We start from the raw sequence: 65,095 nt of genomic DNA on the forward strand, positions 1-65,095 counted from the left end.
CTGAGGAAAAACTACGGGTAGTTTTTTCTCCCCAAACATAATACCCTTTTTTGTGGTACCTGGGTTTAAATCTGAAATGTGTAACACCTCTTTCATTGCCTCAATCATGCAGCGAATGGCCTTAGTAGACATTAAAGTAGACTCATCGTCGTCGACACTGGTATCAGTATCCGTGTCGACATCTGGGTCTGCCATCTGAGGTAGCGGGCGTTTTAGAGCCCCTGATGGCCTTTGAGACACCTGGGCAGGCACAAGCTGAGAAGCCGGCTGTCCCGCATTTGGCATGTCGTCAAATTTTTTGTGTAAGGAGTCGATACTTGCACGTAATTCCTTCCATAAAACCATCCACTCAGTTGTCTGCCCCGCAGGGGGTGACATCACTTCTACAGGCATCTGCTCCGCCTCCACATAATTTTCCTCCTCAAACATGTCGACACAGCCGTACCGACACACCGCACACACACCGGGAATGCTCTAAACAGAGGACAGGACCCCACAGAAGCCCTTTGGGGAGACAGAGAGAGAGTATGCCAGCACACACCAGAGCGCTATATACTGTAGGGACTAACTGAATTATGTCCCCTATAGCTGCTATAATATTTACTGCGCCTAAATTTAGTGCCCCCCCTCTCTTTTTTACCCTTTTCTGTAGTGTAGACTGCAGGGGAGAGCCAGGGAGCTTCCTTCCAGCGGAACTGTGAGGGAAAAATGGCGCCAGTGTGCTGAGGGGGATAGCTCCGCCCCTTTTTCGCGGACTATTCTCCCGCTTTTTTAAGGATTCTGGCAGGGGTAATTATCACATATATAGCCTCTGGGGCTATATATTGTGATTGTTTTGCCAGCCAAGGTGTTTTTATTGCTGCTCAGGGCGCCCCCCCCCCCCCCAGCGCCCTGCACCCTCAGTGACCGGAGTGTGAAGTGTGTATGAGAAGCAATGGCGCACAGCTGCAGTGCTGTGCGCTACCTTGGAGAAGACAGAAGTCTTCATGCCGCCGATTTTCCGGACTTCTTCTTGCTTCTGGCTCTGTAAGGGGGACGGCGGCGCGGCTCCGGGACCGAACACCAAGGCCAGTTCCATGCGGTCGGTCCCTCTGGAGCTAATGGTGTCCAGTAGCCTAAGAAGCCCAAGCTAGCTGCAAGCAGGTAGGTTCGCTTCTTCTCCCCTTAGTCCCTCGTTGCAGTGAGCCTGTTGCCAGCAGGTCTCACTGTAAAATAAAAAACCTAAAATATACTTTCTTCTAAGGGCTCAGGAGAGCCCCTAGTGTGCATCCAGCTTGGCCGGGCACAAAAATCTAACTGAGGCTTGGAGGAGGGTCATAGTGGGAGGAGCCAGTGCACACCAGGTAGTCTAAAAGCTTTCTTTTAGTTGTGCCCAGACTCCTGCGGAGCCGCTATTCCCCATGGTCCTTTCGGAGTTCCCAGCATCCACTAGGACGTTAGAGAAATTAGTTTTGCAGTGTGCAGTCAAGGATTTTTTGCAGCCAAATCACGGTGGGCATAAAAGACCAGCTTTATTTATTTATGAGAAAATATAATTTTAGTTTTACTAGGCAGGAAAAAATAATTAATTTCTGGTGTCAACTAGGTGTGAGTTTGCAAGCTAGAGAAGCAGAACGGAACTTGGCATATATAGGAGGCAGTAAAATGCAAAGCCTGAGAGAAATTCATTAATTTAACAAGATTGAAAAGCAGCTTGAAAATAGCAAATTCAATCTTTTTATTTGGGAACAAGTCGTGATAAGTTGCCTAGTCAGGCTTCAAAATGAACTTTTTGATTAATGGTGTAATTTTGAAGCAAATCAGAGATCTTACTTTAGATTTAAAGTTTAACTTTTTTTAACCAAGAATAAGAAGGGAAATGTATAATGCTAAAACATTATAAACCATACTGTACAAATTGTTAGATTCACTAAAGTTAGCCTTAGCCTGGGATGTAAAAATGTTTATTCTAATTTTTTTTTTCTCTGAGACATATTTAGAGTTTCTGCTGTGCTATGCACTATGAATAAATATTTTCACTAGTTCTCAGGGGCGCAGACGGGTGGAAATAAGATGCTGCAGTTGCAAACCCATTAGTGTGTGCCAATGATGCTTTGTGGTGGTGAGTACTGTAGCCTCTTATAAAGGCATCTTATGGGGCATGAAACGGTTTTGCAACCCAGTATTGGGACTCTCTTGCAGAGGTTCTCAAACTGTGCAGTGGCACTCTGGGGTGCCGTGAGGCTCTTGCATGTGTGCCTCAGGTTGGTGGTCAAGGACCAAATCAAATAATTTATGGCAAAACCAGTGCTAGTGGCTGCCAATCATAAAACTTGTGGGCAAACAGAAGCACAACTGTGCACCACCATATTACTGACCCTAAGGATGACAGGTAGGCACAATTTACTTTCATATTTTGTTTCCAAATATATCAATATTAAACTTTTATCCTAGAGGTGCCATGAAATAAATGCTGATACTCTAGAGTGCCGTGATTCAAGAAAGTTTGGGAACCACTGCTCTATTGAGCACTCAGCGGCCCTGCTGGCACTCATTAACCTGGATAAGTAAAGAGGAATAAGGACAATTATTTGAGTGTCTAGTGACTCCTACAGATTATCCTAATTAAAATGTTTTGGGGGTTTTTTTAGGAAAATTTTGGAAAAATAACCGTAAAAAAAATAAAATAGTTAAGTACATATATACTGTACATATCCATATACTTGAGAAGTCGATAAATACTTGTCAGGGTCATTTTATGGGATTTCTGCAAATAAGTACTAGAAGTATGGGACATAGATATCCCTTTGCTTGTTGTTCCTTACTGTAAAAAAAATCAATAAATAAAAACAAAAAATATTACTTACTTACGCGCAAAAATACCAAACCCAAGAAAAATTTATTTTAGTTCAGGGAAGAATGTCAAATTAACTATTGGGATATTTTTGGACAAGTGTCACTTTCTGCCTGTGTTTCCCCAGTTGTATAATAAAAATCTATTTCGAAATTGTAGTGTCACGTTGATCAATACCACTAGTTCATTTCACATCTTTGGCTTTAAAAATGGGCTCATAAATTCCCCAAACTAAACCTACAGTACATGCAAACAGGAAAATGTTTTGTGACATAAAGATATCTTCCACATCACTGTGTATAATCCTACACCAGTCCTATAGTATGTCTCTGGCAATCAACAGTATATAGCAGTGCCGTAACTAGGCATTCTAGCGCTGTGTGCAAGAAACGGAATTGGCGCCCCCCCCCCCCCCCCCCCCCCGAGAAAAAACCCGCGCAGTGCGCGCCGTAGGCGCGCGCACATTTTTTAGGGGCGTGGATTCATAGGGAAGGGGTGTGGCCACAAAATAATACCAATTCATACTACAGTGCACAATAGTCTCCATTATTCAAATTACGCCGCACAGTAGCGCCACTACACCAGGTAGAGCCCCTTTTACACATTACGGCAGACAGTCCCCCTTTTTACACATTACGGCAGACAGTTCCCGTTTTTACACATTGCGGCAGTTTTCCCTTTTTACACATTACAGTAGACAGCGTCCCCCTTTTTACACACATTACGGCAGACAGCGTCCCCCTTTTTACACATTACGGCAGACAGCGTCCCCTTTTTACACACATTATGGCAGACAGTGTCCCCTTTTTACACATTACGGCAGACAGCGTCCCCTTTTTTACACATTACGGCAGACAGCGTACCCTTTTTACACATTATGGCAGACAGCGTCCCCTTTATACACATTACGGCAGACAGCGTTCGCCTTTTTACACATTACGGCAGCCAGTCCTCCTTTTTACACATTACGGCAGCCAGTCCCCCTTTTTACACATTACGGCAGCCAGTCCCCCTTTTTACACAGTACGGCAGACAGCGTCCCCTTTTTACACAGTACGGCAGACAGCATCCCTGGCAGGCACACACCCCACCCCCCTTCCCCACACATGCTGATTGTTGGCCTCAGTAGTCAGTACTGCTGGAGGTGAGGTCAACAATCAGCGTGTGTGTGTGTGTGTGTGTGTGTGTGTGTGTGTGTGTGTGTGTGGGGAGGGTGTGCCTGCCAGGACAGTGCTGCTGGAGGTGAGTCCAACACTGGCAGGCACACTGATTCATTCAACACCGCCCCCCCCACCCCCCCTCGGAAGGCACATACCACAAATCGGCACCTCTCCTCTCTGTGTGGCCGCTGGGGAGCTGGCTGGAAGTGAAATCCAGTCCACGCGGTCCACTGCGCTGCGGCTGCCTGACTCCTTCTCCGTAGGCTTAGCCGGTCTGGCAGCAGCGCAGCCCGCTCAGCCCTCCGCGCTTAGTCTCCCCGGCTGCCTGCTGGTCACATGCACACTGGAGGAGGGAGGGGGGGCTACTGTTGGCGTGAGCCGGCTCTGGTCCCAGCGGCAGCTGTCAAATCAGCGTGCGCTGACAGCCTGCTGGGGCCGGGCCGGCACAAATGGAAAAAAAAATCCTCTGCCGCTAAGTGTGTGACACAGCGCACTATGCGCTCCCACCGCAAGTGCGCTGTGTGCAAGGCACACTTAGCCCACACCAAGTTACGGCTCTGGTATATAGTGTTGGCTTCTCTACTTAAATTCAGTACCATATTACTTTATATTAAAGTTCTCAAGTTTCTCATATGTGGGTTTTATAACCTTAAAGAAATATAAATGTGGTTTGTTGGCAGATATTTTGTTTTTAGCCATTTTAATCCATACTAATTTATTTATTTTGGTCAAATGCCCTTCATCTCAGTTATCCCTAGTGAGATTATCCATAAACTCATTTTAGTTGTAGACAGTGTTTCGTTAACCCAACCGTATCCTACTGATAGCTCACAACCATTAGCAAAATTCCACAGTGACCATTTATAGCAGAACCTTGGCCAATGGAGTAGGCATCACCCAATAGTACTGTCTGTGAAATGTAGGGTTTTTAAGGGACTACCAAACCCTATAACAATCATTAATCATTCAAAGCACAGTGACCTCATTATAAATACACAGTGGCGTCACAGGGTGGTTTCGAGGGGTACGGCCCGCACCCGGGTGTCATCCGCCAAGGGGTGACACCAAAGTGCCAGCTGCTGCTCAGTGAAAAGAGCCAGGTGCTGCATTGTAACATTAAGAGCAGCAACCCGACTCCCGTCACCATGTAGGAGCTGGTACTGCAGACACGCCAGTTTCCGGGGGCAGGCCACAGCTCCCGGACCCCTGGAGCGACGAAAATGCTGGTCGGGGTGCTTAGCCATGCCCCCTCCCGTGAAGCCATGCCCCTCCTGTGGGTCATCCATGAAGCCAAGCCCCCTGCCGCACCAGGTACAAAAGAGGTCAGTGACGCCTCTGTAAATACATATCCATGAATATCATTCACTTGATTGTAACCTACAGTAGGAAAAGCAACTGCCTTAGGGATCAGTGATCTTGTACACCACTGTATGTTATAAGCGGCATTGATAATCACTGGCTGCAAGCAATGCTCCCATTGCAAGCACTCCTAAGGCTCGATTCAGTTAGGTGCCAGTCAACGAATGCTTCATGAAATCCGCAGACTTCACATGAATGCACGTGCCTGAGAAATGTGAGATGCAAATCCAATTAGAAATGCCTATTCGAGGTATTCGCTGTGGGTGGAGCAAATATTCTACAAAATCAACATTGGAGAAGTGCATGAAAAAGTGGGAAGTGGGGAGACGTTCCTGGACACCGAAAGAGTGAGAACTTTGTCAGCAGAATCATATAGAAGGCCTTCTTCTGCTCCCATCTAGACACCCTCTTATCTTTCAAATAAAAAGAAAGGAATGAACCAGTGCTATGTTTCTCTAATACATTGGTCTCTTCTCAAATCTGGACAATCTGTGGCTCTCTCAAGAACAGAAATTACATTGAAATTCTGCCTCGAGTGGATGTTACCAGTTTCCACAAACATCGGAAGAAGCAGGTCTAACATCGCATCCAGTGTCTGCAGCACAGGACATTTGCACCACCTGCACTATCCGAGAACTGGGTGTTTCCCCACAAGCAAGTGATATACCAAACTGGTATTTTTTAAATTGAATGCATATTTTAAATAAATCCTTTTTTAACCTCTATTGGGACGCAAGCCTTGTTTGGAGTGAAGGTTGTTCTGCACAGATGAAAGATACCTTTACATGAACACGAGAAAGAAATTTAATGTAAGTTTCATTCTAATTTTAAATGAAGAAAAGCCTTGTTTGATGTGTGTAAAGAAACTGCTAACGTGCACTCGAGGCAGAATTTCAATGTATGTTCTGTTCTTAAGAGAGCCAGAGATTGTCCAGATTTGAGAAGAGACCAATATATTAGAGAAACATAGCGCTGGTTCATTCCTTTCTTTTTATTTACATATCGAAGACTGTTAGTTGGCATAAGGAATATACTGAATGCTCTTAAAATATGTCAAATGGTTGATTTGTGCATTTTTTTTTATAAAGAAAAATCATTTTTTTAATACAAATTAATTTTGTTTCGTTACCAACAAATTCAACGAAAAATGCAAATAAAAGTTTAAGATGATTTTGGGGTAATTTGGGATCACTTAAACAATTTTCAAAAACTGTAAAAAAAAATTATAAAAGCAATTATTTTTCATTGAAATAAATACTTTAATTACATTTAAGGAGCATAAAAAGACCTAAAAAGTTGATTTTGGGCTAATTTGAGGCCATTTTTTTTATCCCCGATAATTACATGTAATTTTTGGCCAAATTAAGCTAATTGCTTCCAACGCTTCCAAATGCATAATTAGACATTAGAGGGAGAGTCCAGTGGGGTTCTAAAGCAAGTATTACCTGAAATTAGAGCTTTTCCTACCTTTTCACACCCTCAGGGGGCAAGCACAAAAAACACAAATTTCCTCTGAAAAAACAACGCGAGTCTAAACCTGAGCTTAAACCCACAATTTATTTGGAGCCAATACCCTAAAAACTTTATTTTAAAATCCAAATTCCAATGAAAATGATGAATGGCTATGCTGAATAAAGGATCCATCAATTTATTCTGCATGATCACTGGCTTCAGAACATAGAACACATGGGACATAGAACGATCTCTATCAGACCTTCTAAATAGTCAGATCCTACTGTTGCGATCATTTTTAGACTGTACTAGATAAAGGGGGTCATTCTGACCCGTTTGCTCGCTGCTGTTTGTCGCATCCGATTGAACGGCTCTCTACTGCGCATGCGCTGGCGCCGTAGTGTGCCGGCGCATGCCAGACGGCTGAAGGCCGTAGCAAGAAAGCGATCGCCTCTGCCAGATTGACACACAGAGGCGGTCGCTGGGCAGGAGGGGGCGGAACGGCGGCGTTTGGCCACCGTTTCGTGGGAGCGGTCTGGCCAACGCAGGCGTGGCTGGACCGAACGGGGGACGGACCGCAGCGGCTGTGTGACGTCACACGCAGCCGCTGCGGGCCAGGGAGCGATGAGTAGCTCCCGGCCAGCAAGCTAAAGCTGCGCTGGCCTGGAGCTACTCTTGAAGTGCGGCGATGCCTTTGCACTTCTGCGGGGGGGGAGGGGGGCTGGCACTGACATGCGGGGTAGACTAGCCCTGTGCTGGGCATCCCCCTGAATGTCAGTGTGAATGATCGTAGCTTTGCTAAATTTAGCACAGCTACGATCAACTCGGAATGACCCCCATAGACTTTTCCACTCATCCTCTTTAGAGGTTTGATACACCTCCCCCACAGATGGGATGCAGGCGTCCATGTAAGACCAACACCGTGTGCTGGATGATTCATCTCCATCAGTAGCAGAAATCAGAAGAGGTATTAATGGAATTCTTACCCTTAAGAACACACAGTGATTGCACTGGCCTTTTACTCGGCAGGCAGCGTATTGAGTACATGAGAAAATATATCCAGGCACATGTCTCTGTAAAGTAATATGTGCAGCACTGTTGTGCTTGTAAGAAGCATTCTGTCCGCAGGGCTGGCGATATAAAAGAATGTAATCCTGATATTCTCTAGCAAAGGCAGCGGCAGCCCCTGTTGCGCTAGCCAGAAATTAACTTTAGATCTTAGAATGTAATCCTGATTTTCTCTAGCAAAGGCAGCGGCAGCCCCTGTTGCGCTAGCCAGAAATGAACTTTAGATCTTAGAATGTAATCCTGATTTTCTCTAGCAAAGGCAGCGGCAGCCCCTGTTGCGCTAGCCAGAAATGAACTTTAGATCTTAGAATGTAATCCTGATTTTCTCTAGCAAAGGCAGCGGCAGCCCCTGTTGCGCTTACCAGAAATGAACTTTAGATCTTAGAATGTAATCCTGATTTTCTCTAGCAAAGGCAGCGGCAGCCCCTGTTGCGCTAGCCAGAAATTAACTTTAGATCTTAGAATGTAATCCTGATTTTCTCTAGCAAAGGCAGCGGCAGCCCCTGTTGTGCTAACCAGAAATTAACTTTAGATCTTAGAATGTAATCCTGATTTTCTCTAGCAAAGGCAGCGTCAGCCCCTGTTGCGCTAGCCAGAAATTAACTTTAGATCTTAGAATGTAATCCTGATTTTCTCTAGCAAAGGCAGGGCAGCCCCTGTTGCGCTAACCAGAAATGAACTTTAGATCGTAGAATGTAATCTTGATTTTATCTAGCAAAGGCACCGGAAGCCCTTGTTGCTTGCAACACCCAGAAAAGACCTTAGGCTTACAATTTCTTATGTACTCACTGCCCTGCGTGCCGAGGGGAGACTACTTATATTATTACTATTATTAACAGTTTATTACATAGCGCAGCACATTCCGTTGCGCTTTACAATTGGAAAACAACAGTGATACAACAAAACTGGGTAAAAACAGACATAGAGGTAGGAGGGCCCTGCCCGCAAGCTTACACTCTACTGAAATAGGCATTGATACACAAGGATAGGTGCTATCTATTGCATAACGGTCCACCAGATTGCATTTAGTACATATATACTGTATGGTGCATCAATACCACTATGAAACTGAAAGCATGATTCATAACGCCCTTGGGTGACAACATCCCTTTTCTATAGCTGTCTTGTCCTTGTGGAATGTAATAAGAATATAAAGTTTATGTTCTTGGGTATTGGTGGTCATTCCGAGTTGTTCGCTCGTTATTTTTTTCCGCTACGGAGCGATTAGTCGCAAACTGCGCATGCGCAATGTTCGCAGCGCGCCTGCGCCAAGTAAATTAGCACAAAAGTTTGGTATTTTACTCACGGCCTAATGAAGTTTTTTCATCGTTCTGCTGATCGTAGTGTGATTGACAGGAAGTGGGTGTTTCTGGGCGGAAACTGGCCGTTTTCTGGGAGTGTGCGGAAAAACGCAGGCGTTTCAGGGAAAAACGCGGGAGTGTCTGGAGAAACGGGGGAGTGGCTGGCCGAACGCTGGGCGTGTGTGTGACGTCAAACCAGGAACGAAACTGACTGAACTGATCCCTATTTGTGAGTAGGTCTGGAGCTACTCAGAAACTGCTAAGAAATTTCTATTCGCAATTCTGCTAATCTTTCGTTGGCAATTCTGCTAAGCTAAGATACACTCCCAGAGGGCGGCGGCTTAGCGTGTGCAATGCTGCTAAATGCAGCTAGCGAGCGAACAACTCGGAATCACCCCCATTATCCCATGTATAAAGACATTACAGTATAATAAATCTCATTGTTTAACACACAAATCTACAAAACAGATACATTATTAGCTGTGGCACCCTGAAGAATTTGCAATCATAGTGACTGTGGGGCCACTATAGATAGGAAAAATAAATGCATGGAAAAGCTAAGACTCTTATATCAGGTATTCCTCATAGCCCGCAACATAAATAATTCACGTACTTCCAGCTTTGTACTGCTACTTGTGTGATACTAATATGTGACTAAAATAATTATTATTAAATAGAGTTGCACATCCTTTAACCTTCCAAGTTATTGCAAAGCTGATGCTACAGGGGCTCAGTTATTAACATTCTCAATAGCTTCCCGGAGGAGCACGTCTGTGGCAGAACACGGCAGAAGGAAATACATATGTATCAATATTCAACAGAGCTTGAAAGAAAAGTGCAAAGGAAGGAAGCCTGTAAGGTTATACATCAATCTATTTCAACACATCACAATATAGATTTTGTACATTTATATTTCTCTAACGTCCTAGTGGATGCTGGGGACTCCGTAAGGACCATGGGGAATAGACGGGCTCCGCAGGAGACTGGGCACTCTAAGAAAGAATTAGGACTACTGATGTGCACTGGCTCCTCCCTCTATGCCCCTCCTCCAGACCTCAGTTATAATCTGTGCCCGGACGGAGCTGGGTGCATTTTAGTGAGCTCTCCTGAGCTTGCTAATAAGAAAGTATTTTAGTTAGGTTTTTTTATTTTCAGAGAGATCTGCTGGCAACAGACTCTCTGCTACGTGGGACTGAGGGGAGAGAAGCAAACCTACTAACTGCGGCTAGGTTCCGCTTCTTAGGCTACTGGACACCATTAGCTCCAGAGGGATCGAACACAGGAACTTAACCTTGGTCGTCCGTTCCCGGAGCTGCGCCGCCGCCCCCCTCGCAGAGCCAGAAGACAGAAGCCGGTGGGTGAAGCAAGAAGACGTCAAAATCGGCAGCAGAAGACTCCTGTCTTCATATGAGGTAGCGCACAGCACTGCTGCTGTGCGCCATTGCTCCCACACTAACCCACACACTCCGGTCACTGTAGGGTGCAGGGCGCAGGGGGGGGGGGGGGGCGCCCTGGGCAGCAATTGAGTACCTCCTGGCAAAATAGGGCATATATACAGCTGGGCACTGTATATATGCATGAGCCCCCGCCAGTATTTTTACACAAAATTGCGGGACAGAAGCCCGCCGCTGAGGGGGCGGGGCTTCTTCTTCAGCACTCACCAGCGCCATTTTCTCTCCACAGCTCCGCTGAGAGGAAGCTCCCCAGGCTCTCCCCTGCACGATAGAAGAGGGTGAAAAAGAGAGGGGGGCACATAAATTTGGTGTAAAAACAATATATACAGCAGCTACTGGGTTAACACTAAGTTACTGTGTGATTCCTGGGTCATAAAGCGCTGGGGTGTGTGCTGGCATACTCTCTCTCTGTCTCTCCAAAGGGCCTTGTGGGGGAACTGTCTTCAAATAGAGCATCCCCTGTGTGTGTGGTGTGTCGGTACGTGTGTGTCGACATGTCTGAGGTAAAAGGCTCCCCTAAGGAGGAGATGGAGCTAATATGTGTGTGAGAGGGTGTCTCCGTCGACAACGCCGACACCTGTTTGGATATGTGTAAGTGCTAAGGTGAATTTATTGCACAAAAGATTAGAGAACAGACAGGAAATCTACCTATGTCTGTCCCTATGGCGCAGAGACCTTCAGAGTCTCACAATGCTCACTATCCAAAATAATAAACACTGATATCGACACGGAGTTTAACTCCAGTGTCGACTACGATGATGCAAAGTTACAGCCAAAATGGCAGAAAAGTATTCAATATATGATTATTGTAATAAAAGATGATTTGCATATCACTGATGACTCATCTGTCCCTGACACAAGGGTACACATGTTTAAGGGGAAGAAAGCTGAGGTAAATTTCCCTCCTCTCATGAGGAAAAAGAGCGGGAATCTCCAGACAAGAGACTGCAGCTTCCCACAAAGAATTCTCAGGCAGTATCCTTTCCCCACTAGGGCCAGGATGTGATGGGAATCTTCCCCTAGGGTGTCACGTTTGCCCAGAAGGTAGCCCTAGCTATTCTCAGGGATCCTGCAGATAGCGTGCACATTCTGGTACACTACTCAGACCGGCGATTGTGTCGGCATGGGTTTATAGCACTGTGGCGGCGTGGACAGGTACCTTATCAGCAGAAATTGAGACCCTAGTATGTATATATATATATATATATATGTATATAGAGAGATATGTATATATATTAAAGATGCTGTCTTAAGAGATATATATAATCAAACATGCCCAAAGAGACATGAGTATACTGGGTCCTAGAGTCAAAGCTATGTCGATTTCTGCTTGACGTGTCCTGTAGAATGTGCAATGGACAGATGATGCCAACTTAAGTGGCATATGGAAGGCTGAGGTTTGTGTGGAGAAATGTTCTCGGACCTGGTCTCCACGGCTATAGCTGGTAATTCTGATATTTTGCCTTATATTCCTGCACAGCCTAGGAAAGCACGTCATTATCAAATGCAGCTTTTCGAACAAAGAAACAAAAAAAGGTGCGTCCTTTCTTGCCAGAAGCTGCACAACACAGCTAGTTCCCAGGAACAGAAGTTTTCCCCTGCCTCTATGAAATTCCACCGCATGTCGCTGGGGCTCCACAGACGGAGCTAGGTCCGGTGGGGGCACGCTTTCGTAAGTTCAGCAACAAGTTGGTTCACTCCCTGTTAGATCCCTGGGCAATAGATATTGTGTCTCAGGGATACAAGCTGGACTTTGAGAAGATGCCTCCTCACTGACGGCCCTGCCGGCTTCCCCCCACGAGAGGGAAACAGGGTTAACTGCAATTCACAAATTGTATCTTTAACAGGTGGTGGTCAAGGTTCCCCTCCTTCGACACGTTGGGGGTTATTATTCGACCATGTGGTAGTCCCGAAACCAGATGGTTCGGTCAGACCCATACTGAATTTAAAATCCCTGAACATATACCTGAAAAGGTTCAAGTTCAAGATGGAATCGCTAAGAGCGGTCGTTACAAGCCTGAAAGGGGGAGGTGTTATCGTGACTCGGGACATAAAGGAGGCATACCTTCATGTCCCCATTTATCCACCTCATCAGGCGTACCTCAGAATTGCGGTACGGGATTGTCATTACCAATTTCAGACGTTGCCGTTTGGTCTCTCCACGGCCCCGAGAATATTAACCAAGGTAATGGCGGAAATGATGGTGCTCCTGCGGAAGCAAGGTGTCACTATTATCACGTACTTGGACGATCTCCTCATAAAAGCGAGATCAAGAGAGCAGAACAGCGTATCACTTTCTCTGGAAGTGTAACGGCAACACGGCTGGGTTCTATATATTCCAAAGTCGCAGTTGGTTCCTACAGCTCATCTGCCTCTCCTAGGCATGATCCTAGACACAGACCAGAAAAGGGTTTATCTCCCGATAGAGAGAGCTCAGGAGCTCGTGACACTGGTCAGGAATCTATTAAAACCAAAACAGGTGTCAGTGCATCACTGCACTCGAGTCCTGGGAAGAATGGTGGCATCATACGAGGCCATTCCCTTCGGCAGGTTCCATGAGAGGACCTTCCAATGGGACTTACTGGACAAGTGGTCCGGATCACATCTTCAGATGCATCGGTTAATCACCGTATCCCCCTGGGCCAGGGTGTCTCTCTTGTGGTGGCTGCAGAGTGCTCACCTTCTCAAAGGTCGCAGATTAGGCATTCAGGACTGGGTCCTGGTGACCACGGATGCAAGCCTCCGAGGGTGGGGGGGCAGTCACATAGGGAAGACATTTTCAAGGGCTGTGGTCAAGTCAGGAGACTTGCCTTCACATCAATATCCTGAAATGAAGGGCCATATACAACGCCCTAAGTCAAGCGGAGACCCTGTTCGCAACTAATCGGTGCTGATTCAATCAGACAACATCACCGCAGTGGCTCATGTAAACCGCCAAGGCGGCACAAGGAGCAGGGTGGCGATGGCGGAAGCCACCAGAATTCTTCGATGGGCGGAGAATCACGTACAAGCACTGTCAGCAGTGTTCATTCTGGGAGAGAACAACTGGGAAGCAGACTTCCTCAGCAGGCACGACCTCCACCCGGGAGAGTGGGGACTTCATCAAGAAGTCTTCGTGCAGATTGTAGGTCGGTGGGAACTGCCACAGGTGGATATGATGGCATCCCGCCTCAACAAAAAGCTACAGAGGTATTGCGCCAGGTCAAGAGACCCTCAGGCGATAGCTGTAGATGCACTGGTGACACCGTGGATGTTCCAGTCGGTTTATGTGTTTCCTCCTCTTACTCTCATACCCAAGGTGATGAGAATCATAGGAAAAGGAGGAGTGAGAACAATACTCATTGTTCCGGATTGGCCAAGATCTGCAAGAAATGCTCACAGAGGACCCATAGCCTCTGCCTCTCAGACAGGACTTGTTGCAGCAGGGGCCCTGTCTGTTCCAAGACTTACCGCGGCTGCGTTTGTTGGCATGGCGGTTGAACGCCGGATCCTGGCAGAAAAAGGCATTCCGGATGAGGTTATTCCTACACTGATAAAGGCTAGGAATGAGGTGACGGCTAAACATTATCACCGTATATGGCGGAAAAAATGTTGCTTGGTGTGAGGCCAGGAATGCCCCTATGGAGGAATTCCAGCTGGGCCGTTTCCTTCACTTCCTACAGTCGGGAGTGACATTGGGCCTGAAATTGGGTTCCATTAGGGTCCAGGTTTCGGCCCTATCCATTTTCTTTAAAAAAGAACTGCCTTCTCTTCCTGAAGTCCAGACGTTGTATAGGGAGTGATGCATATTCAGCCCCCTATTGTGCCACCAGTGGCACCTTGGGATCTTAACGTGGTGTTGAGTTTCCTGAAATCTCACTGGTTTGAGCCACTTAAGACCGTGGAGTTAAAATATCTCACGTGGAAAGTGGTCATGCTATTGGCCTTAGCTTCGGCTAGGCGTGTGTCAGAATTGGCGGCTTTGTCATGTAAAAGCCCCTATCTGGTTTTCCATATGGACAGGGCAGGATTACGGACTCGTCCGCAATTTATGCCGAAGGTGGTGTCATCTTTTCATTTGAACCAACCTATTGTGGTGCCTGCGGCTACTCGTGACTTGGAGGATTCCAGGTTACTAGATGTAGTCAGGGCTTTGAAGATTTATGTTGCCAGAACGGCTAGAGTCAGGAAGACTGACTTGCTGTTTATCCTGTATGCATCCAACAAGCTGGGTGCTCCTGCTTCAAAGCAAACTATTGCTCGCTGGATCTGTAACACGATTCAGCAGGCTCATTCTGCGGCTGGATTGCCGCATCTAAAATCGGTAAAAGCCCATTCCACAAGGAAGGTGGGCTCTTCTTGGGCTGCTGCCCGAGGGGTCTCAGCATTACAGCTTTGCCGAGCAGATACTTGGTCGGGTTCAAACACTTTTACAAAATTCTACAAGTTTGATACCCGGGCTGAGGAGGACCTTGTGTTTGCCCATTCGGTGCTGCAGAGTCATCCGCACTCTCCCGCCCGTTTGGGAGCTTTGGTATAATCCCCATGGTCCTTACGGAGTCCCCAGCATCCACTAGGACGTTAGAGAAAATAAGATTTTACTCACCGGTAAATCTATTTCTCGTAGTCCGTAGTGGATGCTGGGCGCCCGTCCCAAGTGCGTACTTCTTCTGCAATACTTGTATATAGTTATTGCTTAATTAAGGGTTATGTTATGTTGGCATCCGTTTGTTGATGCTCTGTTGTTGTTCATACTGTTAACTGGGTATGTTATCACAAGTTATACGGTGTGATTGGTGTGGCTGGTATGAGTCTTACCCTGGATTCCAAAATCCTTTCCTTGTTATGTCAGCTCTTCCGGGCACAGTTTCCTTAACTGAGGTCTGGAGGAGGGGCATAGAGGGAGGAGCCAGTGCACACCAGTAGTCCTAATTCTTTCTTAGAGTGCCCAGTCTCCTGCGGAGCCCGTCTATTCCCCATGGTCCTTACGGAGTCCCCAGCATCCACTACGGACTACGAGAAATAGATTTACCGGTGAGTAAAATCTTATTATTTCAACACAGCAGAATATATAGTTTGTTCTATAAGATGCTTTATTCCCTGAATTTAGAATCCAAGGCCATGCTGTAAATATTATATTATTAATTATAGACACAACATTTTCACTAAATAATGCGCAATTCAAGTCTCGATGCAGACAGTAAGAAATGAGCGTAAGGTTACAAGAAGTGGTAAAAAAAACTAAAAGCACTAGTATGGGCTGGACATTAGCTACTGTATGTGCTGGTTAATGTATTTATTGATTAACAGTTTCTTATATTTCTTATACAGCACAACAAATTCCATTGCACTTTAAATTTGGAAACAATTGGAAACAACAGTAGAAAAAAATCAAGACTGGGCAATAACAGACATTTATAGAGGCAGAAAGGCCCTGCTTGCAATCTAAAGGGAGGTAGGCATTGATACACAAGGATAGGTGCTACCTATTGCATAATGGTCCACCAGATTGCAAAGTTTCTTAGTGGGCTGTATCATATGGTCACACAGCAATGTTGGCCTGTGGTCAGGATGATGAGAAAGTGAAGAAAGAGAAAATATGTGAGGATATGAGTGGTCTCTACAGTGGGGAAGTAATTGGATAGGAAAGTTTATGAAGGTTATGTGGGCAGTTTCAGAATTTGATAAGCTTGCATGAAGAGGTCAGTTTCCAGGGATCGTTAGAAGGTTTGGAGATCAGAGGAGAGAGTCTTATTGTGCGTGGTAGAGCATTCCACAGAGTGAATGCAGCCCGTAAAAAGTCCTGCAATTGTGAATGGGAGCGAATAATGAGTGTGGAAGAGAGACGTAGATCTTGTGAAGAGTGAAGAGATTGGGTTGGAAGATATTTTGAGATAAGCAAAGAGATGTACGTTGGTGTAGTTTGTGTAATGGCCTTCTGGCTGAGTAAAAGTATATTGAATATGGTAGAATACAGATAACCTATGGAGGGACTGACAGAGCGGCTCCACAGACGATGAACATCTAGCGAGGAAGATTACCCGTGCAGCTGCAATCAGAATGGATTGTAGTTGTGAGAGTCAATTTTTTGTAAGACCAGTAAGAAGACTATTGCAATAATCAATGCGGGAGATAATGAGAGTATGGATTGGAGTTTTTGCTGTGTCTTAGTGTAACACTGCAAAAGGTTAATGTAGTCAGGGCTGCATCGACCACTATGAAAGATCAAGGATTGTAAAGGGATATGCATCGAACCTTGTAAAACAGACAGGTGAGTAAGTTGATGGCTTCAAGCTATAATTTAGCTATGCATTCTACTATATGACAGCTAGAGCTATGGGCAGTTTCTCCACATGTCCTTCTTAGAAGGATTACTGCATGCCTACTGTAGTCTTGTATTGAGACTTTGAAAAACATTATTTATACCTGTGGAACATGTTTCTCCTAGACATGTAATGATACTAAACTTGGTGTTTGACTAGTTGACGTAACAGGTCCTCAGCTGAGACACTTATTATATCTAAAAGCTCTATCTGTAGATAGTGAATGGAAAAAAATCGATATATCAATTCATTACATTATATACAATTATTTTGTATTATATTTTACCAATTATTTTTACTTAAAAACACTCTACACTGCTTTGCATATTCTGTTTGTATGGATGGGGCTTGAACCCTATGCAAGTAAAAGCTTGGACACTCCTATGCTCCCATAACACACCACAGAATTCTGTGCCAGTGTAGGCTTTTTACGGAGGAGAGTTAATGGGATACATGAGATAAAGAACAAATAAATGGGGGAAGACACAAGAAAGATCAGGGTGGAGGCAGGAAAGTAAAGGGAGATGTTGGTGAAGATGTATAGGACCACATCGAACCTAAGGATGAAATCAAAGGAGTAAACTTGACACATGAAGGAGATCAAGGGAGTCAAACAACATACATCAGAGGACCACACTAAGGGGATTATTCAAGACCCAAAGGGGTTATGTGGGAATTACCAAAAGAAATTAAAAGACACAGGCGAGAGACCAGACACATGGAGGAAATAATAGAAGATAGAAAGGACAAATCTGGGGGCTAGGCAAGAGATATCAAAGAGAGAGAGAGTGACAATTATAGCAATGAACCGAGGCAAAGAATAAGAGAAATAGCGTGATGTAATAGAGTTTGAGATTGCCATAGGTGCGGGATGTCGGCCGATCTCGGACATTTTATTAAAGGGGCAGTCACTTACAAGGCAAGGTTTGGTTTTCATTATATATACAGCAAAGTTCCTCTTACCAGCGAAAAAGGCAAGAAGCATATAAACTGGGTACAAAGTATATATTTTGTGTGCGCTGGGAATAGTCTCTGATAATTACACCTTTGGCCAATTCAGGGCACTTTTTTTGATTGTGCCTGCCCTTAGGCTTTGGCCACACATAGCGGTTTGGCGGGTCCCATTCATCCATAACAGCTTGGCAGATGGAGCGTTTTGGGTTCCCACACTAGCCTTTCCGCAGGATGCTGCTGCACAGGATCCGGCCAGTGCCACAAACAGATTTCAAGTAGAACAGAGTGCGGCACAACTGCACTTTGTGAACACATACATTCAAATGTATGTGTTCTAGTTGAAATCCGGTCCTCCTGTCATCCTGCTCAACCACAGCATGCTGCGGTTGGGTCCGGTGGATGCGGCACTACCACATATGTGTGGACGACCACACAGGGGGCTATGTGTGGCCCAAGCCTTAAAGTTCCCTTTATCCATAAAGGGCAGTATCACTTCAGTAGAATTATCTTAGAGATTGTTTCCTATTTGGCTTACAAATACTAGGCACTCCCGCTACTTGAACCTGTTCTTCTTGGATTATTTAATACAGTACCTGTTTTTGTAACAACCCAGCTTAATATTAACTACACGCTTGTATAATAAGTTGCCTTACTACTTATAATGCTCTTGTGTGCCAGTTCGGCAAGCATCTTACTAAATATTGATGGTCCTACCTGGCTTGCATAGGACTATTTGCTTGTAGGCCAGACAGGCTTATAAGTGAATATCTGCTACCAACATCTACTTGGGACACTCTCAAGTTATTATGGGGCACATATGACAATGAATAATATTATTATCACTTTATATTACCAATGATAAATGCTGCTCCTTATTGTCATTTGTTCAAACACATGACAGGAGCTGATTGGCTGGAGCACCATGCATCATTTGTATTGAGTGATAACATGTATACATCTGCTTACAATTAAGTCTGTCGGCTTTGGCTAATACACCAGTATAGACTTCTGCGTATGGAATGTGTGAGCAGGAGTATAGGGTTTCTGCCTGTGGGATTTCAGGGGTTAGGAAAGGATGACATTGTTTGAGTACAGTATATCATTACTTAGCTAGTGTCCTACATTTTATGCAGCGTAAATGTATACTAGTTTCCATTTGTATTTTTACAGGAATACAGAAAATATATAGTAATAACAATGCATTACGCATATAATAATGAAAAAATATACATATATACACATGATGAAGTCCAAATAGGACGAAACGCGTTGGGTGTTACTTGATTTAACCAATCCCCATAAGTTAAGATATTTATTCCTCTCTTGTGTTATAATGTTATATGTTTATTTATTTCTCTTCTCTTCTAATGTTCTAGTTTTAACATGTACATGTGAAGTCTCTAGGCGTTTTTATCTTTGATATTCTGTTTTGTGCTACATTTTGTGAATAAATGACTGTAACTATTTTTATATAATACACTTAGTCTTCCAAATCTCTTTGACACCATTGGTCGCTTAGAATACCTTATTCCTTTTTTCCAATATATATATATATATATATATATATATATATGTGTGTGTGTGTTAAACAGATGTGTCTTCATGCATCATTGCTGCCATCAAACAGCTCCTCTTCGTTCACTCGGTCCCGCAAGACTCAGCTAGCCTCGGACGTCTTTTTGCATCTTTTTTTTGCCAAAAATGCATCTTAGTTGCAACGTGATGCAACTAGGATGCATCCAGAGACTGTGCTGATTCATTTGTTATGCAACATTTGTATATTTGTGTGCGACTGAGTCTCTGAATCTGCATATGAAGTGCTACAATGTCGCTGCCACAACTGCTACATTGTGGTACCCACAATACACAAGTGTCACATATCAAATTAATTAGCACAGTCTCCTGGTGCATCCTAGGAGAGTTGCACGGGACCTGGTGGCTCACTCCTGCCAGGCATCTTCTGCTGTGTGGCGCATCGAGGCTAGATGTATGATGACACATCTGTATTTGTGTATATAATATATTTATATGTACATTGCTTGAAGTGGGATATATGTGTGGGATGCAGTCAATTTACCTACAAACAAAATCCCGACAGACAAAATACCGACAACCATTGACCGACAGTCAAAATCCCAACAAGGTCAAAATCCCGACATGGTCAAAATACCGACAAGGTCATAATACCATAATTTACAATGTCAACAAGTCAAAAAGTCGACATGAGTTTTCCATGATTTTTTTCATTGAAACCGACTTGGTCATACTTTACCATCCCAGTGGACCTGGAGGGGGCATATAATAGTGTGCCGAGCACAGCGAAGCACCGTGCCCAAAGCATGGTGAGCACAGCAAGCCATGCGAGGGGACGCGGTACACTTATGCGGTGTCCATGTTGACCTTTGTCGACATACACACCAAAAAAAATGAAAAACTCTTGTCAGCTTTTTGACCTGTCAACATTTTAAATATCGGGATTTTGACCTTGTCAGGATTTTGACATTGTCGGGATTTTGGCCGTCGGTCAATTGCTGTTGGGATTTTGGCTGTCGGGACTTTGATTGTAGGTATTTCATACTGATCCCATGTGTATTTACAATATGCTAAACATAGAGCAGACAACACAGTGCATTCATTCCAAATAACCCTTTAAAGAGCCTGATATCCTTCTAGACTATTAGTGGGGTCTGCTACTGTACTGTATATAGTTTTCTTGAAATACAGTATAAAAATTACATCAGCTTCTGGAAAGCAACTCCTGATCTGTAACATCTCACTGACGTGAACCGTTCTGTGTGATCAATGTGCTGGTGCAAGAATGATGGAATATAAGTCCAAAGGGGGAAAGAATGCAAAAAACACTCAAATTTATAACTATAAAGATTTTCCAAAAATGTCCATGATCAAATATCCATTTTCATCAAATATTATTCTATGACTAATCCACTTTATTTCATTGTTACAGGTTTAAAGTCTTTAGGAATGACAATTGCCCAGTGTTATGAAGAAGTTGGCCTGTTGCTCCTCTTTTTGTCGGTCGGCATTTCCATATTCTCTGCCTTGGAATATGCCGTGGAACACAGCGTCCCCGACACCACATTCACAAGTGTCCCTAGCGCCTGGTGGTGGGCGACCACCTCCATGACGACAGTAGGTTATGGAGACATCAGACCGGACACCACGCTTGGTAAAATTGTTGCCTTTTTGTGCATTTTGTCGGGAATCTTGGTTTTGGCGTTGCCAATTGCCATCATAAATGACCGTTTCGCTGCTTGTTACTTTACATTAAAGATGAAGGAAGTAGCTCTAAGGCAAAGAGAAGCATTAAAGAAACTAATGAAGAACATAAGTACGGAATCAGATATAAATGTTAACTTAAGAGACATCTACGCCAAAAGTATCATGGAAATGTTACGGTTGAAAACCAGAGAACGAGCAAGTACAAGAAGCAGCGGAGGGGATGATTTTTGGTGACCTCTGATTTATTTTATTTTCCTTCCAAGAGATGTATTTGTTTTTTGTTGCGTTTAGCTTTTTATTATTTACTTTTAATCTACAGTACTCTGCCTTTTATTTTGGGTTACAGTACGTTGACTGTCACATTATCATTCACTTATCAATGTAGATCAGTGTTTCCCAACCTCGGTCCTCAAGGCACACCAACAGTCCTGGTTTTAGTGATATCCAGGCTTGAACACAGGTGACTTAATTAGTACCTCAGTTATTTTGACTTAACCATCTGTGCTGAAGCCTGGATATCACTAAAATCTGCACTGTTGGTGTGCTTTGAGGACCGCGGTTGGGAATGCCTGATGTAGATAACACATTCCCAACCACGGTCCTCAAGGCACACCAACAGTGCAGGTTTTAATGATATCCAGGCTTCAGCACAGATGGTTAAATCAAAATAACTAAGGTACTAATTAAGTCACCTGTGTTCAATCCTGGAGATCACTAAAAACAGGACTGTTAGTGTGCCTTGAGGACCGAGGTTGGGAATACCTGATGTACCTGTTTTGTATTTGAAAGACTCTCATTTATAAGGACCATTACTTTCCATATTTGCGTAGCATTGGCCACTAAATTGAGGTTAAACTAGAATTAGAATTTTAATTAAATTAGGAAATCAAATTGAGTAAAAAAAAAATAGTGCAAATGATTATGTTTTACTCCTACACTGGTCTTATTTTGATGGCTGGAGCAGTGGTGGCAAATTTTGGTGACTTAATTTAAGTTTGCCAATTATTGACAGTTAAAATGTATTATCTAATCAGTACATTTTGGGTGCACCAACATTTACCTTATCAACATTTTCATTGCTTGCCTAAAATCTAAAATATAGTGTTAAAAAAAAATCCACTTACAGTATGAAAATCCCATCTTTCATTTTCTGTACTTTTGGCCTGTGACCACAGATGTAGACATTTGAGACTTACTAAAAATGAGCCACGGTGTCATTGTCCCTTATGTTAAACAGTGTCGCCTTCTTCAGGCACGTGTGTGTCTCCTGGCTGACCACAATAATTCTTTAGTTGCAGGTTAGATTTAAGCATCTCTATATGTAAGAGCTTGACTTCAAAATAACATGTAGCTTTATGTATTGTTACCTTATCAGAAAATTTTTGTTTTGCTTGTTTTAAAAAAATTGTGATATTGATATATTTATATACAGACAATAAATGAAAGTACACAATAGTCAATTAATATTAAGCCATATAATGATTTAATTTAATGTAGTCCAATGTTAATAAATAATTATTATTATTTAAAGGGGATTGATACATGCAAGTTAAAGACAAATTTAAAAAAAATATATAGCTTACAAATTGTTTTTCTTATACATTTTCAAAAGTTGTAACGTTATACTGAGGTCCTTGGGGTTTATTTAAGCATATATGGAGGAGAGACCTATGCTTTTCCCTCCTTCCTCCTAATGGGCCAATTTACATGGCCATCTACTGGGGATTGATACATTCCCATCTACATCCCCATCTACTGGGGATTGATACATGCAAGTGAAAGACAAATTTAAAAAAAAAATACCAGGAGGTGGGGATGTAGATGGGGATGTATCAATCCCCAGTAGATGGCCATGGAGGCGTACCAGGAGGTACAAATAGGCAAATAATAGGGGTATGTTTTTTGAGGGGGTTTTAAGTAGGTTCTTTTACGTCCTTTAAATATGCTCAGGGTTCCTTTTCCTGAACAGCTGATGTAATAATCCTCAGACTATCAAGAGTCTCCTACAGCAGTTATGCCATGTTGTTATACTAGCAATGAAAGGATTTTTAGCCATAGATAAAATTATTCTTAAGTATTTTAACAAGTAACGTGCAAGAGTCGCATTTTGGAACAGAGATATTTTTTTTTTGTACCTTAAATTACAAAGAATAAACACTGGAAAACTTGACAAGTCAGGAAAGACTAACTAAACCACAGACATTCCTAAGTACACCATGAGACCTCCTGTGAAATACAGAGTTTATTTTTTAAATATTTCAAAACGTACACCTGTTGTCTTCGCACAGTGAAAGCAACACTTTTGTGACCTGGAGATATATTGATATTGATAAGCGTGATGGTGTAGCCAATCCATATAAGACACTAGAGCATCATAAGTGTATAGTCAGGAAGTGCCTCTGTGATGTCACTAATCCCCAGTTATTGGGAACGCTGTATTTTAATAAATATTATTAAAACCCCAAAAATGCCTCCATTGTGTGAAGCTGAATGAGGTTGTGTAATGCCTTTATTGCCAGAGCCGGCCCTAACCAATAAGATGCCCTAGGCAAGATTTTGTCTGGTGCCCCCTAGCACCGCCACTAGTTCTGCAGGAGAAGCCTGGCATGAGTCAGCAGGCAGCTCTGCTACCGTCGGGCGCTTTCTGTTTATAAAAAATGCATCTTATTTGCATTACTATGTGGCTAGGATGCACAAGCAGCTTCTGCTGATTAAAATGATATGTTGCATGCCTATATTCTGTGTGCAACTGCAGCTATATCTGCATACGAAATGCTAAACTTACAGTGATTTTCAGGAATACACTGCAACGTAGCATTTCATATACAGATACAGCCGCAGTCACACGCAGAATTTAGGCATGCTGCATATCATTTTAATCAGCAGAAGCTGCTGGTGCCCCTAAGCATACCAAATGCCCTAGGCAATTGCCTAGTTTGCCTATGCCTAAGACCGGCTCTGTTTATTGCAGTAGCTTATGAATAGCATATTCCTTTTCACCTAACGAGGGAAAACAGTCTTTCAGCATTTTGATCTAAAATTAAGGGCTCTATTTTCCAAGCCATAGATGGAGATAAAGTACCAGCCAAATGGCTCCTAACTGTCATTTTTCAAACCCAACCTGTGACATGGCAGTTAGGAGCTGATTGGCTGGTACTTTATCTCCATCTAAGGCTTAGTAAATAGACTCCTAAATCTTTAAAATGCTTCAAACAAGGAGGCTGATTCTGAGATGGGTGTAATACAAAAAGAGCGGGTAACTTTGCACCAAAATGCCGTCTGCTCCGCAATGACACGAGCCGGGTGCTGCAGTGTGACATTGGGCCTACTTCAGATTTGTGCGTAAACCCGATGGTATAACACAAATCCGATGGTGTGGTCTGTACAGGTGCAAGACCTGTTCTATGCACATGCAGAATGGATCTTGTGATATTACTCACAGCCCCTCCCCGTCAGCTGCTGCATGATTGACACGCTGTGGCATTTAGGGGGGGGGCGGAGCACAAAGTGCTGTTCTTCAAAATGGGGGTGTGGCCTCATGGAAAAACCTTGCAAGGTCATGCCCCCATAGTGATGCCAATGGGGTTTCTAGTGAGGCCACACCTCCTGTCTGTGAAGCCATACCCCTTTTTGAGGTGGGCCAGATGTGAGATGAGCAGAGAGAGTTAGATTTGGGTGGAACATTTCCAAATTCAGATATAAGCTGCGCAGCATCTGTGGGCTACATGCAAAAGCAGCCAGCATGTATGCTGCATGCAAAACAATAAATGCTTCCCCTACCCCAAACCCCTCTCCCCACACCCCCAGTAGCAGAATGTTCTATTCAGATGCCCAGCTACTTGCTCTCTTTTGCTTTTACTCCCACCTCAGAATCAGGCCTCATAGTGTAACCCTCTTACAAATTATTACTTATTCATACTTGATTGTTTCCCTGGAAGTTGCAGGAGACTCACAACTTTTCAGGTAGAGCTCTGCTGCTCCAGACCAGTGGCTAGATATCCTGCATTCCATTCACTTCCAAGTGAAAATAATACTAATGGGGATATAATACTCATAATCACGGGAATGTATGGAGGGAGAGGGGCTTAATGATGTGAGAACCCCATCCCACCCACCCCCCAAGTGGCCAGCAGGTCTCTGTTCTCTCTTGAGGCTTCTCCTGGAGAGGAGCAACAAAATGTTGGCAAGTACAGTTAGGTCCATACATATGTGGACACCGACATGCCTTTCCTAATTGTCACTCTATAAGCCACCACAATTAATTTCAAATTAAACAAAGGGGATGCAATTGAAGTGCAGACTTTCAGCTTTCATTCAAGGTGTTGAACAAAAATAAATGAAATGTTTAGGAATTGCATTTTTACACACAGTCCCCTGTTTTCATCGGCTCAAATGTAATTGGACAAATAAACACAATCAACAATCATAAATAAAATGTTCATTTTAATATTTTGTTGGGAATGCTTTGTAGGCGATGACTGCCTGAACTCTGGAACCCATGGACATCCCCAAATGCTGGGTTTATGCCTTCATTAAGTTTTGCCAGGCCTTTACTGCAGAGCTCTTCAGTTGTTGTTGTTGTTGTTGTTTGTTCGTGGGTCTTCTTGCCTTTAGTATTGTCTTCAGCAAGTAAAATGCCTGCTCGATCAAGTTGAGACCAGCTGATTGACTCAACCAATACAGAAGATTCCATTTCTTTGCCTTAAAATACTCCCAGATTATTTTTGTTGTATGTTTTGGGTCATTGACCATCTGTACTGTGAAGCACTGTCCAATTAAACTTTGCAGAATTCGACTGAATCTAAGCAGATTCTTTTTTTTTTTTTTAAAAGCAGAAATCATTTCCAAGGCAAAATCAGGTTGGTTTTGCCTTTGAAATGATTGGCGCTTTAAAAAAAATGGGCACACTCGCACAAAGTCCCGTATCTCCGTCAGCTTGCAGGATATTACATGTAGCCCTATATCTCTGTACACTTCACAATTCATCCATCTGCTTCTGTCTTCTGTTACATCATCAATAAACACTAGTGACCCAGGGTCACTGGAAGCCATGCATGCCCATGCCATCACACTGTCTCCACCTGGTTTTACAGATGATGTAATATACTTCATATCCATGAGCCATCCCAAGCCTTCTCCATCCTTTTTTCTTTCTATCATTTTGGTACAGGATGATCTTAGTTTAATCTGTACAAAGAAAGATGTTCCAGAACTGGCTTGACGTTTTTAGAATTTTTTTTAAGTCTATTCTGGAATTTCTATTTTTGAGGCTTATGAATGGTCTGCCACTTGTGGTGACCCCTCTGTCTTCTCTTTATGGTAGACTTGAATAATAATTTCATTACCTATTGGAGCGTGTTCTTCACTTGGCTGGATGTTGTGAAGTGTTTTTTCTTTACAACAGTAAGGATCCTGCGATCATGCACCGCTGTTGTCTTCCATGGATGTCCACCAGGCCTTTTTGTGTTGCCGAGCTCATCAATACATTCTTTTTTTTCCCGCAGAATGTACCAAACAGTTTAGTTGGGTATTCCTATGGTTACTGCTATCTATCTGATGCAGGGTTAGCCAACCCTGGTCCTCGAGAGCTACCAACAGTTAACGTTTTCCAGGTCTCCTCAACTGTGGATCTTTTAAAATGTGTCAGATAATAATGACTGCACCTGTGCACCTGCTAGGTGAGCTGAAAAACGTGAACTGTTGGTAGCTCTCGAGGACCAGGGTTGGCTACCCCTGATCTGATGGATTGTTTTTGTTTTTGCAGCCTAAGGATGACCTCTTTCACTTGAATTGAGAGCTCCTTTGACCGCATGTTGTGGATTTTTGTTGCAACAGCTTAAATGACACTTGGCATCAACTGCAGACCCTTTGCCTGCTTAATTGATTAAGAAATAACAAACGTTTAGTCATGAAACAGTTTTTGACTCAATTGTCCAATTAGTTTTGATCCCTTTAAAAAGAGGGGGCTACAGTATATACGGTATTAAACAGTTGCATCATCTGTCATTTCTAAACCCTTCCTCAAATTTGGATGTGATCACCCTCAAATTACAGCTGATAGTCTGCACTTTCAAATAAAACTCATTATGTAACTGTAACATAAAAATATTTTTATAAACAGTAAAAAATTACAAAAATTGTTTTAGTATATATACAGTATATGGACCTAAGTGTATGTACTTATTTTTGTAGTCCAGTGGAATATTGGAATATTTTACTTACTGCAAATGAGGTATATAACTAATACTGTATTACAAATTATTCCTCCTTTGTGATAATTCATGGATTGTGTATATACTGATTCCAAGTCTCACAGAAAGAGGCCACAAGCGCAGACAGTCTGGGACAGCCAGATTTATCCCCTAATGCTAATGCCAGTATCCGTAGCTTCATGCAGATAGTTGTACTGCTCACTGTTTTTCCATCCACAATCATCAGTATTAGTATCAGTGCCCCATGCAAGGTGCAAAACAGGTCTGTAGGGAGCATTCTTCCCATAGCCATATGCATCACTCATAATAGCATAGAAGTCTGACTACACACCCATGACACCTACACAGAACGGACGTCTTGTGTGCATTCACAAGGTAGCCGCCCAGTTGACACCCATAAATGCTAATTTCATGGGAAGAGAGAACAGGCAGCATGTGGAGTCTCAGTTGAGGTGCCTTTGAATGTATGGTGCCTGCATCCACAGTTTGCTAACTGTTGCCAGATAAGTATGCTTTTGGACATGTGCGACACTTAATTGAATCAAGAGGACCATTTGAATTAAGTCTCCACCTCTGGCTAGTTTATACTGTATATACCCAGTTATGAAATAGGTGGGAAGATAACAGCCTGTAGCCATATTGTCGGAATACTCACAGCAGCACAAAGCATTTTAGGGAGTGAGACAGGTTCAGCTTTATGACATGAATGGTAATGTAGCCAGAGCCAGAGACTAACAGATAAACCAAAGATTAGGTTCCTCCAACAGGAGAGGAAAGTGATGTGCATTCCAGATTAACAGGGCAGTTGAGGAGGTCACCCCGGAGCCCGGGCACTGTGATATATGTGAACTGGGGTTTCTGCGTGGTACAATATGAACTGGGGGCACTACAGTGTGGAGCTGGGTGTTGGTGGTGTTGGGAGCATTTACTCATTATATTTTGTAATAACTTCCCCGCCAACATATATTGACAATTTTATAGTAAGGGGCCCCCACAAGTTAGTTACATTGGGGCCCCAAAAAGCCTTACTCTTGCCCTGTATGTAGTTGCTGCCAGACACATTCTAGAAGGTGATGGTGTCAGACACGGCTCTATGAGAAACTAATTTTATACATTCAACTTATTAAGCTTGCCTGATTGGGCTCTCGAATCAAATTACAAACCAAAGTGCAAGAAGTTTATGTATTGAGGTTTATGTGGATGTGGAATTGCTGGAAGCATAGTTTCAGATGTTATTCTCAAACAGCTAAGTCTACAATCATAAACAACCTTAAAAAACAGCAAAATGAAAACTTTATAAAAATAGAAATTTTTAAGATATTTGTGTATAATATTTTTTTTTCTTTTAAAATTGTGTAGCTAAATGTATTGGAATCTAAATAAAACTGGAATAAATTCTATTTTACTCTCAAGTTTGTCTTTGTTGTTTGGTTAATTGTAGCATTTTGTTTTCAAAAACATTTGAAATATTATAGAATACCCGTTCACCAGTGGTACTCAAACTGTGTGCTGGTGCTCCCTGGGGTGCCTCGGATTGGAGGTTCAGGACCAATTCAAATTATTTATGGTCAATCTAATAGAAAAAAACAGTGCCGGTGGCTTCCAGTAATAAAAAATGTGTGGACAAACGGAAGCAGATCTTGTCCCTCACCACACAACTGAACCTAAGGATGACATATAAATACAATTTACTTAATTTAGTTTGGGTACCACTGCCGTACACATTGCTCAACCCTGAGAGTACCATAAATCAAAAGCTTGGAACTATTATGAATTATGGCCCACAATTTCTCAATTTCTTGCACATACACACACACAACTATTCTTCTTCATCTGATTTTTATACACTGCTCAAAAAAATAAAGGGAACACTAAAATAACACATCCTAGATCTGAATGAATTAAATATTCTTATTAAATACTTTGTTCTTTACATAGTTGAATGTGCTGACAACAAAATCACACAAAAATTATCAATGGAAAGCAAATTTATTAACCCATGAAGGTCTGGATTTGGAGTCACCCTAAAAAAAAAAGTGGAAAAACACACTACAGGCTGATCCAACTTTGATGTAATGTCCTTAAAACAAGTCAAAATGAGGCTCAGTAGTGTGTGTGACCTCCACGTGCCTGTATGACCTCCCTACAACCCACACAAGTGGTTCAGGTAGTGCAGCTCATCCAGGATGGCACATCAATGCGAGCTGTGGCAAGAAGATTTGCTGTGTCTGTCAGCGTAGTGTCCAGAACATGGAGGCGCTACCAGGAGACAGGCCAGTACATCAGGAGACGTGGAGGAGGCCGTAGGAGGGCAACAACCCAGCAGCAGGACCGCTACCTCCGCCTTTGTGGTAGGAGGAACAGGAGGAGCACTGCCAGAGCCATGCAAAATGACCTCCAGCAAGCCACAAATGTGCATGTGTCTACTCAAACGATCAGAAACAGACTCCATGAGGGTGGTATGAGGGCCCGACGTCCACAAGTGGGGGTTGTGCTTACAGCCTAACACCATGCAGGATGTTTGGCATTTGCCAGAGAACACCAAGATTGGCAAATTCGCCACTGGCGCCCTGTGCTCTTCACAGATGAAAGCAGGTTCTCACTGAGCACATGTGACAGACGTGACAGAGTCTGGAGACGCCAAGGAGAACGTTCTGCTGCCTGCAACATCCTCCAGCATGACCGGTTTGCCAGTGGGTCAGTAATGGTGTGGGGTGGCATTTGCTGGAGGTCATTTTGCAAGGCTCTGGCAGTGCTCCTCCTGTTCCTCCTTGCACAAAGGCGGAGGTAGCGGTCCTGCTGCTGGGTTGTTGCCCTCCATGTCTCCTGATGTTCTGGCCTGTCTCCTGGTGGCGCCTCCATGTACTGGACACTACGCTGACAGACACAGCAAACCTTCTTGCCACAGCTCGCATTGATGTGCCATCCTGGATGAGCTGCACTACCTGAGCCACTTGTGTGGGTTGTAGGGAGGTCATACAGGCACGTGGAGGCCACACACACTACTGAGCCTCATTTTGACTTGTTTTAAGGACATTACATCAAAGTTGGATCAGCCTGTAGTGTGTTTTTCCACTTTAATTTTGAGGGTGACTCCAAATCCAGACCTCCATGGGTTAATAAATTTGATTTCCATTGATAATTTTTGTGTGATTTTGTTGTCAGCACATTCAACTATGTAAAGAACAAAGTATTTAATAAGAATATTTCATTCATTCAGATCTAGGATGTGTTATTTTAGTGTTCCCTTTATTTTTTTGAGCAGTGTATATATATATGTGTATGGTAAAGGATCCTTAAATCGCTACTATTGATCAATGTAGTAAACTCTCACTACAGTAATTGTGGAGCGGATTTAGGCCCTCGTTCCGAGTTGTTCGCTCGTTCTTTTTCTTCGCATCGGTGCAATAAGTCGCAAACTGCAGATGCGCAATATTCGCAGTGCGCCTGCGCCAAGTAAATTAGCACAAAAGTTTGGTATTTTACTCACGGCTTTACGAAGATTTTTTCATCGTTCTGGTGATCGGAGTGTGATTGACAGGAAGTGGGTGTTTCTGGGCGGAAACTGGCCGTTTTATGGGTGTGTGTGAAAAAACGCTGGCGTTTCTGGGAAAAACGCGGGAGTGTCTGGAGAAATGTGGGAGTGTCTGGGCGAACGCTGGGTGTGTTTGTGACGTCAAACCAGGAACAAAACGCACTGAACTGATCGCAGTTGCAGAGTAAGTCTCGAGCTACTCGGAAACTGCAAAGAAATTTCTAATCGCTATTCTATTCGCAATTCTGCTAATCTTTCGTTCGCAATTCTGCAAAGCAAAGATTCACTCCCAGTAGGTGGCGGCTTAGCGTGTGTAATGCTGCTAAAAGCAGCTAGCGAGCGAACAACTCGGAATGAGGGCCTTAGTTGTTAAATACAGCTATCTTAGGCAGCTTCCCCAGAAGAGGGGCCCTTTGCTGATCTGGGCCTAAAGGAGTTAGTATAAAGAAAATTGGGGCAGATGTATTAACCTGGAAAAGGCATAAGGAAGTGATAAACCAGTGATATGTGCAAGGTGATAAACGAACCAGCCAATCAGCTCCGATATGTAACTTAACAGTTAGTAGCTGATTGGCTGGTGCATTTATCACCTTGCACATATCACTGGTTTATCACTTCCTTATGCCTTCTCCAGATTAACACATCTGCCCCATTGTTTCTGAGGAGTGCTCTTATTTAATGGATATCTCACTAGATTTATGGATATGAACTGAGGATGTTCTGTTAGTACCTTATAAGCACATACACCCAAATATTGAAAAAATAGGATTTTAATACCTACCAGTAAATCCTTTTCTCTTAGTCCTAGAGGATGCTGGGGACTCCAAAAGGACCATGGGGTATAGATGGGATCCGCAGGAGACATGGGCAAACTATAAGACTTTGAATGGGTGTAAACTGGCTCCTCCCTCTATGCCCCTCCTCCAGACCTCAGTTATAGGAACTGTGCCCAGAGGAGACGGACATTTCGAGGAAAAGGATTTTGTTAAACTAAGGGTGAGATACAGACCAGCTCACACCACACCACACCGTACAACATGGCATTCAACTAAACCCAGTTAACAGTGTGAACCAAAACAGATCAGCAACAGCCGGACCTTTACAAAACACAACCTTTGTGTAACTTAAACAATAACTATGTACAATTACTGCAGATAGAGTCCGCACTGGGACGGGCGCCCAGCATCCTCTACGGACTAAGAGAAAAAGATTTACCGGTAGGTATTAAAATCCTATTTTCTCCTTCGTCCTAGAGGATGCTGGGGACCCCAAAAGGACCATGGGGTTTATACCAAAGCTCCAAACTGGGCGGGAGAGTGCAGATGACTCTGCAGTACCGATTGAGCAAACATGAGGTCCTCATCAGCCAGGGTATCAAACTTGTAGAACTTTGCAAAAGTGTTGGACCCCGACCAAGTAGCTGCTCGGCAAAGCTGTAATGCCAAGACGCCCCGGGCAGCCGCCCAGGATGAGCCCACCTTCCTAGTGGAATGGGCCTTCACCGATTTTGGTTACGGCAATCCAGACGTAGAATGAGCCTGCTGAATCGTATTATAGATCCAGCGTGCAATAGTCTGCTTAGAAGCAGGAGCGCCAACCTTGTTGGCCGCATACAGGACAAACAGAGCCTCTGTTTTCCTCACCCGAGCCGTTCTGGCTACATAAATTTTCAAAGCTCTGACCACATCAAGGGACTTTGAATCAGCCAAGGCTTCAGTAGCCACAGGCACCACAATAGGTTGGTTCATGTGAAATGAAGAAACCACCTTCGGTAGAAATTGTTGACGAGTTCTCAACTCCACTCTATCCTCATGAAAAATCAGATAGGGGCTTTTGTGAGACAAAGCCGCCAATTCGGACACCCGCCTTGCGGATGCCAAGGCCAATAGCATGACCATTTTCCAAGTGAGAAATTTCAACTCAACCTTTTGTAAAGGTTCAAACCAATGTGACGTAAGGAACTGTAACACCACATTAAGGTCCCACGGTGCCACTGGGGGCACAAATGGAGGTTGGATGTGCAGCACGCCTTTCACGAAGGCCTGTACTTCTGGAAGCGAAGACAACTCCCTTTGAAAGAAAATTGATAATGCCGAAACCTGCACTTTAATGGAGCCTAACTTCAGGCCCGCATCCATACCCGCTTGCAAAAAATGGAGGAACCGACCCAGCTGAAATTCTTCCGTAGGAGCCTTCTTGGATTTCCACATAGACACATATTTTCTCCAAATATGGTGATAATGCTTTGCTATTACCTCCTTTCTAGCCTTAAGTAGAGTGGCGAAGACTTCACCCGGGAATACCCTTTCTGGCTAGGATTGGGCGTTCAACCGCCATGCCATCAAACGCAACCGCGGTAAGTCCTGGAACCCGCACGGTCCCTGCTGTAACAGATCCTCTCTTAGAGGAAGAGGCCAGGGATCTCCTGTGAGTAATTCCTGAAGATCCGGGTACCAGGCCCTCCGTGGCCAATCTGGGACAATGAGTATCGCCTGGACCCTTGTTCTTCTTACGATCCTTATCACCTTTGGGATGAGTGTAAGTGGAGGGAAAACATAGACCGACTGAAACACCCGCGGTGTCACCAGAGGGTCTACCGCTACTGCTTGAGGGTCCCTCAACCTGGAACAATATGTCGGCAGCTTCTTGTTGAGGCGTGACGCCATCATGTCTATTTGAGGAAGTCCCCAACAACTTGTCACTTCTGCAAAGACCTCTTGATGAAGACCCCACTCTCCTGGATGGAGATCGTGTCTGCTGAGGAAGTCTGCTTCCCAGTTGTCCACGCCTGGAATGAAGACCGCTGACAGAGAGCTTGCATGCTTTTCCGCCCAGCAAAGGATCCTGGTGGCCTCCGCCATCGCTGCTCTGCTCTTCATTCCGCCCTGGTGGTTTATGTGCACCACGGCTGTTATGTTGTACGACTGAATCAGGACGGGCAGGTCGCGAAGAAGATGTTCCGCTTGTAGCAGGCCGTTGTAGATGGCCCTTAATTCCAGAATGTTTATGTGCAGGCAAGCTTCCTGGCTTGACCATTTTTCCTGGAAATTTTTTCCCTGTGTGACTGCTCCCCAACCTCGTAGACTTGCGTCCGTGGTCACCAGAATCCAATCTTGCATGCCGAACCTGCGACCTTCTAGAAGGTGAGAACTTTGGAGCCACCACAGGAGAGAAACCCTGGTCCTGGGGGACAGAGTTATTTTCCGGTGCATCTGTAGATGGGACCCTGACCACTTGTCCAGTAGGTCCCACTGAAACGTTCTTGCATGGAACCTACCAAACGGAATGGCCTCGTAGGCCACCACCATTTCCTCCAGCACTCGAGTGCATTGATGAATCGACACTCTTGGCGGTTTCAGAAGTTCCTTGACCATGTTCTGGATTTCCAGAGCTTTTTCCAACGGGAGAAAAATCCTCTGCCGTTCCGTGTCCAGGATCATGCCCAAAAACGACAGCTGAGTTGTCGGAAGCAACTGCGACTTTGGCAAATTTAGGAGCCAGCCATGCTGTTGCAGCACCTGCAGGGAGAGCGCAAGGCTTTTTAGAAACTGCTCCTGTGATCTCGCCTTTATCAGGAGATCATCCAAGTACGGGATAATTGTGACCCCTTGCTTGCGCAGGAGTACCATCATTTCCGCCATTACCTTGGTGAAAATACTTGGGGCTGTGTAAAGACCAAACGGCAACGTCTGAAACTGGTAGTGACAATCCTGAACAGCAAACCTCAGGTACGCCTGATGAGGAGGATAAATGGGGACATGCAGATAAGCATCCTTTATGTCGACTGACACCATAAAATCCCCCCCTCCAGACTGGAGATCACCGCTCGGAGAGACTCCATCTTGAATTTGAAACTTTTCAAATACACATTGAGGGATTTTAAATTCAGAATTGGTCTGACCGAGCCGTCCGGCTTCGGGACCACAAACAGGCTTGAATAAAACCCTTCTCCCCGCTGTGACGGGGGAACCTTGACAATGACCCGCTGCTGACACAGCTTTTGTATTGCTGCACACACTACCTCTCTTTCCGGAAGAGAAGCTGGCAAGACAGATTTGAAAAATTGGCATGGGGGTACGTCTTGAAACTCCAGCTTGTAACCTTGGGTCACAATTTCCAGTACCCAAAGATCCAGGCCCGAGAAAACCCAGACCTGACTGAAGAGTTGAAGACGCGCTCCCACCGGTGCGGACTCCCGCAGGGGAGCCCCAGCGTCATGGGGTGGATTTGGCAGAAGCCGGGGAGGACTTCTGCTAGTGGGAGCTTGCCACAGCCGGCGATCTTTTTCCCCTTCCCTTACTGTGGAGGAAGAAAAGGCAGAAAAGAGGACTTACCCGCGGTAGCTGTAGAAACCAGGTCCGCGATGCCTTCACCAAACAAAACCCCACCCTTGTAGGGCAGAGCCTCCATAGCCTTCTTAGAATCAGCATCACCATTCCATTGATGAGTCCACAACGCCCTTCTAGCTGACACTTCCATGGCATTGGCCCTTGATCCCAAGAGGCCAATATCCCTCGCAGTCTCTTTTAAATAGACCGCAGCATCCCTGATAAGACCCAGAGTCAACAGCACGCTATCCCGATTTAGGGTGTCTATGTCCGATGACAAGTTATCCGCTCACTTTTCAATCGCGTTACTCACCCACACCGAATCGACAGCCGGTCTGAGGTGTGTACCTGTCATGACATAAATAGATTTCAAGGTAGCTTCCTGCCTCCGATCAGCAGGATCTTTAAGGGACGCCATTTCAGGAGATGGTAGCGCCACTTTCTTGGATAAACGCGCTAGAGCTTTGTCTACCGTGGGTGTTGCCTCCAACCCAACCCTATCCTGAGAAGGAAACGGGTATGCCATAGCAATTCTCCTGGGAATGTGCCATCTCTTGTCTGGCGTTTCCCAGGCTTTTTCAAAAAGGGCATTCAGTTCATGAGAGGGAGGGAACGTAACCTCCGGTTTCTTCCCCTTATACATACAGACCCTTGTCTCAGGAACAGCGGGGTCTTCCGTAATATGTAACATGTCTTTTATAGCCACAATCATGTACTGAATACTCTTAGCCACCTTAGGATGTAACTTCGCCTCATTACAGTCGACACTGGAATCAGAATCTGTGTCGGTATCAGTGTCTGCTATCTGGGTAAATATATATGTTTGTTGTGAGAGGCAGAGAGGTTCCTGCACTAGGAGGAGGTGCAGGCCCTGACATGCCACATGGAGCATTATGGGGTTGCTCCAAGGTAGGTAGCTCTTAGCTTAGACATATTGTAGTAAGGAGCCATTATCATGTGGCTCCTTGCTGGTTAATCTTAGACCCAGATTGGGGTAATGGAGGTGTGAGGTGTGGTGCCTCTGGACTGGCTGAGCTGGATGGCCTTAGTGTGGCATACCCTTACATTCTATTAACACTTTTCACTTATTCATTTTTTAACACTATTTCCCTATTTTAATTGCATTTCATTTTTGTATCACTTTCTCTATAGCTTCGGCTTCCTAAATACTAATTTATTAACACTATAGTTTTTTCACTGGTATGCTACCCTGGGCTTTCTGGCTTATGCTGGTGTTTTGGGGTGCCACACCCTGCACCTACATATAGCGCTAGGGACCCCAAATATACAGAGACGCCTTGATGCGGCTTTGGGGCTTATTCACACATTTGTGCAAATATGTGTAACGAAGATCTCTGAATTCTATTATTATGTGGAATTTAAATCTGGTTACGGTTATCATTCAGGGTGCTGGGGGAAACAAATGGCTTTTTTTCTTGCTTAGAAATACCCCTCCCTTTCGAGCACCTGAATGATATCACTAAGCTAATTGAGCATCTACCAATATATATGTTTGTTGTGAGAGGCAGAGAGGTTCCTGCATTAGGAGGAGGTGCAGGCCCTGACATACCACATGGAGCATTATGGGGTTGCTCCAAGGTAGGTAGCTCTTAGCTTAGACATATTTTAGTAAGGAGCCATTATCATGTGGCTCCTTGCTGGTTAATCTTAGACCCAGATTGGGGTAATGGAGGTGTGAGGTGTGGTGCCTCTGGACTGGCTGAGCTGGATGGCCTTAGTGTGGCATACCCTTACATTCTATTAACACTTTTCACTTATTAATTTTTTAACACTATTTCTCTATTTTACTTGCATTTCATTTTTGTATCACTTTCTCTATAGCTTCGGCTTCCTAAATACTATTTTATTAACACTAGAGATGAGCGGGTTCGGTTTCTCTGAATCCGAACCCGCCAGAACTTCATGTTTTTTTTCACGGGTCCGAGCGACTCGGATCTTCCCGCCTTGCTCGGTTAACCCGAGCGCGCCCGAACGTCATCATGACGCTGTCGGATTCTCGCGAGGCTCGGATTCTATCGCGAGACTCGGATTCTATATAAGGAGCCCGCGTCGCCGCCATTTTCACACGTGCATTGAGATTGATAGGGAGAGGACGTGGCTGGCGTCCTCTCCGTTTAGAATTAGAATAGATTAGAGAGACACTTGATTTACTAATTTTGGGGAGCATTAGGAGTACTCAGTAGTGTACAGTGCAGAGTTTTGCTGATAGTGACCAGTGACCACCACTTTTATTTATAATCCGTTCTCTGCCTGAAAAAAGCGATACACAGCACACAGTGACTCAGTCACATACCATATCTGTGTGCACTGCTCAGGCTCAGGCCAGTGTGCTGCATCATCTATTATCTATATATAATATTATATATATCTGTCTGACTGCTCAGCTCACACAGCTTATAATTGTGGGGGAGACTGGGGAGCACTACTGCAGTGCCAGTTATAGGTTATAGCAGGAGCCAGGAGTACATAATATATTATATAGTGAGTGACCACCAGACACACAGTGCAGTTTATTTAATATATCCGTTCTCTGCCTGAAAAAAGCGATACACACAGTGACTCAGTCAGTCACATACCATATCTGTGTGCACTGCTCAGGCTCAGGCCAGTGTGCTGCATCATCTATATATATATTATATATCTGTCTGACTGCTCAGCTCACACAGCTTATAATTGTGGGGGAGACTGGGGAGCACTACTGCAGTGCCAGTTATAGGCTATAGCAGGAGCCAGGAGTACATAATATTATATTAAAATTAAACAGTGCACACTTTTGCTGCAGGAGTGCCACTGCCAGTGTGACTAGTGACCAGTGACCTGACCACCAGTATATAATATTAGTAGTATACTATCTCTTTATCAACCAGTCTATATTAGCAGCAGACACAGTACAGTGCGGTAGTTCACGGCTGTGGCTACCTCTGTGTCGGCACTCGGCAGCCCGTCCATAATTGTATATACCACCTAACCGTGGTTTTTTTTTCTTTCTTTATACATACATACTAGTTACGAGTATACTATCTCTTTATCAACCAGTCTATATATTAGCAGCAGACACAGTACAGTGCGGTAGTTCACGGCTGTGGCTACCTCTGTGTCGGCACTCGGCAGCCCGTCCATAATTGTATATACCACCTAACCGTGGTTTTTTTTTCTTTCTTTATACATACATACTAGTTACGAGTATACTATCTCTTTATCAACCAGTCTATATATTAGCAGCAGACACAGTACAGTGCGGTAGTTCACGGCTGTGGCTACCTCTGTGTTGGCACTCGGCAGCCCGTCCATAATTGTATATACCACCTAACCGTGGTTTTTTTTTCTTTCTTTATACATACATACTAGTTACGAGTATACTATCTCTTTATCAACCAGTCTATATATTAGCAGCAGACACAGTACAGTGCGGTAGTTCACGGCTGTGGCTACCTCTGTGTCGGCACTCGGCAGCCCGTCCATAATTGTATATACCACCTAACCGTGGTTTTTTTTTCTTTCTTTATACATACATACTAGTTACGAGTATACTATCTCTTTATCAACCAGTCTATATATTAGCAGCAGACACAGTACAGTGCGGTAGTTCACGGCTGTGGCTACCTCTGTGTCGGCACTCGGCAGCCCGTCCATAATTGTATATACCACCTAACCGTGGTTTTTTTTTCTTTCTTTATACATACATACTAGTTACGAGTATACTATCTCTTTATCAACCAGTCTATATATTAGCAGCAGACACAGTACAGTGCGGTAGTTCACGGCTGTGGCTACCTCTGTGTCGGCACTCGGCAGCCCGTCCATAATTGTATATACCACCTAACCGTGGTTTTTTTTTCTTTCTTTATACATACATACTAGTTACGAGTATACTATCTCTTTATCAACCAGTCTATATATTAGCAGCAGACACAGTACAGTGCGGTAGTTCACGGCTGTGGCTACCTCTGTGTCGGCACTCGGCAGCCCGTCCATAATTGTATATACCACCTAACCGTGGTTTTTTTTTCTTTCTTTATACATACATACTAGTTACGAGTATACTATCTCTTTATCAACCAGTCTATATATTAGCAGCAGACACAGTACAGTGCGGTAGTTCACGGCTGTGGCTACCTCTGTGTCGGCACTCGGCAGCCCGTCCATAATTGTATATACCACCTAACCGTGGTTTTTTTTTCTTTCTTTATACATACATACTAGTTACGAGTATACTATCTCTTTATCAACCAGTCTATATATTAGCAGCAGACACAGTACAGTGCGGTAGTTCACGGCTGTGGCTACCTCTGTGTCGGCACTCGGCAGCCCGTCCATAATTGTATACTAGTATCCAATCCATCCATCTCCATTGTTTACCTGAGGTGCCTTTTAGTTGTGCCTATTAAAATATGGAGAACAAAAATGTTGAGGTTCCAAAATTAGGGAAAGATCAAGATCCACTTCCACCTCGTGCTGAAGCTGCTGCCACTAGTCATGGCCGAGACGATGAAATGCCAGCAACGTCGTCTGCCAAGGCCGATGCCCAATGGCATAGTACAGAGCATGTCAAAACCAAAACACCAAATATCAGTAAAAAAAGGACTCCAAAACCTAAAATAAAATTGTCGGAGGAGAAGCGTAAACTTGCCAATATGCCATTTACCACACGGAGTGGCAAGGAACGGCTGAGGCCCTGGCCTATGTTCATGGCTAGTGGTTCAGCTTCACATGAGGATGGAAGCACTCAGCCTCTCGCTAGAAAACTGAAAAGACTCAAGCTGGCAAAAGCACCGCAAAGAACTGTGCGTTCTTTGAAATCCCAAATCCACAAGGAGAGTCCAATTGTGTCGGTTGCGATGCCTGACCTTCCCAACACTGGACGTGAAGAGCATGCGCCTTCCACCATTTGCACGCCCCCTGCAAGTGCTGGAAGGAGCACCCGCAGTCCAGTTCCTGATAGTCAGATTGAAGATGTCAGTGTTGAAGTACACCAGGATGAGGAGGATATGGGTGTTGCTGGCGCTGGGGAGGAAATTGACCAGGAGGATTCTGATGGTGAGGTGGTTTGTTTAAGTCAGGCACCCGGGGAGACACCTGTTGTCCGTGGGAGGAATATGGCCGTTGACATGCCAGGTGAAAATACCAAAAAAATCAGCTCTTCGGTGTGGAGGTATTTCACCAGAAATGCGGACAACAGGTGTCAAGCCGTGTGTTCCCTTTGTCAAGCTGTAATAAGTAGGGGTAAGGACGTTAACCACCTCGGAACATCCTCCCTTATACGTCACCTGCAGCGCATTCATAATAAGTCAGTGACAAGTTCAAAAACTTTGGATGACAGCGGAAGCAGTCCACTGACCAGTAAATCCCTTCCTCTTGTAACCAAGCTCACGCAAACCACCCCACCAACTCCCTCAGTGTCAATTTCCTCCTTCCCCAGGAATGCCAATAGTCCTGCAGGCCATGTCACTGGCAAGTCTGACGAGTCCTCTCCTGCCTGGGATTCCTCCGATGCATCCTTGCGTGTAACGCCTACTGCTGCTGGCGCTGCTGTTGTTGCCGCTGGGAGTCGATGGTCATCCCAGAGGGGAAGTCGTAAGCCCACTTGTACTACTTCCAGTAAGCAATTGACTGTTCAACAGTCCTTTGCGAGGAAGATGAAATATCACAGCAGTCATCCTACTGCAAAGCGGATAACTGAGTCCTTGACAACTATGTTGGTGTTAGACGTGCGTCCGGTATCCGCCGTTAGTTCACAGGGAACTAGACAATTTATTGAGGCAGTGTGCCCCCGTTACCAAATACCATCTAGGTTCCACTTCTCTAGGCAGGCGATACCGAGAATGTACACGGACGTCAGAAAAAGACTCACCAGTGTCCTAAAAAATGCAGTTGTACCCAATGTCCACTTAACCACGGACATGTGGACAAGTGGAGCAGGGCAGGGTCAGGACTATATGACTGTGACAGCCCACTGGGTAGATGTATGGACTCCCGCCGCAAGAACAGCAGCGGCGGCACCAGTAGCAGCATCTCGCAAACGCCAACTCTTTCCTAGGCAGGCTACGCTTTGTTTCACCGCTTTCCAGAATACGCACACAGCTGAAAACCTCTTACGGCAACTGAGGAAGATCATCGCGGAATGGCTTACCCCAATTGGACTCTCCTGTGGATTTGTGGCATCGGACAACGCCAGCAATATTGTGTGTGCATTAAATATGGGCAAATTCCAGCACGTCCCATGTTTTGCACATACCTTGAATTTGGTGGTGCAGAATTTTTTTAAAAACGACAGGGGCGTGCAAGAGATGCTGTCGGTGGCCAGAAAAATTGCGGGACACTTTCGGCGTACAGGCACCACGTACAGAAGACTGGAGCACCACCAAAAACTACTGAACCTGCCCTGCCATCATCTGAAGCAAGAAGTGGTAACGAGGTGGAATTCAACCCTCTATATGCTTCAGAGGTTGGAGGAGCAGCAAAAGGCCATTCAAGCCTATACAATTGAGCACGATATAGGAGATGGAATGCACCTGTCTCAAGTGCAGTGGAGAATGATTTCAACGTTGTGCAAGGTTCTGATGCCCTTTGAACTTGCCACACGTGAAGTCAGTTCAGACACTGCCAGCCTGAGTCAGGTCATTCCCCTCATCAGGCTTTTGCAGAAGAAGCTGGAGGCATTGAAGAAGGAGCTAAAAGGGAGCGATTCCGCTAGGCATGTGGGACTTGTGGATGCAGCCCTTAATTCGCTTAACAAGGATTCACGGGTGGTCAATCTGTTGAAATCAGAGCACTACATTTTGGCCACCGTGCTCGATCCTAGATTTAAAGCCTACCTTGGATCTCTCTTTCCGGCAGACACAGGTCTGCTGGGGTTGAAAGACCTGCTGGTGACAAAATTGTCAAGTCAAGCGGAACGCGACCTGTCAACATCTCCTCCTTCACATTCTCCCGCAACTGGGGGTGCGAGGAAAAGGCTCAGAATTCCGAGCCCACCCGCTGGCGGTGATGCAGGGCAGTCTGGAGCGACTGCTGATGCTGACATCTGGTCCGGACTGAAGGACCTGACAACGATTACGGACATGTCGTCTACTGTCACTGCATATGATTCTCTCAACATTGATAGAATGGTGGAGGATTATATGAGTGACCGCATCCAAGTAGGCACGTCACACAGTCCGTACTTATACTGGCAGGAAAAAGAGGCAATTTGGAGGCCCTTGCACAAACTGGCTTTATTCTACCTAAGTTGCCCTCCCACAAGTGTGTACTCCGAAAGAGTGTTTAGTGCCGCCGCTCACCTTGTCAGCAATCGGCGTACGAGGTTACATCCAGAAAATGTGGAGAAGATGATGTTCATTAAAATGAATTATAATCAATTCCTCCGCGGAGACATTGACCAGCAGCAATTGCCTCCACAAAGTACACAGGGAGCTGAGATGGTGGATTCCAGTGGGGACGAATTGATAATCTGTGAGGAGGGGGATGTACACGGTGATATATCGGAGGGTGAAGATGAGGTGGACATCTTGCCTCTGTAGAGCCAGTTTGTGCAAGGAGAGATTAATTGCTTCTTTTTTGGGGGGGGTCCAAACCAACCCGTCATATCAGTCACAGTCGTGTGGCAGACCCTGTCACTGAAATGATGGGTTGGTTAAAGTGTGCATGTCCTGTTTTGTTTATACAACATAAGGGTGGGTGGGAGGGCCCAAGGACAATTCCATCTTGCACCTCTTTTTTCTTTTCTTTTTCTTTGCATCATGTGCTGATTGGGGAGGTTTTTTTTGGAAGGGACATCCTGCGTGACACTGCAGTGCCACTCCTAGATGGGCCCGGTGTTTGTGTCGGCCACTAGGGTCGCTAATCTTACTCACACAGTCAGCTACCTCATTGCGCCTCTTTTTTTCTTTGCGTCATGTGCTGTTTGGGGAGGGTTTTTTGGAAGGGACATCCTGCGTGACACTGCAGTGCCACTCCTAGATGGGCCCGGTGTTTGTGTCGGCCACTAGGGTCGCTAATCTTACTCACACAGCTACCTCATTGCGCCTCTTTTTTTCTTTGCGTCATGTGCTGTTTGGGGAGGGTTTTTTGGAAGGGCCATCCTGCGTGACACTGCAGTGCCACTCCTAGATGGGCCCGGTGTTTGTGTCGGCCACTAGGGTCGCTAATCTTACTCACACAGCTACCTCATTGCGCCTCTTTTTTTCTTTGCGTCATGTGCTGTTTGGGGAGGGTTTTTTGGAAGGGCCATCCTGCGTGACACTGCAGTGCCACTCCTAGATGGGCCCGGTGTTTGTGTCGGCCACTAGGGTCGCTAATCTTACTCACACAGCTACCTCATTGCGCCTCTTTTTTTCTTTGCGTCATGTGCTGTTTGGGGAGGGTTTTTTGGAAGGGACATCCTGCGTGACACTGCAGTGCCACTCCTAGATGGGCCCGGTGTTTGTGTCGGCCACTAGGGTCGCTTATCTTACTCACACAGCGACCTCGGTGCAAATTTTAGGACTAAAAATAATATTGTGAGGTGTGAGGTATTCAGAATAGACTGAAAATTAGTGTAAATTATGGTTTTTGAGGTTAATAATACTTTGGGATCAAAATGACCCCCAAATTCTATGATTTAAGCTGTTTTTTAGTGTTTTTTGAAAAAAACACCCGAATCCAAAACACACCCGAATCCGACAAAAAAAATTCGGTGAGGTTTTGCCAAAACGCGGTCGAACCCAAAACACGGCCGCGGAACCGAACCCAAAACCAAAACACAAAACCCGAAAAATTTCAGGCGCTCATCTCTAATTAACACTATAGTTTTTTCACTGGTATGCTATGCTGGGCTTTCTGGCTTATGCTGGTGTTTTGGGGTGCCACACCCTGCACCTAGATATAGCGCTAGGGACCCCAAATATACAGAGACGCCTTGATGCGGCTTTGGGGCTTATTCACACATTTGCGCAAATATGTGTAACGAAGATCTCTGAATTCTATTATTATGTGGAATTTAAATCTGGTTACGGTTATCATTCAGGGTGCTGGGGGAAACAAATGGCTTTTTTTCTTGCTTAGAAATACCCCTCCCTTTCGAGCACCTGAATGATATCACTAAGCTAATTGAGCATCTACCAATATATATGTTTGTTGTGAGAGGCAGAGAGGTTCCTGCATTAGGAGGAGGTGCAGGCCCTGACATGCCACATGGAGCATTATGGGGTTGCTCCAAGGTAGGTAGCTCTTAGCTTAGACATATTGTAGTAAGGAGCCAATATCATGTGGCTCCTTGCTGGTTAATTTTAGACCCAGATTGGGGTAATGGAGGTGTGAGGTGTGGTGCCTCTGGACTGGCTGAGCTGGATGGCCTTAGTGTGGCATACCCTTACATTCTATTAACACTTTTCACTTATTAATTTTTTAACACTATTTCTCTATTTTAATTGCATTTCATTTTTGTATCACTTTCTCTATAGCTTCGGCTTCATAAAATACTAATTTATTAACACTATAGTTTTTTCACTGGTATGCTACCCTGGGCTTTCTGGCTTATGCTGGTGTTTTGGGGTGCCACACCCTGCACCTACATATAGCGCTAGGGACCCCAAATATACAGAGACGCCTTGATGCGGCTTTGGGGCTTATTCACACATTTGCGCAAATATGTGTAACGAAGATCTCTGAATTTTATTATTATGTGGAATTTAAATCTGGTTACGGTTATCATTCAGGGTGCTGGGGGAAACCAATGGCTTTTTTTCTTGCTTAGAAATACCCCTCCCTTTCGAGCACCTGAATGATATCACTAAGCTAATTGAGCATCTACCAATATATATATCTGGGTAAATGAATGTTTTTGGGACCCCAAGGGGGCCTGAGTGTGTGGTACCACGTCTCCCATGGATTGCCTCCATACTTGGTTCTGAGACTCAGATTTGTCCAACCTCTTGTGAAACAAAGCCACACTGTTATTCAACACATTCCACATATCCACCCAATCAGCAGTCGGCGGTGCCGACAGAGTCACTCCTTCATTTTGTTCAGCTCTCACACTAACCTCCTCCTGGGAAGAGCATTCAGTTTCTGCCATGTCGACATACACGTACCGACACCCCCACACACACTGGGCTAAAGGGGACAGACCCACAATAAGGCCTTTCAGAGAGACAGAGAAGGAGTTTGCCAGCTCACACCCAGCGCCACACCAGTCTGAAAACAAAATGCCCCAGACCTTTAAGCGCTTGTGATATAATACAACCAATCACCAAATGATGTCCCCTTCGTTTTTAGCACCCTGTTACTTGTGACAGCAGTGGAAGGGCCAGGAGCAGCATCTCTGCAGCAAGCTGTGGAGAGCAAATGGCGCTGGTCAGAGCTGAGGAGGAAGCCCCACCCCCTATAAGGCGCGCTTCGGTCCCGCTATAATTATACTGGCGGGGGTCTCAAAACAGTGCCTATGCACTTTATTTTAGCCAGATATTGCCCAAAAGAGGTTTTTATTGCAGCCCAGGGCATGCCCCCCTGCGCCCTGCACCCATGCAGTGCCTGTGTCAGTGGGAGCAATGGCGAGCAGCGCTACCGCTGCTCGGTACCTCAGGAAGACTGAAGTCTTCTGCCGCCTTCTGATGTCTTCTTTGCTTCGGTTACTCACCTGTCTTCAATCTTCTGGCTCTGTGAGGGGGACGGCGGCGCGGCTCCGGGAACGAGCAGCTAGGCGACCCAAGTGATCGCACCCTCTGGAGCTAATGGTGTCCAGTAGCCTAAGAAGCAGAGCCTACCAGTCTCACAGAAGTAGGTCTGCTTCTCTCCCCTCAGTCCCACGATGCAGGGAGCCTGTTGCCAGCAGTGCTCCCTGAAAAAAATAAACCTAACAAAAGTCTTTTAGAGAAACTCAGTAGAGCTCCCCTATAGTGTGACCAGTCTCCTATGGGCACAGAATCTGAGGTCTGGAGGAGGGGCATAGAGGGAGGAGCCAGGTCACACCCATTCAAAGTCTTATAGTGTGCCCATGTCTCCTGCGGATCCCATCTATACCCCATGGTCCTTTTGGAGTCCCCAGCATCCTCTAGGACGAAGGAGAAACTTATTTTATTAAAAATATAATGACATATTCAAGAATACATTTTCATATTCCTTACTAATAAACAGTGTCAACTACTTAGAGACTTGTTTGTCTATTTAGTTTTTGGAAATATAGTAATCATAAAATATTATAAAATATTTTTTTGTTTCCACCAACGCGTTTCGTCTGTAGCGACACAGGGGTGTCTTTGGGTGTGAAAAAAAAGGAGACAATAAATCTTAATATACAACATATCATATGTATCAGTACACAACTTATTCAATAAACAGTTACACATCAAATGTTAATATGTGGTTTAGGAGGTGGTTCACAATTACAATGAATAATAACCTTAATTGGTAATTAGGTGAAAACTAATTGAATAATGGTTGTCTGTTGAAAGACTCCATACTATCCTATTTGATTATTATATATATTTTTTAATATTAATAAAATCAAATACTTACTAGTTCTTAGACAATAGAATTCTCATATTGTGATGACAGGAATTATTAAAATGATTCTCATTCTTAGATGATGACTTAGTGAGTAACACCATAAGCAAGGACAAGTAGTTTCACCTAATTAGACAGAAACATCCAGTTTAATATATGAACTCGTGAGTTTGTATAAAACCTTTTTTAAACAGGTAGATACTTACTAAAAACATAAATAGATTAAGACCTAATTGGATTCCACAGCTTAATAGCAATTAGCTGGATTTCATATTTGTGGAGTTCCTTAATAACAATTAGCTGGATTTCATGTTTGTGGAGTTCCTATAACAGAGAGAATAATTATAATTTAGTTTTCAGAGAGATTGAGACTAAGAAGTGCAGAAAGAGGGAATTTAATACTTACTATACACTTAAATCAGAAACAGAAGTCCTTAGTGATTTGTATAGAAGCTCTTAACAGCTGTCCTTAATCTCATATTTATGGATTTCCTATAACGGAGATTGGTTTATATAATTTATTAAATAATTATACATTAATTTTCAAAGAGACTAGGACTAGGAAGTGCAGAATGGGGAAATGTGATACTTACTATAAACTGAGATTAGAGATAGAAGTTCTTAATAAATTGTATAGAAGCTCTTTACAGCTGTCCAATTTCTTAAGTTTACCTATTTAAAAAGCAATATAATAGTTGGTCGAATAAGTATACTTTAGAGCAGTGGTTCTCAAACTCGGTCCTCAGGACCCCACACAGTGCATGTTTTGCAGGTAACCCAGCAGGTGCACAGGTGTATTAATTAATCACTGACACATTTTAAAAGGTCCACAGGTGGAGTTAATTATGTCACTTGTGATTCTGTGAGGAGACCTGCAAAACATGCACCGTGTGGGGTCCTGAGGACCGAGTTTGAGAACCTGTGCTTTAGAGAGTATACAGATTAATTAGGGATAGATGTTAAGTTTACAAGCAGCAGTCCCATACGTCTGTACGCTCTGGAATACAAATTCATATTGACTGATAGCCGCCCTGACTCTATTTAAGGCCCTTAATGAATAACATCACTTCCTGTTTGATGCCAGACAAACTAATTAAACCTTATTTTAAACCACATTTTATTTCATTAAAATCTTATAAAATTATATTTTATTACTAGCGCTTCCATTTAGGAAACATTGGTGTTCCGTGGACAGTTTCCAACTGCATAAACGGACTTAATAGTCCTGCTTCCCGGTTGCGTTCCAAGTCTCCTTTTGACATGCGCAAAGTCGTTGCGCATGTCACATGATCGCATTTGAGCCCGGTCACGTTGGGGCTATCGTGATCAGTGATATGGGAAACCGTTGTCATAATGACACAGTTTACTAAGCTAGCTGTGCCACTGTATATTTAAATGAGCTTTTTGTAGTTTTATCAGTGCTGTCCCTATATGCTAATTGGCCTTTTTACTGGCCCCACCTCTATTAATAGGTCAGTCACAATAATATAAACTCTATGTGTTCTACCCCAAACTTTAATAAACAGTTTTTATGGGTTATTAATGTTATTGAGTATATCTAAAATATAATTAGGGAACATGACTATGAACGCGGAGTTTAGGAGTAAATTTTATCTTTTTAAAGTGACATATCGTATAGAGACTGCATCCTTTAGTTATTAAACGTAAAATATATTTTGCTTAAACATGAATCAACTTTATAGTGACATATTATATTAGAATTATTTTGTTTTATTGTTATACAAAATGCCCACATTATAAAAAAAATAGAAAGATCCCTTGTTCATGGCAATGTAATCTGGTGTTATTTTATTTATTATTCATTAAATATATAAGACATTTTGATTATTTATTTATTTATTTATTTTATTTATATATGTGTTTAGTGCTATTTAGTGACTAATAATTATTAGATAAATGAATGAATGAATGAATGAATGAATGAATGAGAGTCTTTCAGCTGACATACATTTTACAATCAAGGTACAAAATACATATGGGACAATATTTATTGGAAATAAAGAAGGTACAATAGTATATTCCAATGACAGTGTATTTGTATATTATAATGATAGTGTTTTGGAATAGCATCTTCTGTCCAATAGTTCCATACACATGACATAGTTCAACCTAAACTTCTTTTGACAGAATATTTAATGTACATTCAATATATATATATATATATATATATATGTAAAAATGGGGGGTAGGGGTACTAGCGACTAACAATGTCTTCACTTAAAAGATATATATATGAAGAATGATAGGATACGTATTTATAAAAAGGGGTTAAGATATTTATTGTAAAACAATTTTCTAATAAAAAAAATTTATGAATAAAAAAGGGGGGGTAAATAGAAGGGTGGGTTTAATCAATTAAGACATAAATTAGGGCTGACCCAACGCGTTTCGTCCGTCTGACTTCACACCCCTTGATGAAGTCAGACGGACGAAACGCGTTGGGTGTACCTCAAGTGACCTTCCATTTTAAAGATAAGCACCTTTCTCTTATCTCAAACACTTTTATGCTTTTATAGTTCCAGCTGTGATTTTACATGCTAGTCAGACCTAATTTATGTCTTAATTGATTAAACCCACCCTTCTATTTACCCCCCCTTTTTTATTCATAAAATTTTTTTATTAGAAAATTGTCTGTTTTACAATAAATATCTTAACCCCTTTTTATAAATATGTATCCTATCATTCTTCATATATATATATCCTTTAAGTGAAGACATTGTTAGTCACTAGTACCCCTACCCCCCGTTTTTACATTTTTAACTAATAGGCAGCTTATCCCTGCCTTTTATCTGGGGTCAGCCGACGCCTTTTACCCCTAAAGGAGTGTCTACACCTCTGGTTATTTTTAAACTTTGTACTCGGCCTACTCACTTATACTTGTGGCGCCATACTTCTACCATTTCATATATATATATATATATATATATATATATAGTCCAAATATATTGCGACATCGACACAATTCTCATATTTTAGGGCTCTATACACCACCACAATGGATTTGAAATTAAACAAACAAGATGTGCTTTAACTGCAGACTTTCTGCTTTCATTTGAGGGTATTTACATCCAAATCAGGTAAACGCTATAGGAATTACAACGGTTTCTATATGTGCCTCCCACTTTTTAAGGGACCAAAAGCAATGGGACAAACTAAACAATCCTAAATCAAACTTTCACTTTTTAATACTTTGTTGCAAATCCTTTGCAGTCAATTACAGACTGAAGTCTGGAACACATAGACATCACCAGATGCTGGGTTTCATCCCTGGTGATGCTCTGCCAGGCCTCTACTGCAAATGTCTTCAGTTCCTGCTTGTTCTTGGGGCATTTTCCCTTCAGTTTTGTCTTCATCAAGTGAAATGCATGCTCAATCGGATTCAGGTCAGGTGATTGACTTGGCCATTGCATAACATTCCACTTATTTGCCTTAAAAAAAAACTCTTTGGTTGCTTTCGCAGTATGCTTCGGGTCATTGTCCATCTGCACTATGAAGCGCGTCCAATGAGTTCTGAAGCATTTGACTGAATATGAGCAGATAATATTGCCCGAAACACTTCAGAATTCATCCTGCTGCTTTTGTCAGCAGTCACATTATCAATAAATACAAGGGAACTAGTTCCTATGGCAGCGATATATGCCCACGCCATGACACTACCACCACCATGCTTCACTGATGAGGTGGTATGTTTTGGATCATGAGCAGCTCCTTTCCTTCTCCATACTCTTCTCTTACCATCACTCTGGTACAAATTGATCTTTGTCTCATCTGTCCATAGGATGTTGTTCCAGAACTGTAAAGGCTTTTTTAGATGTAGTTTGGCAAACTCTAATCTGGTCTAATTTTTAAAGATAATCACACTTGTTATCAAGGAAGCGCAAATAATAATAAAATATACAAGCTCTTTATTTTTAAAAAATATATAGACAGAAAAAACCACAATCAATAAAATGCAATGGAGTCAACATACATAGGCACCACTATCCATATCTATATGTAATCAGTATCTATTTCATATTGCCCTTGATAACAACGGAATGTCTATTAAAATGTCCAAAAAATCCTCCTGGAAACAGCTGTTGTAATTTAATCGTTACTTTCCAATTGTATTTGATACTTTAAATTCTTTCTTGTGGATGAACAGCAACAGTTGTAACCAACGCCTCTTATTAACTTTTTCTGCAGTTAAAGTTCATATGTAACTCACGTGAGTATTGAAGGAAAGCAGGGGGAGAACGCTGTGATGGTTGTTGAAACACAGCGGTATGCTACGACCCCCGTTAACCGTGGCTGGATCTTATTGGCACTCGCGGTCGGGATATTCCTCCCTGCCGTGGGGTAGAGACCTCCTTTTGCTCGGTCTCAAATTGCTTTTCCCCTTCACCGCTGTCTTTGCATCAGACGTCCGCCGTAATGTAGCTTGTTCATGAACGGGCTTATGACCTCAGCAATCAGAGTGTCCAGTAGTCACCTTCCTTACGCGTTTCTCCGCTGTTATCCAAGAGCGGTTTCGTCAGAGGATACATCAGCAGCCTAGCAGGCTCTTTTTAAAATGCACCAGGCCAATAGCATTACTAATTAATTGATTGGATACATACATGTATTAATTGGATGCATACATGTAATGACTCACATATAGAACAGCTTACTAATTGCAATTGCACATATAAAGGCATTTCATAATATAAAAAAATAAAAAATATATATAAGCAACATGGTGGTTAAAAAATAATAAAATAAGCAACAAGGTGGTTTAAAAAATAACAGAAAATATATTATCTATATACAGATTAATCTCTAGTCTTTCAATCGATATCTTATATCTATAATCACATGTTAATGATTCAGAGACTCAGCACTAAGGATCCCCATTTACTCATATAAAACATTTTTTAGTAAAATCCACTAGTAATGATGAACATCAGATTTCTTCCTCCATCTTTTTACACTTTCTCTTGGTTCTATATATATATATATTTTTTCCCTCCTTCTCCCAAAAGGCCCTCCTTTCCCCACCCCACCCCCTTTTTAAATCTTTAAATCTTCGAATCCTTAAATTGTTTATTTAATATTTTTCTTCAATTCATTTTGTTGTTTAAGCAGCAATGTAATTATTCCAGGGGTTAAAACAATAAAATATAGAAATAATAATAACAAAAATCAAAGGTAAAAATGAATTGATAGAATGATCTTATTAAAAGCAAATAAATAATATGGATGTTAAGCTGAGCGGGTCGGATTCGAACATGGGACTCGCTGTATAGAGTGCAGGTGATGATTCCCCTGCGCCACGAGAGCTGCTTTTAGTAGTGACGTGGATTTATGTTATCCTAAAAGGTTTTATATGAGTAAATGGGGATCCTTAGTGCTGAGTCTCTGAATCATTAACATGTGATTATAGATATAAGATATCGATTGAAAGACTAGAGGTTAATCTGTATATAGATTATATATTTTCTGTTATTTTTTAAACCACCTTGTTGCTTATTTTATTATTTTTTAACCACCATGTTGCTTATATATATTTTTTATTTTTTTATATTATGAAATGCCTTTATATGTGCAATTGCAATTAGTAAGTTGTTCTATATGTGAGTCATTACATGTATGCATCCAATTAATACATGTATGTATCCAATCAATTAATTAGTAATGCTATTGGTCCGGTGCATTTTAAAAAGAGCCTGCTAGGCTGCTGATGTATCCTCTGACGAAACCGCTCTTGGATAACAGCGGAGAAACGCGTAAGGCAGGTGACTACCGGACACTCTGATTGCTGAGGTCATAAGCCCGTTCATGAACAAGCTACATTACGGCGGACGTCTGATGCAAAGACAGCGGTGAAGGGGAAAAGCAATTTGAGACCGAGCAAAAAGAGGTCTCTACCCCACGGCAGGGAGGAATATCCCGACCGCGAGTACCAATAAGATCCAGCCACGGTTAACGGGGGTCGTAGCATACCGCTGTGTTTCAACAACCATCACAGCGTTCTCCCCCTGCTTTCCTTCAATACTCACGTGAGTTACATATGAACATTAACTGCAGAAAAAGTTAATAAGAGGCGTTGGTTACAACTGTTGCTGTTCATCCACAAGAAAGAATTTAAAGTATCAATTACAATTGGAAAGTAACGATTAAATTACAACAGCTGTATCCAGGAGGATTTTTTGGACATTTTAATAGACATTCCGTTGTCATCAAGGGCAATATGAAATAGATACTGATTACATATAGATATGGATAGTGGTGCCTATGTATGTTGACTCCATTGCATATTATTGATTGTGGTTTTTTCTGTCTATATATTTTTTAAAAATAAAGAGCTTGTATATTTTATTATTATTTGCGCTCCCTTGATAACAAGTGTGATTATCTTTAAAAATTGGTCTATTATTGGTAGAACAGTACTACCTATGGGAGCAGCATTTTATAATATATGGTGAAAATTAATAGATGTATAAAGATTAAATAAGCAACAAATTGGTGTAATAGATAAGTTTTGATAGGAGCGCTGGGTTCTATATATATATATATATATATATATATATATATATATATATATCTACATTTGGTTATATATATATGTATAGACTTTATAAATTCTAATCTGGTCTTCCTGGTTTTGTGGCTCACCAATGGTTTACATCTTGTGGTGAACCCTCTATATTCACTCTTGTGAAGTCTTCTCTTGATTGTTGACTTTGACACATACTGTATACACCTAACTCATGGAGAGTATTCTTGATCTGGGCAACTGTTGTGAAAGGGTTTTTCTTCACCAGGGAAATAATTCTTCTGTCATCCACCACAGTTGTTTTTCGTGGTCATCCGGGTCTTGTGGTGTTGCTGAGCTCTTCGGTGTGTTCTTTCTTTTTAAGAATGTTCCAAACAGTTGATTTGGCCACACCTAATGTTTCTGCTATCTCTCAGATGGGTTTGTTTTGATTTTTCAGCCTAACGATGGCTTGCTTCACTGATAGTGGCAGCTCTTTGGATCTCATATTGAGAGTCGACAGCAACAGATTCCAAATACAAATGTCACACCTGGAATCTACTCCAGAACTTTTACCTGCTTATTTGATGATGAAATAACGAGGGAATAGCTCACTCCTGTCCATGAAATAGCTTTTGAGTCAATTGTCCCATTACTTTTGGTCCCTTAAAAAGTGGGAGGCACATATAGAAACCGTTGTAATTCCTACACCGTTCACCTTATTTGGATGTAAGTACCCTCAAATTAAAGCGTAAAGTCTGCAGTTAAAGCACATCTTATTTGTTTCATTTCAAATCCATTGTGGTGTATAAAGCCCAAAATATGAGTATTGAGTCGATGTCCCAATATTTATGGACCTGACTTGTATATTCGTACAGGCATTAGGTTATTGTCAAAGACAACTTGACAGAATTCTGAGCTTTAGTATAGCATTCAATATATATCTGTGCCCAATTGCAATTATGAACTGCGGAAAATATAATAGAACTAGACCAAACTACCCAATATGTTGAGCTACAGTATCATAAAAATGAAACAATATCGGTCCCTTCATTGATCCCTTGTGGGGTCAAAGTATTTAGAGTAAAAATCCAATAAGATTCCCTTTTCGATAATTGTAATTCTCTATTGCCACCCTTTTCACTTTCTTTATTGTGTTCTAATATGGTAAACTTAAATCTTTTTGGGTGGAATTCAAATGTTTGAAACGTCGGTTGGGTGTCTGTTTTTTCCTGTTTATTAGATAGGAAAAAACAGACTCCCAACTGACTTTTCAAACATTTGAATCTCCCCCTTTGTGTCAGAATTGTGAAATTCAGAAAAGTGTCTTGATAGACTATGAATACTAATTTTATTTTTGAAATATCTCACGTCTTGAATGCGTAATTTCACCTTACGTTTAGTTTTACCTATATAGACTGTCCCGTATCCACAGGTAATCCTATATATAACAAAAGTCGAATTACATGTATACAATCCTTTTACACTGAATTATTTTTTATTTATTTTATAATATGTAACTGGTGACTTTTCTACGAATTTACAACAGATACATTTCATACATGGATGACATTCTGATTGTTTTAAATAATTACCTGAGTTTGTATTTATTGTTTCTATGGGTCTTATAGTGCTTGGGGATACCACATTCTTAAGGTTCGAAGCTTTACGAAAAGTGATCATGGGTCATTATATTTTAAAAAAAGAAATTTTTTAATACTGTATTTGGGTGTATGTGCTTATAAGGTATTAACAGAACATCCTCAGTTCATATCCATAAATCTAGTGAGCTATTCATTAAATAAGAGCACTCCTCAGAAACAATTTTCTTTTTATATATATATATATATATATATATAATGATACAGTAACACCTTGACACACCTGTAGCCTTGTAGAGGAATCCGTTGTGTGATCCCTGTCATGGCCAAATGTCACTTTAAAAGACAATCATTGTAATTTGTGCCCACGATTCACTAATTAGCAGAAAATTGATTGTCTCATTATAATCTTTTGTTGACCGCTGAGCACACTAATTGCATTCATGGCCTGATTAATATTTTAAGTCTTCTCTCCTTAGCAATCACTTGATACTAGCTCTGTTGGTAAAAACAAGAGCAACCCTAGGGGGGTACTTACCTTCTGCCATCTACTGCCAGCTTTCACTACTGATGAAACAATGTTTGTATAATATGTAACTGTTTTAAAAAAGCTGTTGCACTGGCTAAGTGTAATATAGCAGAACAAGGACATTCTACACGTGATAGGAATACATGAAAAGACTGTATACACACAATTACTGCTGATACACCGTCATTGGAGTTCAGAGACAAAGCAAAAAAAATGATTGGTGCTGTTTAGTGGTTCTATCAAACACAGACCTGATAACCAAGAGGGTCTTCCTACCGGGAGGAACAATGCCACACACCGTCATGAGGACTGCAATGCCAGAAGTAAGAGAGAGTTATTGTAGAACTCTCAATTGTTCAATATAATTGAATTGCAATCACATCGAATAGAGGTAGACCCCTACCTACGCAGCAACGTTATCGGTCAGCCCCAAAGATGGCCATGACATAATTTCCTGCTCTCCTCCCCCCCAATGGTGCGTCACTGCCCCCGGACAGCCGTCACCTTTCAATCACTATGCGATTGCATCCTTCTTTTAGAGAGATTGCCACCAGCCCATGAAGGGGTATAATGTGCATGAAACAAGCCATAGTCTGCTCCATACACAGTGCAGTGTATGTAATACAGTGTGTCAGACATATGCAGGCACAATGATCGCGGTAAGCCACATACCAGGATCTCTTTCTGGTGTGGAGATTGAGCACTCAGATCCACACACACACATACCCAGCAGACTTGGTAGTAAAATCTGCTGCCCATGGGCATGCTCTGCAGCTCAATTCCACCCTTTATACTGCACGCAGTGGGCGCTGTCAGGCTGTGGGGGAGTGGGGCTTCTGGGCACCTGGAAACCCCCTGTGTTTGCTTATGGGAATCCCGTATCAGCAGAGGCGGCACTGCATAAAATACTGAGGAAAATGGTGTGGCGGCCATTTTCTCAGCAATTTGTACATGGGCAGTAGAAAAATCCCTGGGAATATGGTGAGCAGTCCCGTGAGGAGAGGAGTGGGCCTCACAAAGACTGCACACAAGCCTCTTCCTAATACGCCGCAGATACCAAACTGTACATCTAAAAATACACCTGAAATACATAATTCTTCTTAATATATTTATGACTAGCTGGGATACTCAGCATTACTGGATTGAAGAATGGACCTTGAAGGACATCTTCAGCTTTCAGATTTAACTTTGTCCTTGCCTATACTGTAGCTCCATTCCATAGATCCTGAAAAGGACCCCAGTGTTTGCTAACATGGCTTTAGCTGTTAAAAAGGACCAAATTTGCCATTTCTATGGAGTATTTAGACACTGTCACCTCAACACTGAGGTATCAACAATGTTGTTTGTTTTTCCATTGGGAGCCAGAATGAAAATGATGTTGGAATCCCCCACTCTTGAATATGCCACCTACAACTGCCCAGAAGAAAAGCAAGGTGTTTGCAGGTCAATACCTGCTACTTTCAAAGACTGACCTTGGACCTTATTGATGGTTCTTCCAAAAGAGAGCAGGATTAGAAATTGCAATCTCTTGAATTCAAATGACATGTCTGTTGGTATGAGAGGGATGCGAGGAACAAACACATTGGGGTATATTTACTAAGGTCCCGATTTTGACCGAGATTACGTTTTTTCTTCAAAGTGTCATCTCGGGAATTTACTAAGCAAAAATCTCGGCAGTGATGAGGGCATTCGTAATATTTTGGAAGTCCTAGGAAAAAATTACGAATCAATATACCATCGGTCAAATATGCCTGCAATTTGGTAGAAATCGGTAATTTACTAAAAAGTGCAAATCACAAACACTGCCGACAATAGCCAAACACTGCCGTGCTGAAATACAATTCGTGAAAAAGTGCTAAAAATAAACAGACCTGCTTTTTTTCCCCGTGTTTGGATAGGCATGCACGGATCCATGAGATCCGTGCATGTTTTTCAGTGGGAAGGGGTGGGAAAGTGTTAATTTATTTTTTTTTTAAATGCGTGGGGTCCCCCCTCCTAAGCAAAACCAACCTCGGGCTCTTTGAGCCGGCCCTGGTTGAAAAAATATGGGGGGAAAAATGATAGGGGTCCCCCCATATTTAAACAACCAGCACCGGGCTCTGCGCCTGGTCCTGGTTCCAAAAAATACGGGGGACAAAAAGCGTAGGGGTCCCCCGTATTTCTGAAACCAGCACCGGGCTCTAGTAGCCAGATACATAATGCCACAGCCGGGGGACACTTTTATCTAGGTCCCTGCGGCCCTGGCATTACATAACCAACTAGTCACCCCTGGCCGGGGTACCCTGGAGGAGTGGGGACCCCTTCAATCAAGGGGTCCCCCCCTCCAGCCACCCAAGGGCCAGGGGAGAAGCCCGAGGCTGTCCCCCCTATCCAAGGGCTGCGGATGGGAGGCTGATAGCCTTTTTGTCAAAAAATGAATATTGTTTTTAGTAGCAGTACTACAAGTCCCAGCAAGCCTCCCCCGCAAGCTGGTACTTGGAGAACCACAAGTACCAGCATGCGGTGGAAAACCGGGCCCGCTGGTACCTGTAGTACTACTACTAAAAAAATATCCCAATAAAAACATAAGACACACACCTTGAAAGTAAAACTTTAATACATACATCCACACCTCCATATACACATACTTACCTATGTTCACACGAGGGTCGGTCCTCTTCTCCGTGTAGAATCCATGGTGTACCTGTTGAAAAAATTATGCTCACAAAATCCAGGGTAGATGGCTCCTCTTTTAATCCATTTGTAATCCAGGTACTTTGCAAAATAACAAAACGGACACCCGACCTCGCACTGAAAAGGGCCCCATGTTTTCACATGGGACCCCTTTCCCCGAATGCCAGGAACCCCCTCTGACTTATGTCTAAGACGGTTCCATCAGCCAATCAGGGAACGCCACGTTGTGGCATCCTCCTGATTGGCTGTGTGCTCCTGTACTGTATGACAGGCAGCACACAGCAGTGTTACAATGTAGCGCCTATGCGCTCCATTGTAACCAATGGTGGGAACTATGTGGTTAGCGGTGAGGTTACTTTCGGTCAACCGCTGACCACAAAGTTCCCACCATTGGTTACAATGGAGCGCATAGGCGCTACATTGTAACACTGCCGTGTGCTGCCTGTCATACAGTACAGGAGCACACAGCCAATCAGGAGGATGCCACAACGTGGCGTTCCCTGATTGGCTGATGGAACCGTCTTAGACATAAGTCAGAGGGGGTTCCTGGCATTCGGGGAAAGGGGTCCCATGTGAAAACATGGGGCCCCTTTCAGTGCGAGGTCGGGTGTCCGTTTTGTTATTTTGCAAAGTACCTGGATTACAAATGGATTAAAAGAGGAGCCATCTACCCTGTATTTTGTGAGTATAATTTTTTCAACAGGTACGTCATGGATTCTACATGGAGAAGAGGACCGACCCTCGTGTGAACATAGGTAAGTATGTGTATATGGAGGTGTGGATGTATGTATTAAAGTTTTACTTTCAAGGTGTGTGTCTTATGTTTTTATTGGGGTATTTTTTTAGTAGTAGTACTACAGGTACCAGCGGGCCCGGTTTTCCACCGCATGCTGGTACTTGTGGTTCTCCAAGTACCAGCTTGCGGGGGAGGCTTGCTGGGACTTGTAGTACTGCTACTAAAAACAATATTCAATTTTTGACAAAAAGGCCATCAGCCTCCCATCCGCAGCCCTTGGATGGGGGGGGACAGCCTCGGGCTTCACCCCTGGCCCTTGGGTGGCTGGAGGGGGGGAACCCCTTGATTGAAGGGGTCCCCACTCCTCCAGGGTACCCCGGCCAGGGGTGACTAGTTGGTTATGTAATGCCAGGGCCGCAGGGACCTAGATAAAAGTGTCCCCCGGCTGTGGCATTATGTATCTGGCTAGTGGAGCCCGGTGCTGGTTTCAGAAATACGGGGGACCCCTGCGCTTTTTGTCCCCCGTATTTTTGGAACCAGGACCAGGCGCAGAGCCCGGTGCTGGTTGTTTAAATATGGGGGAACCCCTGACATTTTTTCCCCATATTTTTACAACCAGGACCGGCTCAAAGAGCCCGAGGCTGGTTTGGCTTAGGAGGGGGGACCCCACGCAATTTTTTTTTTATTTTAACACTGATTTCAATTTTTAAAAAGGTGCACAATGAAGGCCAGCATGGATCTCTCAGATCCGGCCGAGATTCATTGTATTAAAGTCGGCAGTGTTTTACAAGTCACTCGCGTAAAACACTGCAAAAAAAAACGAATGACATCGACATCGGTAAATCCGAAAATGCAGAATACGACAGCTTAGTAAATTAGTCGTAATAAATTCAAAAAGTTGCAACTTTACACTTTCGATGTCATTCGTGATTGAACTTTGACCTCAGACGGGAAAATACGAATTTTAGTAAATATACCCCATTCTCTCTTTTACCACATGCTGTAATGGTAGTGGCTTCAATGACATGGGCTTTGAGAGGTTTTATGCAAAGTCTTGTAACATTGCAAAGCTTTGGAGCATTCAGGTTCCTAAGCAGCATGATTGGTGCACCGACTTTCAAAAATAATAATTCACCTTTGCACCCACAGCAACACATAGAAGGTGGTTCTGGAAGCATCTGGTAAGTGTCTGTGCAATTCCGTATAATTAAAATTTGAATGCAGCAAAAGGCGTCTGTAGGAGATAGACGCCTCCTCTCAGCATTACCGAGGATGCAGCCTCGGATCACCATCGCGACCAGCTTAAGCTGAAGCACGGTCAGGCTGGCCGTAGGATCCGGACACCCAGGTCCTCGAAGCATGCTTTTGATGACCAGGGGCTGCCAGCGACATCCCATTAGGCACATGCGCAGAATGGGTCTTGCGTCTGTGCAGTCTCCCAAACATCATATTTGCATGCAACCCATTAGGTTTGGGTACAAATATGAATCAGGCCCTTGGTCCTAAAAAGTATAAGCACCTGCATTTACTAAAAGTCACACGCAGGTGCAGGAGCTCCGCTAATGGGATCACTTTACTTTCAGATTTGGACCCTGGGAGTCATTCCAACCCGATCGCAAGCTGCTGTTGTTCACTGCACAGTGATCGGGTCGGAACTGCGCATGCCAGATGGCCGAAGGCCGTCGTTACCTAGCAATCGCCTCTGCCTGATTGACAGGCAGAGGCTTTCGCTGGGCAGGAGGGGGCGGCACAGCGGCATTTAGCCGCCGTTTTTGTGGCGTGGTCTGGCCAACGCAGGCGTGGCCGAACCATATGGCTGAGTGACGTCACATGCAGCCGCTGTGACCCGGGGCTGCGACGAGTAACTCACCGGAGTTACTCTTCAAGTACAAAAGCATCGCCGCTGTGTGATGCTTTTGTACATGTGCGGAGGGGGGGGGGGCAGGGACTGACATGCGGGGCGGACTAGCCCTGTGCTGGTCGTCCCCCCGCATGTCTGGGAAGATGATCATAGCTGTGCTAAATTTAGCACAGCTACGATCAACTCGGAATGACCCCCCCTGGCCTCTCTACTGCACATGCACGGGTTATCAGATCGCACATTTGCTAAGTGGACATTACCGGGGATTCCTCTCCTGTAAAATATTGCGTGATGTAGCACATAGGCTGCAATGGGTTACATACTATTTACCGGCGGACGGGATGGCAGCTGCCAATATCCCGACAGCGACATCCCAGACACCAGAATTCTGGCAGCGGGGCGAGTGTTAAGAGTCCCCTTGCGGGCTCGCTGCATTTGCCATGCTGCAGGCTCTGTGGCTCGCTGGGCTCACCACATGTTCTATTCTCGCTCTATGGGTGTCGTGGACACCCAAGCATGGGAATAGCCCCTGTGCGCCGAGATTCCGGCTTTCGGCATTGTCAGCTGTCAGGATTCAGGCGTTGGTATCCTGACCGCCGGGATCCCGGCAAATTAACCGCATCTTGCTGAAATAGCTACAGCCATCTAAACGCCACAGAAAATAGGATTTTGGTACCTACCGGTAAATCTTTTTCTCTTAGTCCGTAGAGGATGCTGGGGACTCCAAAAGGACCATGGGGTATAGACGGATCCGCAGGAGCTTGGGCACACTATAAAGACTTAAACTGGGTGTGAACTGGCTCCTCCCTCTATGTCCCTCCTCCAGACCTCAGTTAGAAAACTGTGCCCAGGAGAGATGGACATTTCGAGGAAAGAATTTATTGTTATAAACACGGTGAGTGTTATACCAGCTCACATCTCAAGCACACCGTAGAACGTGGCATTCAGTAGAATACCAGCCAACGGCATGAACAAAACACAGCCACATGCTGAGAGAATATGTAACACAACCCGTGTGTCCACATAAGCAAAAATAAGACCCCGCATGCCATGTCATGAAAAACGGTAGCAACCGCCTGACAGAGAATACACACCCCCAGGGTGTAACCAAAAACACTAACTGCAGACACCGTACGCACTGGGACGGGCGCCCAGCATCCTCTACGGACTAAGAGAAAAGGATTTACCGGTAGGTACCAAAATCCTATTTTCTCATACGTCCTAGAGGATGCTGGGGACTCCAAAAGGACCATGGGGCTTATACCAAAGCTCCAAAACGGGCGGGAGAGTGCGGACGACTCTGCATCACCGAATGAGCAAACAAAAGGTCCCCAAAAATCAGGGTATCAAACTTGTAGAGCATAGCAAAAGCGTTTGATCCCGACAAATAATCCGCTCGGCAAAGTTGAACCGCCGAGACTCCTCGGGCATCCGCCCAAGAAGAGCCCATCTTTCCATTAGAATGGGCTTCTACCGACTTCGGTAATGGCAATCCAGCCGTAGAACAAACATGCCAAATCGCATCACAGATTCAGCGTGTAACAGACTGCATACTGCAGTCGCCCCAAGCATGCTGGGAGCATACCGGACAAACAGAGCCTCTGTTTCTCCAAACTGAGCCAAATTGGCGACCGAAATATTCAAATCCCCGGTAACATCGAGAGACTTTGAATCAGCTAATGCCTAAGTAACCACCAGCATCAAAATAGACAGATTTCTGCGGAACCCAGAAACCACTCTTTGGCAGAACTACAATCCGAGTTCACAATTCCTCTCTATCCACATGGAAGATCAAACAAGGCTCTTGTGAGACAAAACCACCACTTCCGACACCCGCCTTGCGGACGCCAAAGCCAATAGCATGACCACTGTCCAAGAGAGGGGAAAATATTTTTTTTTTTTTAAAGAAAATAATAATAAGGCCATACTGCACCAAAATGGAGCCTAACTGTAGGCCTGCATCCACACCGGCTCGTAAAGTATGGATAAGAACGACCTAGCTGAAAGTCTTCCGTAGGAACCATCCTGGATTCACACCAAGACACAGAGTTACGCCAACTACGGCGGTAAGGCTTTGCCGTTACTTCTTTCCAAGCCTGAAACCTTGAGAAAATGACTTCACTGGGAACATCCTTCCGGCTTAGGATATGGCATTCAACCGCTACGCCATCAGACGCAGTCGCTGTAAGTCTTGATACACGCCCTGATCTTGTTGTAACAGATCCTCACGTAGAGTAAGAGGGCAGGAAACTTCCATGAGCAAATCATGAAAAACTGGATAGCAAACCCTCCTTGGCTAGATCGGATCCGAGAGGATCGCCTGAACCTTTGTTCTTCTTACGTTTATCAACTTCAGAAAAAATGAAAGAGGAGAGGCCACATAGACCGACTAAAAACACCCACGGTGTCACAAGGGTGTCCACTGCTATAGCTTGAGTGTCCCTTGACCTGAAACAATATCCCTGAGGCCTCTCGTTGAAGCGAGACGCCAACAGGACCAATTGCGACACTCCACAAAAAGTTGTCACGTCTGTGAAAACGTCTCGATGATGACTGAATTTCTCCCGGATGGAGATCGCGTCAGCAGAGGAAATCTATTTCTCCTTCGTTTACCTCCGGAACGAATATTGCTAATATAGTGTTTACCAGACTTTCCGCCCCACGGCAAAACCGTGCATCTTCTGCCATTGCCGCTTTGCTCCTTGTTCCACCATAGCGGCTTACTTACGCCACTGCTGACAAGTAGTCTGGAAGAACTAACATGGGCCGAACACGAAGAACACGTTCGTCGAAAATAGATCTTAAATCAAGAAAGCCTATTGCAGACAAGCTTTCCAACTTAACCTTATCCTCTGGAAATACGTCCCTTGCAAGGACTGCTCCCCAGCCTTGGAGATCTGTATGCACGGACACCAGGATCTAAACCTGGATCCCGAACCTTCATCCCTCTAGAAGGAGAGAACCGAGCAGACACCACAGGAGTGATGTCCTGGCTGTTAGGATTATATTCCGGTGCATGTGCAGTTGAGACCCGAACCACAATTCCAACGGGCCCTCACAGCAAAGCTGATCCAACTCTGGATCCTCAGACCGCTTTCCACAGGAAAAAACACCGAACATTAACCGGTCAGTATCTACTCTGAAACCCACCTCCGACAACTGTGTCGATGGGAACAACAGCCAATCCCTGTGTCGAAGAACAGTCAGAGAGAAACAACATTCGCACCTTTATTCAGGGACAACCGGACAATGTCCTGAACCTGACGCACCTCTGTATGACGTCGCGTACTACCTCCCCCTTCCAGAGGGGAACGGCAAGATCTATTAGAAAAAACAGTAAGGGGAACAATCGTTACTCAGAATGCTCCCCTTTTGGATTCTATAAATACCACACAGTTCTTAGTCTATTCCTGGACTAACTGACGAGTGCTCACTGGAGTGGGAACTAGCCAGATAGACCCAGCGACAAGTGATGGATGTGTTGGAAACAGAAACGACATCCACTTCTGCGAATCTAACAAGGCTGCAGAACTCTTAACTTTTCACCTTCCACTGTCTGCACAGAAAAGGAAAAAAGAACGGTATCGAACCGGTTTAAAACGACTGCATCCCACTAACGAATGCGTCACCAACCGTTGTGAAGGAGGCTAACTCACGAAGTTAGACTTACCAGTTGTATCCGCCGCGAGTGACTGAACAGAGGGCTCACCCAAACAGCTGTATACCTCCCTCGAGTATCTCTCGGAGACAACCTCAGCATTTTCCCGGCTACACCTCCTGCTGTCACGCGGCAGCCTGCTGCAATGTTATAAAGTAGAATCAACATAAGCAAGCTTACCCACTCTGGGTAGGGTAATTCTATCGGATGCCTACCCGAATACAAAACTCCCTCATGCGCATACAATGCAAATAAGGCCAAAGTATAGAAATAAAATATCACTTAGCTTCCTGTGTATCATCCTTTGCGACCGGGCTCTGCGTCGACCAGGAGTTGACTGTCGTAATGTTCTCTCCGCGTCGGGAAGAGAATAATATTCGGACTCCTTGAGAGGATCGAAAACCAACTCGTCACGGCCAATCTAGAGCTTAATCAACAGAGCGATCAGTACATGAGAAGAATACCATTATCTCAGCATTCATGGATATACATAATGTAATACACAATAAATCACACATATCCTAACCATGCATATATATAAACATATATCTACATATATATATACATATAGATATAACCTATACGCAAGTGGATTGTCCAGACCCGTCAGGTCCCTAGTGACAGTGATGTGTTGTGAATGTGTATGACCATGTACTGACGTGCCCCCCGATGTGGATCTACCAGGAACGTTATGGTCGACAGAAACTGAGTAAATGTCGACAGCAAGGAATAGTAAGCGGGCAAAAAATAATAATAATCTTGGAACCCCGAGGGGTCTGAGGGAAGCATACATATACAATTTCAATAACTCTACCCCCACATA

The 65,095-nt window shown here is 43.7% G+C and overlaps 1 protein-coding gene and 1 long non-coding RNA gene across 2 annotated transcripts in view; one reads left to right on the top strand and one right to left on the bottom strand.

Moving 5' to 3' along the window:
* Positions 1–21,546, top strand: part of KCNV1 (potassium voltage-gated channel modifier subfamily V member 1) — a 144,293-nt gene extending 122,747 nt beyond the window's left edge. Inside the window, exon 2 of the mRNA XM_063924489.1 lies at positions 20,849–21,546. Within this exon, the coding sequence (XP_063780559.1) occupies positions 20,849–21,357 (509 nt within the window). The 3' untranslated portion in view covers positions 21,358–21,546. The remainder of the gene's footprint in view (positions 1–20,848) is intronic.
* Positions 21,547–27,279: 5,733 nt separating this feature from the next.
* On the bottom strand, positions 27,280–57,131 carry LOC134928590 (uncharacterized). The gene is made up of 5 exons (XR_010177952.1): positions 55,596–57,131; positions 47,107–47,192; positions 46,907–47,024; positions 46,713–46,826; positions 27,280–28,999 (listed from the first exon to the last, which is right to left on the bottom strand). It is a non-coding gene; the product is annotated as an uncharacterized LOC134928590 (long non-coding RNA).
* Between the last annotated feature and the right edge of the window lie 7,964 nt (positions 57,132–65,095).

The sequence above is a fragment of the Pseudophryne corroboree genome, chromosome 5, assembly GCF_028390025.1.
Source record: "Pseudophryne corroboree isolate aPseCor3 chromosome 5, aPseCor3.hap2, whole genome shotgun sequence".
NCBI lineage: Eukaryota > Metazoa > Chordata > Amphibia > Anura > Myobatrachidae > Pseudophryne > Pseudophryne corroboree.